Source organism: Drosophila elegans, unplaced genomic scaffold (genome assembly GCF_018152505.1).
Source record: "Drosophila elegans isolate 14027-0461.03 unplaced genomic scaffold, ASM1815250v1 contig_801, whole genome shotgun sequence".
Classification (NCBI taxonomy): domain Eukaryota; kingdom Metazoa; phylum Arthropoda; class Insecta; order Diptera; family Drosophilidae; genus Drosophila; species Drosophila elegans.
This window is the reverse complement of record NW_024546155.1, coordinates 334,828-402,004: the sequence shown is the minus strand read 5'-3', so window position 1 is coordinate 402,004 and position 67,177 is coordinate 334,828. Positions and strand designations below refer to the sequence as shown.

The 67,177-nt window shown below is 42.1% G+C and overlaps 2 protein-coding genes and 2 long non-coding RNA genes across 10 annotated transcripts; all 4 read left to right on the top strand.

The window, feature by feature from the left end:
- The first annotated feature begins 10,017 nt into the window (after window positions 1-10,017).
- On the top strand, window positions 10,018-11,284 carry LOC108137699 (mitochondrial fission 1 protein). The gene is made up of 6 exons (XM_017259579.2): window positions 10,018-10,148; window positions 10,362-10,429; window positions 10,522-10,570; window positions 10,628-10,795; window positions 10,871-10,983; window positions 11,120-11,284. The coding sequence occupies exons 1-6, from the start codon at window positions 10,098-10,100 to the stop codon at window positions 11,139-11,141; spliced, it is 471 nt and encodes a 156-aa protein (XP_017115068.1). The 5' UTR covers window positions 10,018-10,097; the 3' UTR covers window positions 11,142-11,284.
- A 915-nt stretch (window positions 11,285-12,199) lies between these two features.
- Window positions 12,200-14,261, top strand: LOC121467827. 4 transcript variants are annotated; one of them, XR_005977855.1, is made up of 4 exons: window positions 13,185-13,537; window positions 13,647-13,844; window positions 13,898-13,959; window positions 14,025-14,261. It is a non-coding gene; the product is annotated as an uncharacterized LOC121467827 (long non-coding RNA). The 4 variants fall into 4 exon arrangements; XR_005977854.1 differs by having other exon boundaries at window positions 12,200-13,583; window positions 13,647-13,959; XR_005977856.1 differs by having other exon boundaries at window positions 13,112-13,537; window positions 13,658-13,959.
- Window positions 14,262-20,384: 6,123 nt separating this feature from the next.
- On the top strand, window positions 20,385-20,829 carry LOC121467825 (high mobility group protein D-like). Its single transcript, XM_041710140.1, has one exon. The coding sequence runs from the start codon at window positions 20,476-20,478 to the stop codon at window positions 20,812-20,814; it is 339 nt and encodes a 112-aa protein (XP_041566074.1). The 5' UTR covers window positions 20,385-20,475; the 3' UTR covers window positions 20,815-20,829.
- A 5,486-nt stretch (window positions 20,830-26,315) lies between these two features.
- Window positions 26,316-27,618, top strand: LOC121467824. 4 transcript variants are annotated; one of them, XR_005977850.1, is made up of 4 exons: window positions 26,316-26,842; window positions 26,952-27,149; window positions 27,203-27,264; window positions 27,331-27,618. It is a non-coding gene; the product is annotated as an uncharacterized LOC121467824 (long non-coding RNA). The 4 variants fall into 4 exon arrangements; XR_005977851.1 differs by having other exon boundaries at window positions 26,963-27,264; XR_005977848.1 differs by having other exon boundaries at window positions 26,952-27,264.
- Window positions 27,619-67,177: the final 39,559 nt, after the last annotated feature.

Below are 67,177 nucleotides of genomic sequence, written 5' to 3'. Positions count from 1 at the left end.
TGCTCGCGCTGACGTTGCATGCGGACATCGTTTTGACTCATTGTCTTCACTTTAATTATAGTCTGCGTATATTAATTAATTAATTAATTAATATGTGTGTTTGCGATTACTTCGCAAGAAGCGTCTTTTCGCGTTGTAGTAGGTTGGTTAGAAACCAATCTACCTATTTGTGCCCGAGGGACTTTGCGGAATTTGATTATTTTCGATTTGCACTTTTCCAATTATCACTTTTTGAAAGCTTGTACAAACTAAGCACGGTCCGACAACACGTCCGATCGCGGCGACAGTCTGTGTGGACTTGTAAAGGTGACTTACAAATAATGTGAATTAATATCGGCCGTCCCTAAAAAAAATTTTCCTTCGGACGCCAAGCACCCAGTTATTAATATAAAATTATAATATACAAAATTAATTTGTCGAATTAAAACATTCGGCCTCCCAATAACGTGTGTTTAGTGTCAACAAATTAGTCGCCTTATGAGTTTTCCAGGCCCATATAGGGAAACTAAACACGAACTTGACAGTGACAGTGAAGAAGAATTAATCCGAGATACCCGGAGATATCAACCAGCACGGGCACAACAAGAAAGTAACGCGGAAACCATAAACGTGACACAAATAGAGGCGTTAATTCAGGCCGCATTAACTAGCCAAGAACAGAGGCTCAGAGCCGAATTTGCGGGTCAGATCAACGCCGTTAACCAACAACTTCAGAGCTTGCGCATAGAAGCGCCAGAGGTAGAATCTTACCAGAGTGTAAAGGTAGTACCGGGAGCACCACAGTGCGATATACCATTACATATAGTGAAGTCGATTCCAGATTTTACTGGCATACAAGATGAGTACGTGGCATGGAGGCAATCCGCCACTGATGCCTACGAATTATTCGAGTCTTATGAGGGCAGTTCCGCGCATTACCAAGCGGTTACTATTATTAGAAATAAAATTAAGGAACCAGCGCGCGCATTGCTAGTTTCTTATAATACAGTGCTTAATTTTAAATCCATACTAGCTAGATTAGACTGCTCCTACGCAGATAAAACATCTTTGCGCCTATTACGGCAGGGACTTGAGTCGGTCCGTCAGGGCGACCAAACATTTATGCAGTACTGATGAAGTCGAACAAAAATTGACCCTCGTTACAAACAAAATTGTCATGACACATGACGACGAAAGGGCTTCATTACTCAATACAGAAGTTAGGGCTGACGCCCTACACGTATTCATTTCCGGTCTAAAAAAATCACTAAGGGCTGTTGTATTTCCAGCACAGCCAAAAGACCTGCCAGCAGCACTGGCATTAGCTAGAGAGGCAGAGGCCAGTATCGAACGAAGTATGTTCGCGGCCACATATGCCAAAGTAGCTGAGCAAAGAAATCAGAATACTGATTTTCGCAAGGGCCAGCACCGAGCGCCCGAGAAACAAGGGAAAAATCCTGGTGCCAACCGCGGACCAGAAAAAAATCCACATTTCTTTAAAAAGCCGAACAAGTATAAGAACAACGATACATGGCATAAACGGGACAGCTGGGTAGATCAGGGTAAGCAAAATCAGTCCCTGGAACCTATGGACATTGATCCATAGTCCGACATCCTACGGGTTTCAAAAAGGGAAACAACACTCAATACCAAAATTTGCAGAACCTAAAAAGACCAAACTCTTCGGAGAGAATGACCGGCCAAAGGCGCCAGCGGGTTAACAACGATGAGCAAACTGCAAGCGCGAGAGAAACTCAAGATTATGAAAGCGCGGCCACAGCCGCACTAAATGCAATTGACGATGACAGTGACTTATTTGACGGTAACGACCTCGTCAATTTTTTAGAGGAAGGTCCCGCTTGCCCTTCATTGAGCGAGGGCTGGCGGGGAAAACTATAAGAATCCTAATAGACACTGGAGCGGCAAAGAGTTATGTAAAGCCTTTAAAGGAGCTGAAGAACATAATGCCTGTCGACTCCCCTTTCACTGTGAGTTCCATTCATGGCTCCAGTAATATTAAAGAAAAATGCTTTATGCGCATATTCGGCCTAAAGGCACAATTTTTTTTACTCGATACTATCAACACTTTTGATGCCATAATAGGTTTCGACTTGCTAACGCAGGCGGGAGCGGCATTATATTTACATAACAGTGTAATCAGGTATGGAAACATATCTGAGAAACTCAAATACCACGAATGCAATAACGTGAACTTCACAAATATCGATGACTTAGTAGTCCCAAATTCAGTGAAAGCAGCATTTAAAAAAATTATCCTTAAGAGGAAACAAGTGTTTTCGCACTCTAACGAGGCGCTACCTTTTAACACCTCGATCATCGCCACAATTCGTACAGAAACTAGCGAACCAGTATATTCCAAACTATATCCTTACCCCATGGGAGCAGCAGATTTCGTTAACACAGAAATCAAACAGCTGTTAAAGGATGGCATTATCCGGCCTTCTAGGTCGCCATTTAACAGCCCAACATGGGTTGTAGACAAAAAGGGACTTGATGCAGATGGCAACAAGAAAAAACGGCTGGTGATCGATTTCAGGAAACTGAATGAACGAACCATCGCCGCCCGTTACCCTATGCCAAGTATTCCTATGAATTTAGCGAACCTAGGAAAGGCAAAATTTTTTACTATCCTAAACTTAAAATCGGGGTACCACCAGATTTATCTGGCAGAAAAAGACCGTGAAAAAACTGCTTTCTCCATAAACGGAGGAAAGTATGAATTTTGCCGTCTACCCTTTGGACTGAAAAATGCGGGAAGCATCTTTCGAAGGGCGATCGACGACGTTCTACGTGAACAGATCGGGAAAATTTGTTACGTTTATGTAGACGATGTGATAATTATCTCCGAAAATGCTACTGACCACGTTTAACATATTGACACAGTCCTTAAATGCCTGTGCGAAGCCAACATGAGAGTGGCACCGGAAAAAACCAAATTCTTCAAAGAAAGTGTAGAATTTTTAGGTTTCATTGTTACATCAAACGGAGCCAAAACGGACCCGGAAAAGGTAAAAACCATTCAGGAGTACACCGAACCAAAAAATTTATTCAGCCTCAGGTCTTTTTTAGGGTTGGTCAGCTACTACAGAAGTTTTGTCAAGGACTTTGCTACCATAGCCAGACCACTTACCTCCATACTTAAGGGAGAGAATGGCACGGTTAATAAACACATGGCAAAAAAGGTGGCTATCGAATTCGATGAGTCCCAACGCAGAGCGTTCGAGCGCCTGCGAGACATTTTGTCGTCAGAAGATGTGATATTAACATATCCAGATTTCAAACTTCCTTTCGATTTGACCACCGATGCCTCAGCAAGCGGTATCGGCGCGGTACTGTCCCAAAAAGGCAGGCCAATCACAATGATATCTCGTACGTTGAAAGACTGTGAACTCAATTACGCAACCAACGAAAGAGAATTATTGGCAATTGTTTGGGCTATAGGAAAACTACAAAACTATCTATACGGCACAAAAGAGATCAGAATTTTTACGGATCATCAACCTCTTACTTTTGCTGTATCCGAGGCAGGAAGGCATTCATCGAAGAACATAACGCCAAGGTTTTCTACAAACCCGGAAAAGAAAATTTTGTGGCCGACGCTTTGTCACGACAAAACATAAACGCTATACAAAACGAACCCCAATCTGACGTAGCCACTATTCATAGTGAACTTTCCTTAACCTACACGGTCGAAACCACCGATAAACCCCTGAACTGCTACAGGAATCAAATAATCCTGGAGGAAGCAGAACAGCCTTTACGGCGACACTTCATAGTGTTCGGGACCAAAAACCGACACATAATGCAATTCAATAACAGGGACTCGCTGTTCGAATTGGTCAAAGAGGTAGTAAACATTTACTGCGACCTCTCCGCACTAACATGCATCCAACATTCCTTGGTGACCGAATTCCCAGCAACCAAGTTTTGGCATTGCAAAAAATTTGTGAATGACATCACGGATGCAAATGAACAAAAAGAAATAAATATCTGCGAACACAACCGCGCTCACAGGGCAGCCCAGGAAAATGTTAAACAAGTCCTTCAGGATTACTACTTTCCAAATATGTCCAAACTCGCCAACGAAGTGGTTGTAAACTGCAAAACATGCACCAAGGGGAAGTACAACAGACACCCCAAGAAGCAAGAGCTGGGTATCACACCAACCCCCTCATATGCTGGCGAAATGCTGCATATAGACATATACTCTACGGATAAGAGATTTTTTTTAACCTGCGTAGATAAATTTTCAAAGTTCGCTGTAGTACAGCCATTACTTTCTAGAGCCATAGTCGATGTGCGCAGCCCCATATTACAACTTATAAATTTTTTCCCAAACATTAAAACAATATATTGTGATAATGAGGCATCTTTCAACTCGGAGACAATAACATCATTATTAAAAAATCAATATAACATTGACATTGTTAATGCACCCCCTCTACACAGCAGCTCAAATGGGCAACTGGAGCGATTCCACAGTACCCTAACTGAGATAGCTAGGTGCATGGAAATCGACCAAAAGGTTGATGATACCGTTGAGCTTATAATGAGAGCCACAGTAGAATATAACAAGACAATACATTCAGTGACACGACTACCACCTAAGCAGGCCTTGCACTCAGCTAATGCCGAACAGAAATTGACAATAATAAGTAATATTGAAAAGACGCAACAGGCCAATCTAGATAGATGCAACCCTACCAGACAAAACAGAATTTTTGAGGTAGGAGAAAAAGTATACCTCAAAAATAACAAGAGGTTAGGAAATAAACTTACCGCACTGTACACAGAAGAGCGTGTACAAGCGGACATGGGAACGTCTGTCCTTATTAGAGGGAGGCTGGTCCACAAGGACAACCTTAGATAAAATACCCCTAAACTCTTCTCACCTTTTTTACCCTATTTTCATATAAACTACACCTTATCATACTTACTCCAGTTTATACACAGTAGATTTAACTTTTCGCTTGTTTACAGGATCGCGGGAATTTTATTAAAAACGTTAACTGTAGTTAGCGCTAGGGTGACGGATTATTCGCATGCGCAGTATATCCCAATTACGGACGGAATTGCGTTGGTATGGAAAGAGAGAAGCTTGCTTCGACACTCAAGTAATTTGTCCGAATTTTCAAGTATAATAGAAGAAACTACTAGGTTGTCCGATTTATTCCCATAGTCTCATATGAAAAAATTGTTACACGTCGATACCGAACATGTTAGAAGTTTATTGTCTGTTCTAAAAAAATACACCACAGGATGGCCAGGAGCCTAGACTTCCTAGGCACCGCACTCAAAGTAATTGGGGGCACACCTGATGCGGCCGACTTCGATATGCTAAAAATGTCCGAGGCACGTTTAATTGAGTCAAATAACCGGCAGGCTATAATAAATACGCAGACGCAGAATAAAATTAATGAATTAACAGAGGCCGTTAATAAAATTATCAAGGCAAAACCAAATAATATAGTTGACACTTCCCACCTGTACGAAGTACTTTTGGCCTGAAACAGAATACTAATAACTGAGATTCAAAACGTAATGCTTACAGGCACACTTGCAAAAGCCAACATCATAAACCCAGCAATTTTTAATCAAAATGATTTGAAGTCTGTATTTGTTGATCACCCCACAGAAGTCCCCATCATTAGCCTACTAGAGGCGTCTAACATTAGAGTCCTTCAGTCCGATAGTATAATACATGTATAATACATGGAAGGAGAACACAGTAGCCGAATGCAATAGCGACGTCTTAGCAGTCACCGATTGCGTAACAACAACTTACGCGACGTTTTGAAAGCTGGCGACCCATGATACTTGTGCTCGAGGCCTACACGCGGGGAGTACCGCACTATGCGAGACGCAAGCCAGCCACCTAAGCCCCATCACGTTAATAGATGACGGAGTAATAATAATCAATGAATGCCCAACTAAAGTCAGCACTGATGACGGCCCTGAAATAGCCACCAACGGCTCACACCTCATTACGTTCGAGCGAGTGGCTTTCATTAATGGCACCAAATACTCGAACCAACGTAAAGCCATAAGAAAAACTCCGGGCATGGCGGCATTCCCGTTACTCAATATCATCGGCCACGATCACACACTAAGCATGCCACTTCTCCAAAGAATTAACAACCAAAACTTGGAGGTTATCCAAGGGCTTAAGGAGGAAGTAAAATCGGCTGGAACTATCGACAACTGGTTCGCAGTCGGCTTGGGAGCCAATCTTCTCATCAGCTGCTCCTTCCTACTCATCATGATGCTGAGGAGGAGACGAGACGCACGAGAGATCCAACAAGCCGTTGACAAATTTCAGATGACCGAGGACGGTTATATTCCTAAGGGGAGAGTTGTTAACACTGTTAAGGAGTAATCATAAGTCGATACAGATCTTGGGTAATTATTGGATCACCCTAGTGTTTAGTTGCAAAATCAGCACAAACATCTTTAGGGGCCGTGCCTGGTTCTTGGTGGTGCACGGTATGGTGAGTTATGTTGATTTTGCTACTGTCAGCACTTTGCTGCACGAGCGGTCGGCTTGCCGGCCGCGCATAGCTTACGTAAAGTCCTATATGTTTTCAGTTTTAATTTGGACATTTAATAAAGAGCATTGGCTTGAATGTAAAACTCCGGCAGAGGCCGTCAAGACTTATTCTATTAATTGAAATTGGTTACCGAGCCTTAAGGGCCGTTAGCAACGGAGTCAGTTACTCCCAACGTAGTCTTCGTAAGAAGAGAGAAGAGAGCCATTGGCAACCGCCCGGCACATTCATATGAGCAGCCAGCCACGGTGGCAATTACGTCTTCACCCCTTCCCCCGGACCAGCCACGGTGGCAATTGGATCGCAACTCTTCACCCTCACGGACAGCGGCGAGGGACAGTGCGAGGCTGCACAACTAAAACATGATTTATATGTTATGTATTCGTGTTCATGTGTGAACACCATAGAGTAAGAAATGTATAGAGGCACCATTTGCTCTGCCCGACCTCTGCACAAACTCTGCTGAGAGCCAATTTCGAATCTAAACTTGATTTCCACTCCACTTTTCAGTTTTTGGTTCGAACTTGCAATTCTTTCCCGCGGCGAACTTGCAACTGCACTGCTCGCACCAGCCATTAGCAATGAGAGCGAGCAGTTCAACTGCAGAAACTCACCGCGGAACCCTTTCTGTGTTATAATTATAATAATCCATATAATCAATTTTGCATTTCAACCTGTCTTAAAAACTACATTTTTAACATACTCTATGTGCATCATACTTAGTTTTAGTTTTTTTATAAATGTCTCTCTCGCGAACTCGATAACTGCCCACTATGCTAATAGGGCCCGCGCGTAACAAGCTCGTACTTGTTTTCGTTTGTTCTGTTTATACATAGTTGATATTTAGCCGATGTTTGTTTTTGGTGCAACTCTAAGGTCTGGGCGCGAAAAAATTTGAATTGACATGGTGGCCATCTGTAAACCAGAGGCGTTGTTGAAAGAGAAGTGGAAGCTTAAGACGTTTAAGCTCCCTCAGGCACCAATTTGAATACAAACTACAGATAGTTCAGAAAACATTTAACCACAAATCCAAAGCATTATAACATAATAGAAGCAGGAACAATTTATTCTAAAACAGTTTGAAAAATTAAACTTAATAGCGTATTTCCACATAAATCCATCCACCTTCCAACATCCGTTGAAGAGATGGTCTATAAGGTTTTGCCGTTCCAAAAACTTCCCAGTTAGTCCGCCGTTAAAATTTGACGGACTTTGTAACGTCCCGGTACTCAGATCGGCGAAAATAACAGATAAAAATAAATTTCGTTGCCAGATTTTTTGAGGTTGGAGTGGCCAGGGCAGAGTATTTCTGGGATCAAAAAATGGACGGACAGCCTCAAAAAACTCAGAAAAATATTACCGAATAATTTTGATGCCCCTATTGTTGAATACGCCCCAAAATATAGCATCGTTAAATTTTGCGGGATATATTTGAAAAAACCCACACACAGTTGCAATGAGTTCCCAAAACTTCGATCACACTAGTAAGAATAAAGATTTTCCGCTACAGAAACTCTTTTTCAATCTGAGTAATGGGCTAAAGCACAAATTTTTCCAGACGAAATATATCCAAATAAAAAAATAAATTATAAATTTTGTAAACACAATTTGGAAATAATTTAGGACATTATTTTATATATATATATATATATGCAACTACTTGCAGTTTTCTAATTAAACACATTTTTTTAGGAAATTCACAAAGCTATGAGCAATATGAGTTGCTGAAGTTTCAGCAACTCGCAACAGTGAGGCCGCTGAAAACTTTGTTGTTCAATTGCTTTAAAAACATTTTCAGCAATTCAAAGATTCAGCCGTTTAGGGAATTCTCAAATACATATGTAGTCCTTAATCTTTTGATTTTGTTGTAAGTTTAATATTTTTCCAGCAAACGACTATTTTTGTCGCAATCAGGTTCGACAGACCCGACCCAGACTTGCACATATAAGTGGCCCCCACTTTACAAAAAAGTTTCTTTAACTAGAGGTTATACTCAAGAAGGTCAAATGCGCACGAACTTGCCGGGTACTGCGACATTTAACTTTCCTGAGGTTCGCGGCTCTGGTCTTGCTTTTTGCTTTCGCAAACAAATGTGGTGCATCCCCTCAATAAAATAGAAAAAAAAATTGTCGTCGATCGGGGAACAATGAAATATGGAACACGAGGCTGTTTTTATTTTTTAATTTTCTAGTTATTTAGGCACGTAAAATGTTAATGCAAAAATAATAAGAAATGAAATATGAAATATGCATTTGAAAAATCAAAAACCACCAAAATTAAATTACAAATTACTTGTAGAGATTGTGCCAACATGCACATTTCGTGAAAAATCTCAAGCTAATGAAACCGTTAAAAAAGGAGGCGCTCACACCAAAATCAGAATCACTGGATACCAAGACACGAACCGCACTGTGCATTTCCATCCATGACATCAACCAAATGAAAATAGTCATTTTCGACGCTAACTTTTGGTTTTTTTAATAGAGTTTGTGCCAACTTGCACGCATTCTCATTAGTAATTGGTAATTTATTAAAGTACTTAACATATTTTTTACAAGCTATATAAACCGTTTAATTTCTTGATAATCAAGTTTTTTCAAACGTGCTGTTTTTCCATGTGGTAACACTGGCCACGCCTGCTGAGAGCTTTATTACCCGAAACATTAAACGCACAATTTTCACGCTAACTTTTATTTTAAGTAACACTACTTTCATAAACGTTGTGCCAACATGCACGCATTCTCATTAGAAGGGGCTCAATTTTGACCTATTTATACATACATTTATTACAAGTCCATTAAACCGATAGATGTCTCAGAAATAAATTGTTTTTATGAATACGGAACATTTTTAACGCTAACATTACTTAATTAGTACGGCTTTCACAGACGATGTGTCAATTAATAAGACTTTCATAGAGGTTGTGCCAACTTTCACGCTCTCTCATTAGATCTCAGTATATTCTTTCTGCATTGAAAGCATTCTCCGTTACTTTGGAGAAAGAGAACAAAAGTGAATAACGTCTTAAATTTTTGTATGGGAAAAATCAGAGGTTAACATGTCAAAAGTGAATTAACGCTGAATAGTGTGGTTTAGCGTGCATATTGAAACAACCTCTTTGGGGATAGATTTTTAAAATGCATATTTAAAATACTTGCAGACTTCTAATATTCTTAAATCACATATATATGTTAAATATTTCATTTCTTAATATCTTTGCATTTACAATTTTTAAACCACGAGAAATTAAAAAACTAAATAAACCCCAGTGTTCCACATACCATTGTTCACCAATACGCACATCAAAATTTGTTGTTCATGAGATTTCATGAGATCACTTTCGCATTGGCGCCAAAAGGTAAATATTATAAAGCCCCTCCATGGTCAGTTTTTCGCCGTTCCAATTTTGACGCTAGCTGACCGTCGTTATTTTGATTGAAATTAATTTGTATATATGTACTTGCTTGCATGCTTTGCGATTTTAATGATCAACGGTCACTTTTCAACATACAGTTACCAACTAAAACACTGAGTTGATTAAATTAAAAATATATGACAATGGATGAGCTTTTGAACGAAGTGGTACCACAAGAGGATTTAGAGGTACTGATTGAGTTGAGGTCTTGGCTAATATAAAACTAAAGAGCAAGGCCGGTGGTGGACGTTTGTAGTATGTTTAGTAGTTCCCACTCGGAACTGTAAAACATCATCCATGAAAGCTATCCCACCCCCTAGTGTCTTTCTAACTACCCACTTAAAAAAATGTTTATCGCCGGCCCAGCTAATTAAGTGCATATGAACGTTCGAACATTGCAGAGGTTTGAAAAAAAATATCATCACGAGCTTGAGTTGGACGGGGAAGTTACCACAGAAACCAAATTTGAGTACGTAAATTTTATTTAGATATGAATTAGTTCATTACTTATATTTCAATTTTAAATAAACGTGTAAAACTTTTTTCTTTATTACACGACAGGTACGCATTTTGTCTGGTTCGTAGTCGTTATACAAACGACATTAGAAAGGTGACTTAATCAGTGAGCCATAGAAATGTAAATCTATTACTATTTTATTAACAACAGGGAATTATGATATTGGAAGAGTTGGCACGTACCCATCCAGATGGAAGGCGTGACTATATTTATTATCTTGCATTTGGGAATGCTCGTATAAAGGAGTATACTTCTGGGTTGAAGTACTGCAGAGCTTTTCTGGATATTGAATCAAATGATCAAGTGCGTTCCCTTGAGGTAAGTTAATTTATGTGTAAATACATATAAAAATGCATTCTAACAAATAATGTATTTTAAAAATGTGAATTTCAGCAATACATTCAAAAACAAAGTGACCTTGAAGTGGCCAAGGGTATGGCTGTCGCTGGTGGAGCAGCCCTTGTACTAGGTGGAATATTGGGACTAGGCTTTGCTATGGCTAGAAAGTAATATAAAATAAGATGACCTATATTTTCAAAACTAATTTTAAGATATCGAAGTGATTAGTTATGATGCAATCCTTTTTAAATTTAATTTTTATCAGGTTAAATTTTAATAAAATTATTAATTTTGCATTTTTAGTAAACAAAAACGGGAGAAATAGTGAAAATCGTCATATTTTATGGAGTCTGAACCCCTCTGCACATCTCTACGATTCAATTTTAAAAAGTATCATTTTTACATATTAATTTTTATGTTAAAGTAATCCTTGTTAAACTAATAAATGTTATAGATCAATGTTGTAAATTGGGTCAAAGTGTTTGCGTCAGAAAATATTAGGAATTTTTACCGATTTTCCGTATAAGATGGCTTGGTAATTACTGTTTGCCTACCAGCTCACTGATTGACAGTTAAGCTAGTACTCAGGTCGACGAAATCCGCCAGCTAGGAGAGATAGTGAGTTGGAAATAACCGGCGTACTCGGATGGACGAAAAATGCACCAGAAAATTGCAAAGCCTTGCAAGATTTCTCTGGGTGAACGTACACCAGGCCCCTGCGTAAAGAAAACAAAATTAAATCCATTGAGTTTGAAGTTGGTAGGTCATAGATATGTCGGATCAAAAAATGGACGGAAAACCCCAAAAAAACCATAAAAATGGAGTACAATAATACAATGTTGTCTACTAAATGTTCCCGATCCATTTATATTCCACTTTTTATGATCGCGTCCCAAATCATTTAAATCAACATTTATAAAGATTGTATATAATCATTTTACATTGTTATATATTACATATGTACATATGTATGTATTCAAAATATATATCGCCTACGCGACGCTGATTTTAAATGCCGTTCTGGCCAATGCACTTGCCTACAAAACATTAATGCTTTTTGCCTACATTTTCGCTGCACACTATTCTACCAAGAACATGTACTAACTCAGACACGGCCTTTCTGAAAATATTCTCAGTTGTTGATTTTTATTGTTTACAAACTCAGCATATAGACAAAAATAAGCAAAATGATTTCCTAATAACATATAATACATTCTTTTCATTACATTTTCTTAACCATACTTAATAATTCAAACTACGCTAATAAGCTTTATCACCTGGTCTATTTCCATTTCTGTTATGGTGCGGTCACCACCGCCATCCTTATGGTGCGGACATTATTGCCTCTCTGAGGATTCAAAAGCATCCTGCCATCCTTTATTTCTCACTTGGAAATCAGACGGAGCTCCTCTCGAGTCGTCGAAATTTTAATCAACTTCTTCACTTATTCGTCTATTTGACAATGCTCTTTAATGATTTAAAAATGTACCTATCTTAATCTAGTAGTTATATCATATCAAATGGATCCTTTAATGTTGAGTCAAGTTTAGTTTGGTGACGCTCTTCGTTTTTGACAAAACATGGTCTACGTTATGTTTTATTATTTTTGCTTTGTTCTTCTCAAACCTACGTTTGTCGTAACGAGCATTAACTTACATGGTTTCCTTAGCTTGTTTTCTTAGAGAATACTCTCTATCAATAAGATTATCCTCTTCTTCACCTATTGGAAATAGGCCGAAGGGTCTGGTTTCCCTACCGATTAGAATTTCTAATGGCTGACCTTGGTAACTTCATAGAGTAAAAAAAAAATAAAACTTGGATCGAATTTCGATCTGCTAATCTTTAGCACCGATTAGCAGATCGAAATTCGGAGGAAAAGGTCGCGATAAAACCGACCCGTTTTTGAAGCGGATGGTGACTGGTAATGAAAATTGGGTCACTTACGACAACGTGAGGCGAAAACGGTCGTGGTCAAAGAAGGATGAGCCGGCCCAGGCGGTGGCTAAGCCAGGATTGACGGCCAGAAAGGTTTTGCTGTGTGTTTGGTGGAATTGGCAAGGACTTCTACAAATCTACTATGAACTGCTATGGCCAAACACTTAAATCGGTTTTGTACTGAAGGAAAGGAATTGTTTTCCATCAGGATAACGCTAGACCACACACGTCAAAATGTTCTTTTGGTTATAGCCCGGACATCGCAGCAAGTTACTACCACCTTTTCCTATCAATGTCGAACGATTTGGATAGTGTAAAGTTAGCCACAAGAGAGGATTGTGAAAACCGACTTGCTCAGTTTTTTGCAAATAAGGAATAAATAAATCAGTCAATTCTAACCATAAAAGTTTTGAATTTCATGTACAAATAATGAATAACTTTTTAATTGATTGTTACGGAACTGCATCTTTCCCGGAGGGCAGCGCCGGCTAGCCACGGAGTCCCAGGGCGGAGTACCCCCTATGCCCTGCAGTCCGAACAATCGATTCCGACTCATCGGACGTCTCACGTCGATTTACCGTCTCTAGCACAAATCAAAACAAAACAAAACTATGTTTACATTAAGCAACTAAGACAATTCGACGAAATTGGTGGCTTCGATGTCCTTGCCACGACGCACCCACCCAACCTTGGGTGCCCCAAGAGAGATGTGGGAGGCACACCCCATCTCCGGCAGACCGGAGTCTATTCCTGGTGGATTAGGATCGGCTCATCTCCCCGCCCAAGGTAACTCACACAACCATTTCGGTGGCTTGTTTACATTTAATTCTTGGTGAGATTAATAAGTAAATACATTCATTATTGATTCCTACTGATAATCTATTCCTTTCGTTAGAAACTCTCAAGGCCGATCTCAGACCGTCGCCCAGATGAGAAGCGGTCAAAGCGGCAACAACTGAAAGGGAAATTTTTAGACGCTTAGAGTTCAAAGTGTCAGGCAAACTCGCCACTCGGCACTAAATTGGAGGCGTTTGCCAACCGGGTCGCCTAATCCTGAGGAGCTCCAAGGGAAAAGAAGGGACGTGCTGACAAGGTAAGTACGCTAAACAAATCCCACAAGTTATTAAATTTCGCGACCCAATTTAGATATAGTTGGACGCGCGGCCAGGGTTCGGGCTTGAGCCTCTAAATTTAGATCAGATTTCACAGTAAGTACTTTACAATCTTGACTGCATAATATCACAAAAACAACAACTAAAACTAATTTTTTCAGAGTTCAACGTCGCATGTGTTGAAACTGCAGCAGGAAAAAACGCTGATGGCGAAGGCCAGCGCGACTCCGCACGGAGCCGATTGGTCCGGAGGATAGCGTAGCGTGGCCGGAAGCAGTGCGTCGGTGGACTCGGAGATGACCACGTGGCCAGCGCGGGCATTCGTTCCCGGAACGGACTCACCGAGGGAATCTCCGTATCTGGCCGTCTTGGCGGCAGTCGCTGTAGCTGCTGGCGCTTGGGGCTGCTGCTGTTGCTACTGATCGCTGCTGCTGCGGCTGACGCTGCGGCGGCTAATGCTGCTGCGACTTATGCTGCTGCGGCCGATGTTGCTGCTGCTGATGTTGCTGCTGCTGATGCTGCTGCGGCTGATGTTGCTGCTGCTGATGCTGCTGCGGCAGGTGGTCGACGACCAGGTTAGGTCCGCCTGGTAAGATTTCACTCCCAAATGTTTAAATTTCCGGGGCCCTTTAGTTAGGGTCCCCGTCGGCTTCAATATAAAAAAAAAAACACTGTAATTTACAAGTTCCGGACTAATAAATAAACACTCACTTTGAGTTATTCAAACACTAATCACGAATTTAAATTTTTGGGTTTTTTTCCGACCGTTCTCCTACTACTTCTTGCAGCAACTAAAGCAAAACCCTGACCTACACCAAAGTCGCTCGCCATTTTCCCTCCCGCTCTCTCAAGATGGGTCAGCGAACGTATTCAAGGCCATCTAACCCAGTTAACGAGCGAACCGGGCTAAATTTAAATAGCTAGATCCTCTCCCGCTATCAATAGTCGGTGTCACCACCAAATCTTATCGATAGCGGGACCTGCTGACGTATCGGCTCGTTTCAGTATTTTCCAGACGGCTTCAACTGAAAATGCAACACCACCCTGGATTCCGAGAGACGCTAACACAGAGTTTTAGACAAGCGCAGGAATACTTGGGAGCATTTGGATTTGGACTATTCGGATTCAGCCGGCCTCGATACCATGATGCAGTTCCAACGGTGTCCAACGCGGGGCCCACGCTTTACGGGAAGTAGACACATGCCGATTCTGAGCTCGTGTACTTTGTTATTCCTCTTTCCAGATCACAACCTAATGTCCTTGGCATGGTACACTCCGATCGGTCGTCCTTGAAGATCTTCAAGCTCGTACGCATTATTGCCGACTGTCCTGACCACCCGAGCTTTTAGGAACTTCCGAGCAAACTTTGCATTGAAGGCCTTTTTGAAATCGCTGGGGGCAAAGTTGCGGCGATACACTTCCTGACCTGGCTTCGCAAGGAAAGTACGAGCCCTTTTGTCGTACCGCAGGCGACTCCGATCGTATGCATCTTCGAGGTTCTTCTGCACCTTGTCATGAATCACTTGGAGTCTCATCCCAGACATTTCGTGATCACACAGCGACTTCAACTTCCTTGCCAACTTGTAGCTGGCTCCGTTCAGGAACATGTGTCGTCCGAATACGGTGAAGAACGGAGCTTCTCCAGTTGCTGAATGAACCGCGTTGCGGAGGGCCACCTCAATCTCCGGAAGATACGCGTCCCATTCTCGATGGTCTTCTTCTAAGTAACTTCGGATCGCCGCCAACACGCTTTGGTTCACCCTTTCCGCTGCGTTGCTTTGCGGAGAGTGGACTGGCGTTTTGATGTGCGTGATGCCAAAGCTCTCCATCGCCTCCTCGAAGATCTTGGACGTAAACTGGCGGCGGTTGTCCGAATGCACAATTTCTGGAACCCCAAACTTGTAGAACACCTCGTGAATGAGGAACTCCACTACATTGGAGGCCGATGCCTCTTGCATGGCCTTCAGAAATGTGTATTTGGAGAAGTGATCCACCACAATGAAGATGTAGGCCTGTCCCTTCTTCGACCTCGGATACTTCCCCAGGAAATCGATGTACAGCTTCTGGAATGGCTGCTCAGTCTGGACTCTCTCACCGATACCAACTTGCATCCGGAAATTCGGGGATTTCGTCTCCTTGCACACTTCACACCTGCGTATGAACTCCCGGACTTGCAGTGCCATGCCAGGCCAGTAAAACTGCCGCCGTAGGTTTTCCAGAGTTTTTCCCATTCCGCCATGAGCTGCCGTTGGATCCGAATGTGCACGCTCAATTATGCTGTGGGTCAGACTCTGGGGAATCCACAACTTCCATTCGAAGCCTTCCACCTCGTCATCCAGATTTGCCGAAAAGACTCTCTTGAAGATGAGACCATCCACTATCCTCAAGTCAGGTAGGTTGGCCAAGTTTTTTTCCACCTCTTGTAGCAATTCCGTGTACTCTTCTTCAGCAAACTCAATGGTCTCGAAGCCGAGCAACTCTGACGGGTCCACCGTTAGCTCTTCAACACAACGCGAAAGGGTATCTGCCACAACGTTCTCGCTTCCTTTCCTGTGTTCGATGTTGAAGTCATATCCCTGGAGTTGCAATGACCACCGAGCCAGCCGACCCGAAAGATCTTTCATGGACATGAGCCACTTCAAGCTGGCATGATCGGTGATGCACGTGAACGGCATTCCTTCCACATACGGCCGGAACTTTCGAATGGCCAGCAGGGCTGCGAGGCATTCCTTTTCAGTAACGGTGTAATGGACTTGGTGACGATTCATCTTGGCCGAGAAGAACGCTATTGGTTGTTCCTGGCCGTCTTCATCCCGCTGGAACAACACTGCACCGACTCCGATCTGGGATGCATCGCACTGGATGAAAAAGTGCCGCTTGAAGTCCGCATGTACCAGCACTGGCGCAGTAGTTAGGGCCATCTTCAGGGACTCTACTGCCAGCTGTGCTTCTGGACTCAAGGAAAACTTCTTATTTCCCGTCTTCTTCAAGGATTCCGTGAGCGGGGCAGCCAAAGTTGCGAAGTTCTTTATGAACCGACGGTACCAACCAGCGGTCCCAAGAAAGGCTCTCACTTCCTTCATGGTCCTTGGCTCAGGCATCCGCCTAATAGCTGCTACACGCCCTGGATCCATCCGCAGACGTCCTCCACCCACTATGAAGCCGAGGTAGGTCAAAGACTTGAAGCAAAACTTCGACTTGCTCAGCCCAATGGTTAACCCTGCTTCCTTCAGGCATTCAGCGACTCGGCGAAGATACTTCAAGTGCGTTCTTATGTCGGGCGCTAGTATTAGCAGATCATCCAAGTAGACGAACACATTTGAGCGGATTTCAGCAGGAATTACTCGGTCCATGAGTCTCACCAGCCTCTGTGATGCGTTGCAGAGTCCGAAAGGCATCACGCGGAACTGGTAAAGAGGCCGACCAGGAACCGTAAAGGCTGTGTATTCCTTGCTGCTCGTGTCCAACTCAATCTGCCAAAAAGCGAACTTCAAATCCACGCTGGAAATGTAGTATGTTTGCTCAATTCTGGACAGGATGCCGTCTATGCTGGGCAACGGGTAAGCATCTTTGATGGTCACATCATTAAGCTTACGTGCGTCTAAGCAGAACCGGTGTTTTCCAGATCTTGACACTACAGTGGTGCGGTTACTCCAGGGGCTTTTGCTCTCCTCGATGACTCCGAGCGCTAGCATCTTGTCGACCTCGTCCTCGACCACCTTCTGCTTCGCGGGAGACATCGGATAGGGTCGATCCTTGAACACTTTGGCTCCGTCCATCAGCTCAATAGTGTGTTTCTCCAGACTGGTGGTACCTAAGCCATCCCTCTCGAAAGTCAAGAACTGCTGCTTGATCTCCTCCAGCTCTTGTTCCTCGGCCTTGGAAAGCGTCCAGGACTCGGGATCAGGTTTCTCCTCATCGTCATCCTCGACTTCCGCGTAGTGTTCCATCTCCCTGGCGTGTAATTCTTCGGCCTTCTTCACGCCTTCCGAATCGATGTGGCCTATAATCGCTGGGGCCAGTCCGAATGCTTGCCAAAAATCAACTCCAAAATAAGCTGGCTGCTCCAGGTAAGGACACAAGTAGAAGAGAATGTGCTCTGTCCGTCCTCGGTATTCCACCGGTAACTTGACCCGTCCTATAATTGACCGATCCTCTCCAGAGGCCGTACGGACTGTGGTGTAGTATGCTCATATATTGGGTACACACTGTACCGCTTATATCACTATAACATTGTAGCATTTGTTTATGTCCGAATATTCCCAGCACTTCAAGTGCAAAGCAATTCGACCCACACAACAATGTTATGCACATCCTAAATGCTGAGTCGGCATGTCTGCATGCGCGGCCGACCATTCGGTTACCATGTGAGCATAACACTCTCCCTCTCATGCGCGGCCGCTGCTTGCGCCGCCTAAATACACTTACGTATACATTAACATATATATTGAGATACATAAGCGTTGGCCGCGGCGCTGCTTGTGCAGCTATATGAATTGTAAGCCAAGCCAACAATAGTCTTAAGTGAGCATTCTAAAAATGAGTCCCGATCCAAACGGACGGAATAATAAAGCCCAATATAAATTATAACATTACAGTGCACTCTTTTTCTTGTGTTTATAAATATACATACAACCAACATTACATGGCGACCGTGACATGTGCGCGAGAAGGAAGTGAGACTGGTTAATTTTTGTCTCTGTGCGCTGTGAAATTTTCGTTATTTTGGCACCATAATGCGTAAATCGGCGAATTTGGCTAATTGAGCCAGTGCTTAACAAGTGTGGCCGTCCAATGTGGACGATGCAAGCCGATCCCTAATCCTCGGCTGTCCAAAGTTAGGCTCTTCAGAGCCGCCCTCGAAAATCGTAAATCGAAATCTCCAGCCAGATAAAAAAAATAAAAACAGTAATTAGTCTGTGCGATGACCAGCACCGGCGCCGCCTGAGTCCAAAAGGCCCGGACAACAGAAACAATAAAACAAAACCAAAAAAAAAAAAAAATATGCATTAATCAGCCTGTGAGATGACCAGCACCGGCGCCGCCTGCGCCCAAAAGGCCTGGACTACAAAAAAAAAAAAACCACAACAACAAACAACAAAATCGACAAAAAAAAAGAGGGAAATTGACCAGAACATGTGTGGAAGGAATGGCAAATCCTTCTGCACCAACGATGGAAACTGAAGTGTGGTAGGCATACCGCCGACTACACCAACGAAGGAAGCATATGAGTGCGGAAGGCAGCCCGCCCTCTGCACCGTCGTGGGAGGCACCTGCTCCTGCTGAGCAAAGGGACGCACCAACTTTACAAGAGGCCCTCGAATTGTGTCCCAACGATGGACCTCGCCCCCTCACAATAGCTGAGTACAGGGCACGACAGGAGTCCAGCAAACCCATCCACAAAAAAAAAAGGAGTGGAAAAAGGGTAAAACTCCTGCAACAGCGACGATTATTGAAGGATTACAAGAAGATAGCAACAACCCCGCAGGAAAAGGAAACGCATGACCTAAACATCAAAGAACTGGACAGAATACTTTGTAACCGAGCAAAGTAACGCAACAAGGGCTGCATTTATGCCAATGCCTAAGTTGCCTTTAATTATAAACTTCTAAACCCGAGCCGATGCGCGAAAGCGCTGCTCGAAAAACACTAACCACTGATAGGCTATATACTAACAACATATAACTGATATTGATTTATATAGAGCAAAATATTGTAAATCAGTTATATGAATATTAACACAATTTTTTTTTCTTCCAATTTTCAATATAAAAAAAAAAAATTTATGCGATTATGCCACAAGATTTAATCAACCAGATTTCAATAACTAAATTCCTACATTTTTGTTTCATGACACTTTTTTTTTTTTCTCTCTGCGTGCTCCTCAGACTTTAAAAGCTAGACAGAAATATTTACGTATATTCACAGAAAATCCTTTCACATGAATGAATAGCAATAGAATAGATAAATTCTCTCATATTAATTATAATAATACCAATATATTGGAAGTGAATGTACCCAAAATGGGAATCGTAGACGTTAAGTCAGTGGACTCCACTGCTAACGTTATTAATAAAGTAGAATCAAACAATATTGACCTATATTGGGTACATTTACTCTTAATAATAATCATTGTCATCTTGAGTGCAAGTGTTATTACCAAAATATACAAATTGCACAATAAATGTTTAAAGAAGAAATATTTAAGTAAAGCACACGATCTAGATAAGATATAAAAAAAAAAAGAGAGAAGAAAATTTTCCTTTTCAAAAGATTAGAGTGCTCAATTTAATACCCTTATATATATATAAAAAAAAAAAATTTTTTTTAATTATTTTTGCTAAAATTATGGCATTTAACACGATAGAATTGGATAGATGTCTTGAGGAAATAACTACTAAAGATCCAGAATTTAGAATGCGTGCATTAAATATTCTCCATTGCCATAAAAACTTCATTACAATCACTGATTTCGAATAAACTATATGTTTATTATCAAACGCAGATAATAAAACAGATTCAGACTCTTCTTTGAAAATTAAACGACAAAGCTCGAATAATAAATACCTAGTTGTAACACTTGTTAAATAGTATCAACAAAAACAAACTATAATGGCCGATAAACCAAAACGCCCACTCTCCGCCTACATGCTGTGGCTCAACAGTGCCCACGAGTCGATCAAACGTGAGAATCCCGGCATCAAGGTCACCGAGGTGGCCAAGCGCGGTGGCGAATTATGGCGGGCAATGAAGGACAAGTCGGAGTGGGAGGCCAAGGCTGCCAAGGCCAAGGACGACTACGATCGGGCTGTCAAGGAGTTCGAGGACAATGGCGGCGGCGGTGGTGCTGCCAACGGTGGAGCCAAAAAGCGCGCGAAACCAGTGAAAAAGGCGTCCAAGAAGAGCAAGAGGGATGAGTTCGACGAGGACAATGATGATGAGAGCAAGTAGACGGCTCATCATCCACCCTCTATAGTCCATCATAAAAATAAAAATAAATTTTTTTTTAAAGACCATCATCACCAAGTCACACACAATAAAACACAATATTACATTTTCGACCATACATTTATGGCAAACATTTCATTATCAAAACCGATCACAGACCGTTAACATACTTGTTCTCAATGACTAACCCAAGTTCCAAACTGACACGTATGAGGCTAGAATTAGAAGAATATAACTTCACAGTTGAATATTTAAAGGGAAAAGACAATTACGTAGCTGATGCGTTATCAAGAATAACCATCAAAGAACTACAAAGTATAACCGGAAATATACATAAAGTCACTACAAGAAATCAAAGTAGACAGAAATCCTGCGCAGGAGAAAAAGAAATAGACTTGCCTAGGCAATCTATAGAAAAAGCTTCAAAGCCCAACGTATACGGAGTCATAAACAATGACGAAGTACGTAAAGTAGTGACCTTGCATGTAAAAAATATGCTATGTTTATTAAAACATGGAAAAAAAGTTACTGCAAGATATGATGTTAGCGATTTATATACCAATGGAGCCTTTGACTTAGGTCAGTTTTTCCAAAGGCTTGAGAAGCAAGCCGGTATACATCAAATCAGCCAACTCAAAGTGGCACCGTGGGAAAATATCTTTGAATACGTTTCAATAGATAATTTTAAGAAAATGGGCAATAAAACATTAAAATCATTGAGAGTAGCGCTACTCAACCCGGTGACCCTAATAAATTCTGAAAAAGAAAAAGAAGCAATTATGTCTACATACCATGATGAACCAATTCAAGGAGGTCATACTGGCATTTCTAAAACCTTGGCCAAGGTCAAAAGACGTTACTTTTGGAAAGGAATGACTCGATATATTACAGAGTACGTACGAAAATGTCTAAAATGTCAAAAAGCGAAAATAATCACGCATACGAAGACCCCATTAACAATTACGGAAACACCGCAAACAGCTTTTGACAGGGTAATCGTGGACACGATCGGTCCACTACCTAAGTCTGAACAAGGGAATGAATACGCAGTTACTTTAATCTGCGATTTAACAAAATACCTTGTAGCAATACCAATTCAAAATAAAAGTGCAAAAACAATAGCAAAAGCTATATTCGAAGATTTTATTCTGATTAAAAATTCTACTGCACACCATCACCAGACTGTCGGAACAGTGGAGCGAAGCCACAGAACACTTAACGAGTTCATACGCTCATACATCTCAGTTGATAAAACAGATTGGGATGTATGGCTACAATACTTCGTATACTGCTTTAACACAACACCCTCTATGGCACATAATTATTGTCCATATGAACTAGTTTTTGGGAAAACTCCAAACTTATCAAAACTTTTCAATAGCATAGATAGAATAGAACCATTATATAATATAGAAGATTATGCTAAGGAATCTAAATTTAGATTAGAACAGGCATATAAAAGAGCCAGAATAATGCTAGAAACTAATAAGCAAAAACAAAAAGATAGATACGACAAAAATAGTTTAGACTTTGAATTAAAAATAGGAGACCAGGTTTTATTAAAAAATGAAACTGGCCATAAGCTAGACTTTAAATATTCAGGACCATATATAGTAAAGAAGATAGAATCCAATAATAATATAACTATTTTAAATGCGAAAAATAAAACACAGACAGTTCATAAAGATAGATTAAAAATTTTTATAGAATAGATTTTGTAGGATGGCCATTCATAAGAAAAAAAAAAAAAAAAAGAAGGAAATAAAATAACAAAAATTTTCTTTTACCTTACTATAATGAAAATATAGGAATACAAATATACAATACATTTTATAATAAATAATAAGAAATAGTCGCATAAATTTTCAAAGTTTCAACTTCACTAAGTTTTTCAATATTTACTATATTAAACAAAAAAAAAAAAAATAATAATAATAATAACAAAAAAAAAAGAATTTTATTAATTTGCTAATTTTTATAAACATATATATATATACCTAACACAATAACTAACAAAATAACTCCATAGATTACGTTATTTTTCAAAAGGAGGGAGATGTAGTATGCTCATATATTGGGTACACACTGTACCGCTTATATCACTATAACATTGTAGCATTTGTTTATGTCCGAATATTCCCAGCACTTCAAGTGCAAAGCAATTCGACCCACACAACAATGTTATGCACATCCTAAATGCTGAGTCGGCATGTCTGCATGCGCGGCCGACCATTCGGTTACCATGTGAGCATAACACTCTCCCTCTCATGCGCGGCCGCTGCTTGCGCCGCCTAAATACACTTACGTATACATTAACATATATATTGAGATACATAAGCGTTGGCCGCGGCGCTGCTTGTGCAGCTATATGAATTGTAAGCTAAGCCAACAATAGTCTTAAGTGAGCATTCTAAAAATGAGTCCCGATCCAAACGGACGGAATAATAAAGCCCAATATAAATTATAACATTACAGTGCACTCTTTTTCTTGTGTTTATAAATATACATACAACCAACATTACAGTGGATAAGTACTTCTGGACGGGCACATCCAAGGCCTCGACCAGCTCTCTGCCACCTTTTCCAAGCAGACTCACACTCGCTCCAGTGTCCAACAACCCCGTCAGTTGCTTGGTCAGAACTCGGACTGCGGCGAACGGTCTGGGATCTCGCGATAAACTGCGCCTCACGGCGGCCACTGCTTCGCGTCGGCAGTTCCGACGTTTGCGAAATCGCTCCCTGGCCTTTTGCACCTTGCGAGACACCACACGCATCCCGCCTAACTGGTGCTCTGAGAAGATCCTGTTCCTGGTCTCTAGATACCGCCGCATCCTCTCCGCATAAGGTAAGTATCGTAATGCAAACTTATTACTATTTTTAGAAGGTAAACATTTATCTAACCCTACCAGCTCTTCTTCTCTGCGGAACTCCTGTTTGGACGCATCCTCTCCGCCCTCGGATCGCCCAGCCGACCGTTTTCCGCACAATCCGGACATTTGGGAGACACGGTGTCGGGCTTCCCACATCGGTAGCAGAACAGTCTGCGTTCTGTTGCTGCGCAGTCACGGAACCCGTGATCCACGGCTCCGCAATTCCAGCAGCCGGCTCGGAACGGATTTTTAGGCTTCGCCCGCACTTCGTCCACCTCTTGCCACGGAGGATCCTCACCAGGATCTGGGCCAATCGCCTCGCTAACCTTGGCCTTTTCCGCCAGAGGATACCGCATCGGCTGCGTGTACGTGGTCCGTCCACGTCGTCCAAAACTACGCTCCACCTCGCAGCACTCTTCCCGCAGTTCATCCACAGTGAGCACGTCCATCGCGTAGACAAACCTTGCGATGCTCTCCCTCAATCCCTTTTTAATAATCTTCACCAGCTGCCGCTCTGACAGTGGCCTTTTCAGTCGAGCCGCCAACTGCTGCATCGCATGGATATAATCGCCAACTCCTTCTCCGGGCTGCTGCTCCTCTGCAGAAGTTGGTGCATCCGATCGTGCTCCGTCTGATGGCATCGGAACCTATCCATCAGCGAGGCTCGAAGCTGGGACCACCTGTCCACCCTGCAGTGACGCACGTGCACCCAGTACCACTCCCGAGCCCGCCCAGTGAGCAGCAGGTGGAAGTTTCGGAGCACCTCTTGCCACGGGCATTGGCACTGCCGCTGCAGGAACTCCAACCGGAAGAGAAAATCTTCCACCGAGTTTCGCTCATCCTCCCCGTCGAAGGATACGCCCCACCGCTCAATTCGCCATTGCTGGTTGGCGGCTGCCGGCCCCACATTGGCATACAGACGCGGCTCCTCCCGGAACTCTGAGGCCCTGCGGTCCTCCATGCACCAGCTGCGGGCCGGGCCATCGTCTCGGCGCGACCTGAAATGATCCGGAGGATACCCGGGACTGCTACTTTCCAACTCCTGGAAATCCAGCGGCCTCCTCGTCGGTTTGGGTGGCACCCTCGGCGGAGGTAGCCTGGAACCGTCCCTGCCGGTGACCTGTGTGTTCTTCGGCACCGCACCTTGCGGGGCTTGACCAGGGATTCCCGCGTTGATCCTTGAATCCGGACGCCTTCGCTCATCAGGCATGCTCTCCAGGGGAAGCTGAGGCCGCTGAGCAGCAGGCCTTAACACCTCGTTCATCAGCTTCATCATCTCCAGGAAGCCACTTCGGATCTCGTCCCTCAGTGCCTGATTGATCCCGCCTTCTTGGGCCTTCCGATGGGTCTCCGCCGCCTGTGCCAAAGCCACATTAACGGCCGACCTTGCCGCGGAATCCACAAAGGGATCGTGGAGTCTTGCGTCCTTATCGTCCAGCTGCAATAACTCATCCGCTGCGGAACCAATTCCCTCCAGGATCTGCTGCTGCCTTAGGTCCTGCTGCAGCTCTGTGTCCTGTGGTCCTTTTTGCTCTTGTTGCAGTCCCTGGCGCAAACGGGCAAGCGGAGTCCTGGGCAACCCTTCCGATATGCGCGGCAAGCCAGCCTCGGTAGCGCCCTCCACATCCGTGGACCACATCTTTTCGTCGTCCTCGCCTGGAAAACCTTTCGACCGAAGCAGGTGATCATGCTTGCTGCCTTGTCGCTTTGACATCCTGAATTTTGGTAACCCCTAACACGACTTCTGAAACCCCGAATTCAACGTGGCCACCAAAAGCCCAAATTATGTATAAATAATTAAATTATACTGAATGCTAGTAAATAATAATAAACAATAAATAAACACCACTAAATAATATGCACCTAAATAATACGAATACCTATATTACCAATAAATAATAATAATAAATAAATAGAAACAATAAACCATAACCCATAAGAAATAAATAAGAAAATATATTAAAGACCCACAAATACCTAAGGCTAAACAAATTCACACCAAATATTAGCTCTTATCAAAAAAACAAGTCCCTCGACTAAATTTCTTTCTCTATTTTTATTTTTATTTTTTTTTTTTTCCAGCCTCAATAAGGGGAGATGGAGCCGATCGCCAGCCGGTAGACTCCGCGCCAGTCGTCTTGCGTCTACAATTTCGTCCGAATTCTCACTAAACAAACCGCTCGTCAACTGGACTAACTTTCAGCTGTGCTGAAAGTCGCCAGTTAAGGACTTCGGCTGTTTGCAGGATCGCATAGGATTTCCCTTTGGACTTTGCGTTTTTCATTCAAGTCGCGGTGGCCGAGCAGCGCGTGACGAAGTCACGGGTCACGACCACACATTTAAGTTTTAAACCGATATGATATGAAAACGCCAATACCCAGAAAACCCAAGGATCTGCACAAAAAAAAAAACAACTACACTGTAACCCCAAAACAAGACATTCATTAAAATTACGTTAACAAAAAAAATATGTCCCTAATACCTATATCACAGTTTAATCACCGTTTTTGGTTTAACCTTTCGTGCTTATTGCACGGACGACCTGGGATGCGAATCCTTCGATTTTCTTCGAAGAGGATGTCACCGCCAAATCACAGCTAATCCCTGTGAACCGTGCTTCGGGAGCAATTGTCCTACTTCTAGTGGACACGCCTCCCTTTCTTCCTACAAAATTTAAACAACTTTTCTCCACCAGTCCGCATCCCGGTGCAATTGCATGTGTGTCATGCAAGCCACCGTTCGTGGGCTGGCTGGAGATAATAAATATGCGAGACGCCGTCGACTCGGCTATCACATATTTTATTTGTTAAAATTGGGCGCCATATTGTTACGGAACTGCATCTTTCCCGGAGGGCAGCGCCGGCTAGCCACGGAGTCCCAGGGCGGAGTACCCCCTATGCCCTGCAGTCCGAACAATCGATTCCGACTCATCGGACGTCTCACGTCGATTTACCATCTCTAGCACAAATCAAAACAAAACAAAACTATGTTTACATTAAGCAACTAAGACAATTCGACGAAATTGGTGGCTTCGATGTCCTTGCCACGACGCACCCACCCAACCTTGGGTGCCCCAAGAGAGATGTGGGAGGCACACCCCATCTCCGGCAGACCGGAGTCTATTCCTGGTGGATTAGGATCGGCTCATCTCCCCGCCCAAGGTAACTCACACAACCATTTCGGTGGCTTGTTTACATTTAATTCTTGGTGAGATTAATAAGTAAATACATTCATTATTGATTCCTACTGATAATCTATTCCTTTCGTTAGAAACTCTCAAGGCCGATCTCAGACCGTCGCCCAGATGAGAAGCGGTCAAAGCGGCAACAACTGAAAGGGAAATTTTTAGACGCTTAGAGTTCAAAGTGTCAGGCAAACTCGCCACTCGGCACTAAATTGGAGGCGTTTGCCAACCGGGTCGCCTAATCCTGAGGAGCTCCAAGGGAAAAGAAGGGACGTGCTGACAAGGTAAGTACGCTAAACAAATCCCACAAGTTATTAAATTTCGCGACCCAATTTAGATATAGTTGGACGCGCGGCCAGGGTTCGGGCTTGAGCCTCTAAATTTAGATCAGATTTCACAGTAAGTACTTTACAATCTTGACTGCATAATATCACAAAAACAACAACTAAAACTAATTTTTTTCAGAGTTCAACGTCGCATGTGTTGAAACTGCAGCAGGAAAAAACGCTGATGGCGAAGGCCAGCGCGACTCCGCACGGAGCCGATTGGTCCGGAGGATAGCGTAGCGTGGCCGGAAGCAGTGCGTCGGTGGACTCGGAGATGACCACGTGGCCAGCGCGGGCATTCGTTCCCGGAACGGACTCACCGAGGGAATCTCCGTATCTGGCCGTCTTGGCGGCAGTCGCTGTAGCTGCTGGCGCTTGAGGCTGCTGCTGTTGCTACTGATCGCTGCTGCTGCGGCTGACGCTGCGGCGGCTAATGCTGCTGCGGCTTATGCTGCTGCGGCTGATGTTGCTGCTGCTGATGTTGCTGCTGCTGATGCTGCTGCGGCTGATGTTGCTGCTGCTGATGCTGCTGCGGCAGGTGGTCGACGACCAGGTTAGGTCCGCCTGGTAAGATTTCACTCCCAAATGTTTAAATTTCCGGGGCCCTTTAGTTAGGGTCCCCGGCGGCTTCAATATAAAAAAAAAAACACTGTAATTTACAAGTTCCGGACTAATAAATAAACACTCACTTTGAGTTATTCAAACACTAATCACGAATTTAAATTTTTGGGTTTTTTTCCGACCGTTCTCCTACTACTTCTTGCAGCAACTAAAGCAAAACCCTGACCTACACCAAAGTCGCTCGCCATTTTCCCTCCCGCTCTCTCAAGATGGGTCAGCGAACGTATTCAAGGCCATCTAACCCAGTTAACGAGCGAACCGGGCTAAATTTAAATAGCTAGATCCTCTCCCGCTATCAATAGTCGGTGTCACCACCAAATCTTATCGATAGCGGGACCTGCTGACGTATCGGCTCGTTTCAGTATTTTCCAGACGGCTTCAACTGAAAATGCAACATGATCTTAAATATTACCAAAAAAAAAAAATATATGCATTCAAATGCTTTTTAAGCACAGCTCTGCCTAATAAATTTTAAGATTTTTTTTTCTTTCTTTCGCTGCGTATATTACCTATATAAAGCGAGAGTACAACTGCCCTGTTCTAGGCCAAGCATTTTGTCCATTCTATGAAGCAATATTGCCCCATACCCAATTGAGCTGGCATCTGTGCGCAATTCTATCAAATGTTGAGGGCTAAATATGGTTAGCCCCGGTTCTTGGGTTAAAACAGATATTATTTTCGAACGAATTCTTTCATGTTCTAACAGCCAGACGAAATCGGAGTTTTTTTTTGAAGTAAGCGAATACAATGGCAATTCTGTAAGCGCTTGAATTTTGCGAGGTTAAGGCTAATTTGTCCATTGCTGACTTTAAACCCCAGATATTCGATCATAGTTTAAATGAAAATCCAAACTTGCTCCTCAGTTTCGGCCACAATCAAATCGACATCGATGTACACTATGGTTTAAGTGTATGCGACACAGCGATTTTTAAACCAAAAGGCATAGACAAAAACTCCTATTGATCGCTAGCCATATCGGGGCATGAGAAATAGCTTGCCCCACGAAGGCCTGCAATCTGTTCAGAAATAAGAGGCAATGGGGTCTTGTGTACAACAGTGTTCTCATTTAAAGCACGATAATCCACACAAAGACGATCATTACCATTTTTCTTTTTAACGAGCACGAATAATGTTAACAATGTTAAATGTTGTAACGTACATTCCCTTTTTCATCTTCGCTCTACTGCTCCGTCGCTGTACTGCTTTTTGTTTCCCAATGCCCTGAAGTTACACGAGTCTGTGGTATTCCCTCTATAAGCCAATCAGAATACCGTTTCAAAATGTTTTTAAGGCCATCTTTTGAGAGTTACTAGGAATTTACAAGGTTTTCATAATTATTTTCAGCGTCTATTGCTACACTAAAGCCTTGGCTTAAGATTTCGCGGCCAATAAAAACATCGAATTTTAGGTATTTATCCATTACAACGTGCAATAAATTCTCTAAGCAATACTGTTCAATATTTATGGTAGAAAGATGTACTACAGATGGAGTCGTTACATATGCCATTAGATTTTACAATATTGTTAAGTCGTTTTCTGCGACACTTTCTTTGACCGATGAACATTCATCTCCCCGGAGTCGAAGCAAAATGGAATTTGGAGGAGCCACAGTGCAACTGTCCACACCCTTCTCGAAGATCTTCTCCTTCGTGGCACTTAAAAAACCAATCTTTCACTCCAGAATGACTGCTCCCGTTCTGATTATTTCCTCTTGCGTTCTGTCCCCTTTCCAGTCGGCTACGGCATTCGGCCATTTTGTGGTCAATCTTTCCCCAATGGTGACATTTCACTGGAAACTTTGATTTCTTCCGCTCTGGGTCTGTTAAATATTCATCGCCTTCCCTATAACGCTTCTTATATGTGTGAGCCTGCAGCTGTTGTTTTGGCTCATTGCGACTTTTTACGTTGGTAATGTATACCCAGCGCAGCAAATCATTGCTGATTTGGGCCTGGTGTGCCAATGCTCCAAGTCTTTAACTTTCCACTTGGTAATGAGCGATGTATCAATTCGACTGCCATATTCTGCGAATCCCTCTCCGAATTTAAGGCGACGTTCAGTAAAACCAATAAATTTTCAGGATCAATATAATTTGGGAACCTGCTTACAAATAAATGGTAAAAGTTAGCGACAAGATCGATTTCTTGGAAAATAACATTTAGAACCGTTATTTTTTTTTAGTTTTGGAGGATATTAATACATTTTTCAGATGTTTGTATCGCAGTGAAAGCGACATTTCTAACCCTATACAATGCATAAATTCTTGATAAACAGGACTGAAAGAGTTGATATAGCCATGTCCGTCCGTTTTATACCGTTTGCGGGCTCAGCCTAAAAGCTATCGAATTTAAACTTTCGCAATCGTATATTTCTTATGAGTAAGTAGATTAAATTTAAAAACGACGGAGATCACACGTCCATATCCCATAGCTGTCATAGGAACTACCAGGTCAAAGTGTTAGATTTCGCAGTTTATTTTTTAATCTTAGTATTAATCGCTGGTTTAGCCCTAAAATATATTTTTATAGTAGATAAACATATACATTGTGATTTGATCAAAATCAGTTGTAATATTTTATCGAACGACTGTACTGGCATACTATCGGGTAAAATTGATAAACTTGGTTGTTTCTTAAGAATTTTTTGTGTTTTTTTTTTTTTTTTTTTTGGTTATGTAATAGTTTTATATAATCCCTAGACTACATGCATATAGAAAATTTGGCTTCTGTTCTCATTATACCCTTGCAGAGGGTATTATAATTTCAGTCAGAAGTTTGCAACGCAGTGAAGGAGACATCTCCGACCCTATAAAGTATATATATTCTTGATCAGCATCACTAGGCGAGTCGATCTAGCCATGTCCGTCTGTCCGTCCGTTTCTTCGCAAACTAGTCTCTCAGTTTTAAAGCTATCTGCATGAAACTTTCCCAAAAGTTTTCTTTCTATTGCAGATAGTATATAAGTCGGAACGAGCCGGATCGGACGACAATAGCATATAGCTCCCATAGGAACAATCGAAAAAATAAATAAAAAAAAATTATAACTTAGCTGTTTTTTAATTAGTTTTTTTAGTTCTTCGACATATAGTAATGGTTAAATATTTCAGAATTACGGCTTAAATTTCATCAAAATCGGACGACTATATCATATAGCTCCCATAGGAACAATCGGAAACAAAATACAAAAAAATTATAACTTTGCTGTTTTTAAATTTTTCTATTAGTTTTTCGACATATAGTAATGGTTAAATATTTCAGAATTCATCAAAATCGGACGACTATATCATATAGCTCCCATAGGAACGATCGGAAAAAAAAATACAAAAAAATTATAACTTTGCTGTTTTTAAATTTTTCTATTAGTTCTTCGACATATAGTAATGGTTAAATATTTCAGAATTACGGTTTAAATTTCATCAAAATCGGACGAGTATATCATATAGCTCCCATAGAAATAATAAAATATATAAAATAACTATATAATAATTAAGCTGCAAATCATCATAGCTTCAATGTTTTTAGACATATACGGAAGTAAATCATAATTTTAATGTTTTAAAAAATATTTAATTATTGCAATAGCTGCAAGGGTATATGAGCTTCGGCTTGCCGAAGTTTGCTTCCACTTTGTTATTATGTAAAGTTATATTAAACAAGACACCTTTTGACGAGTTCAAATTAACGTGACGATCGTACCTCCAATAACTTTATTAAAAATGTTATGATTGAGTAATAAATGTTTTTATTTTAATAATTTTTTTTTTTAATTTTAGTTATTTTGAAAATGTTTTTCATTTAACTTTTTACATTGTGAATTTGTTGACTATTTTAATAAGTATTTAATGTAATTGAACTCTCTTTTAATTAACATATAGCTGTTGGAAAGTTTGAAGTAATGTAAGATATCTTAACATTTTTTTACTTAAATAATACGTGGAGATTGAAAAAACCGAAAACACGGTTCTGACCTCTGTTAATAAAAAATTTATTTTGTCTATAAAATCATGGCTTGTATTTCGATTTTACTTAAAAAAGCGTTAATAAGAATTTTTCATTATTCAAATCAAACAAAAACACGTCATTATTCAAATCAAACAAAAACACGTCGCGAAATACGGTGTTTTTTGACTTCGAAAATATTGCCATAACCGAGGGTTGTCCTGCAATCGCTCTGATAGCATGAGGAAAGTGGCAGGCGGATTAAAAGATCCGAACGCAGAGATGGGAACAGGGCATATCGCAGTCGTATGAGAATGAGAATGCATGATCACGCATACATACAAAGACGAATTCAAGCGCAGGGCAGCCTTCTTCAAAAAGCGCCTCTCTGCGACTGAACGACTGAACTCGTGCAATGAGTGCGCGAGCATAAAAATGAGAATAAGAATGAGAGAGTAAAAAACCCGAACGCACACGAAGTGCATGGACCTGCTGCTGTGAGAACGGTGGACCTTCCGCGGTCCGTTTTTTTGTGTCCAAATGCGTCGTATGAAATGACCAGTCTATATGTTGTATGGTTAGTGGTGTTATTCACCCCCCGTTCTGTAGTTTCCCTACCTTGATAATACGTGAGAAATTTGGCAGCTATTCCTTTTTTGAGTTTATTTATGTATTCACATATTTAATTCATGTAACAGCAGCATTGTAATTTAGTAAAGGACTTTCGTGGTCCAAATTTATCAAAAATTATCAATTCAAATTCTTACTTCTTCAAATTCCCCTATTGCGAGTCGGCCGAGTGCATGTTGATATCGCGTGGTTTAGAAGTCGGCGAGATGCATATAGATACCGCGTGGTTTAGAAGTCGGCGCAGTGCATAAGGATATCGCCTGAGATCGAAGATTTGACTTGGCGTTGGCGCGTCAGTGTGGTGTGTATGGTAGCCACATGTGGCTTAGGAGTCGGCGCAGGGTATATGAATGCCGCCTGAGGACGAAGATTTCTATGCCGTACGTGGCTTGGCGTCGGTGCAGTGGTCGCGTCCGATGTGCAGGTTAGAGGAATCGCAGGCTCGTGAATCGCTGAGTCGGCTCCCCATGGATACGATTACAGCTAGACCACACCTGGCATGCGCCGAAGAGATGTCGTACCAAATCGAGGGACAGAAGTTTCTCGCCTCGGCCAACCAGTCTTAGAACCCCACAAGCTCGACTGCGTCATTGGCCGGGACCGAATTTCCCGCGACTACCTTAGCCTTCTACAATAGAGACACACCTTCACTTAATTGTCCTAACTAAAGCACTAATATTTACCTTTGGGCGGTATGAAACTCACTGAACACTCTAATTTACATTTGTCTGGCTTGCCGATGCTCAAGAACAAACTGACTTGTATTTCGCACTTGGGTGTACAGTTTGCTTTTCTTTGCCTTAAACCAGTGTGATCACAAGTTTGCGTGCACATTATTTTATGCATCGAAATGCAATGAACGACAGTTCGGCACGCGTCCCTGTCAAAGCGAAGTTGCCATACTTTGAGTTACAAAATCTTCCAGGTTTTTTTTCTCGTATTTGCTTTTACGCGCTTTCAATAACGCGCGAGAGAGGTCGCACTATGCGACTCCGTCAACGATACGACTAGCTGACGCTCGTCTGCCTGCGTAACGCAACGTTGCCAAACTTCTATGGAATTTTCGTGAACTTCTTTTTCTGGCAACAGTTAAGAAGAGCGCTCGACTGCGTCAATGGCCGGGACCGAATTTCACGCCACTACCTTAGCCCTCTACAATAGAGGCACACCTTCACTTAATTGTCCTAACTAAAGCACTAATATTTACCTTTGGGCGGTATTAAACTCACTGAACACTCTAATTTATATTTGTTTGGCTTACCGATGCTCAAGAAAAAACTGACTTATATTTCGCACTTGGGTGTACAGTTTGCTTTTCTTTCCCTTAAGCCAGTGCGATCACAAGTTTGCGAGCACACTATTTTATGCATCGAAATGCAATAAACGAGAGTTCTGCACGCGCCCCTGTCAAAGCGATGTTGCCATACTTTAAGTTTCAAAATCTTCCAGGTTTTTTTTCTCGTATTTGCTTTTACGCGCTTTTAACAACGCGCGAGAGAGGTCGCGCTATGCGACTCCGTCAACAATACGACTAGCTGACGCTCGTCTGCCTGCGTAACTCAACGTTGCCAAACTTCTATGGTATTTTCTTAAAATAATTTTGCTTTTTTTGCCTACGTACGCTTCGGGTAGAGGGTAAAAAGAGCGCGCTATGCGCGTCAACGTCATACCCTACGTGTGGCTTGAGGAATATCCGAATTTGCAGGGTAAGTATATTTCGCTAAATTAATTTAAATTAATTTTCCTATAAATTCTGGCCCCCCCACCGACAGTCAACTCAGCCAGAGTTACATTTCGGGGTTAACTAAAAAAGGGCACTGTGAATTTTATCTCGAAAATATCACGTCCTTATGTTCCTTAAATGACATTCGCATAATGATTTCTTGGCTTCATTCTCTAACTGATAGTAGTTCGGGCTGATCTTCTCTGTAACGAATGCCTTTATGAACACAGGGACTTACTAGCTATTGAACTTTTTCTCAGCATTGCTTTGAACGAAACTGCTAGCAAATACGGTGTCTCCAACATTCGGATGTACCGATCGCCCACGCAAATTATTTACCTTGCATTTGCTGTATGAGATACCGAGATTTCCCTTTTAGCCTGTTGGCGCGCTACTTGCAACATGTCGGCAGATTTTAATGCCAAATCGTCGGTCAATGAAATTGAATTCCTAATGGGCTTATGACACTACATTGTTGACCTCATTCATTGCTCATTTATTTTTTTAACTAAACGATTTTACGTAAGTGCGAGCAAGACAAACGTACGAAGTTTCCAATGAGCAATGAATAAAGAAAATTGACAGAACCCGATACCCGATAGAAAATACTAGACGGATTAGGTAAAATAAAATAAAATTCGATAAAATTCCAACGGGGCCGATACATCAATGAGCAAAATTGTATTTAAATAGTACATTTTTGTTCATTCATAGAAGTCGAATGAAAAAGCTGGTTCCTAGATTTGTGTGGTCATTCCAATTCGCGGCTCCAAACATCAAATTTATAGTAAGATTCAAGCAACTGAGAAATTAAATGAAGCTGAATCTACCAAAAGATTAACAAACAAGAAGCAAGCAATATTGTAAAGCCAAAGCTCCTCCTAGCGTCCTAGGGTTTTCGTACTTGGAAATGGAATTCCTCAAATACTTTTCGACTAACATTAAGTTTTCGCGGGCCCAACGTAAGGCACCATTTGTTGTTGTTGTAGTATTCCGCGTGTGTTGGCATTCCACACCATCATATGTTCGCGAAATAATCTATCTAGTGTATAGAAGAGTCGGAGTGGTGCACTCCTAGCATTGCTCGGTACTAAAATCGTCGGATGGGGATGGTTCACTGTCACACAAAACAAAAAAAAATTATATGAACTAAGCGGTAATCTAACAAGTTCCAAAGAAACAGCGATGTGAGCAGACTGTTTGACAAGCGGACGGACTCTGAAGACTAAGAAGATCAACCCTTATTAAGTGTTCGGGGTTCGGTGTACCCTCCCAACCTTGATAACACGTAACAAACTTGACGGTTATCCCTTTTTTGAGTTTATTTATGTATTCACATATTTAATTCACCTAAGAGCAGCATTGCATTTAAAACACGGACTTACGTGGTTCAAATCAATCAAACATTTTGAATTCAAATTCAAATTCTTACTTGTTACAACATATTTATAATTACGCTTCCGGTGAGTTCAACTGTTCAAACTTCATGTTATTGACGATAAAATATTAACGGGATATCTTTGCTTAACATTATCATTACCCAACTGTAAATTAAAGTATCAAGTAACTATGTATATATACGTTTAATCGACGCAGAATCAAATCCCTAAAAATGATATAGTCAGAAAATGCAATGTAAGGTTTTCATTCACTTCCGTATGATTCCGTTGACGCAGGTTATGTGGGCTCATCGAAAATGCTTTAGCAAATTATTTCATGAAAAAGATATTAAGAAAGTTATAGCCTAATTCCATTGTCGCATTAAAACGCATTTAGCCTAATGCGCATTTATTTACACAGGGAATCCCTTAAGGCTAAATGCCGCATTTAAAATAAATGCGATTATTAAATGCAATTTAAAACCATTCGCCCCGAACGTTTTTAGAAAAAATACCGGAAAATACCGATGTTTAACGATATTTTGTTCGTGCCACCACTACAACAGATGCTTTCTATATGCAAGGTTGGCGCAATTTTTGATGTCTTTTGAATATAAAATCTATTTTGCATTAAAATGACTTGAACCTAGAGCGCTCGCTGAATAATTCTGCTCGCAGTGCCACAATGCATTACTGCTGGATCTCTGCCAGGAAATAACTACCACATATACGGGGATCCTTGCCCTTTTTAGAAACTTGGTGCTCTCCATTGCAAACCCGTCATAACAACGCAATCAGCTTCTCTTCCTTGTCGTCCAAGTTGGCAAATGCCTCGGTCACATTATGGATGTCCTGCTGAGCATTACAGAGTTTAGTAAACTCACTCATGTTAATTAATTTTAATTTATTTCTTTCGGATTTGCCAAAATTCAAAAGTAAACAAACCCAGTTCAGCTGTTCGTGCCACTCACTTGTCGGAGTAGCATTAGCTAAATGCTAATGCGCCAATGGACATTTTAAAAGTCCACTAATGCGGCAGTGGAATCAGGCTATTAGTTTTCTGACGGGCTGAGCTTTTGTGACTGGCTTGATGGCTTAACAGCATAGTGATACTAACGCAAATGTACGCGAACTTAAATGAATTCATTAAATTCCTTCCTTACACTAATTATTCACAAAATCAAAGCTTTGTCACATTGCGGATATCGCGTGATTTAGAAGTCGGCGAGGTGCATATGGATACCGCGCGGTTTAGAAATCGGCGCAGTTCATGTGGATATCGCCTGAGATCGAAGATTTCCTAAGCCGCACGTGGCTTGGCGTCGGCGCGTCAGTGCGTTGTGCATGGTTGCCACCTGAGGACGAAGATTTCTATGCCGTACGTGGGTTGGCGTCGGTGCAGTGGTCGCAGGTTACAGGAATCGCATACGATTAGAGCTAGACCACACCTGGCATGCGCCGAAGAGATGTCGTGCCAAATCGAGGGACAGAAGTTTCTCGTCCCGGCCAACCAGTCTCAACTGCGTCACTGGCCGGCCTGAACAGACTCTCCTGCGACTACCTTAGCCTACTATAATAGAGACACACCTTTACTTAATTGTCCTACCTAAAGCACTAATATTTACCTTTAGGTGGTATTAAACACTAAACACTATAATTTATATTTGTCTGTCTTGCCGATGCTCAAGAAAAAACTCACTAATGTTTCGCACGTGGGTGTACAGCTTAATTTTCTTTGCCTTAAATCAGTTTGCATTCTTTTACGCTTCGAAAGGCAATGAAGGAGAGTTCTGGCAAGCGTCGCTGCCAGCGCACAATGCGAAATTGCCTACTTCAAATAACAGAATCATTCCAGGTTTTTTTTCTGGTTTTTGCTCTCACGCGCGAGAGAGATCGCACTATGCGTCTCCGTCAACACCAGTGAACGATACGACTAGCTGACGCTGCTGCCTGCGTAACGCAACGTTGCCAAACTTCTATGGAATTTTCATAAACTTCTTTTTCTGACAACAGTTAAAAAGAGCGCGCTATGCACGTCAGCGATATACTCTTCGTGTGGTTTGGGAAATATCCGAATATACTTCGCTAAATGCATTTAAATTTATTTTCCTATAAATTCTGGTCCTATAAATTCTGGCTAGAGTTGTAGACTTAAATTAAATATAATATTAATTGTCTTGAGCTGAAAAATTTCTCCTCGCTTTCAATTCTTGGCACATACATACGTATCCATAGTAGACCTAGATTGCATGCATTAAACACATTTCAATATTGCACACACACATATATGCACAATATATTTTAAACAAAATGTTTCCAATTTTCAAATTATTAACATTTACATACATATATCAAAAACATAATCTATTCGGTAAATGGATGCAAAATTTGTTAAATATTAAAATTTGTTATTGCAATCACTGTCGTCCGCCTTACCCTCTTCTCGTTGAACTCGCAAAATAATAGTCGCTGAAATAATCCCAGCCGCTATACACAACCAATACAAAGTACCTCACTTATAAGCACACGTTGCGGTGAACTCTTTTCGTTACCGCTTGACCGCCGCTGCAATAGTTTTTGTTTGATATTTTCGTTTGGACGCGTTTGAGATTAGCGGTCGGCCAAGTGACGCGCTACCCTGCAATCGATCGAGTATGACTTTCGATACCTCGTGCCTCAACAATCAATTATTATTTTTATTCTCGTCAAGGTTCCGGCAGAGCAAATGGTGCTTTATAATTTATTACTTTATAATTCTTATAATTCTTTATAATTCTTACTCTGTGCTATGACATTCCACAATCTCTTTCAAAGAGATTAGAAAGGTTTTGCCAAAAATTTTCCGGATATTCCTTAAAGGTGGAATTTACGTTCCTAACCGCACGTTTCTTGCCGATATTTAGCTTACATTTTTTCGGTTCCACTTTAAAGCAGTCGTGTCCACGCGCCCGGCTTGCGAATCAACGATTTATTCTGCCGGCTCGCTGCCGACCATGACAGTGTAAACGGTCGTGTGGCCTAGGCAAGCGTCTACGAAAATACTAGCTACATGTCATTGTATTTGTGTGGACACCACTGCTCTAAAGTCTTGGCGCGAAAAAATTTGAATCGACATGGCGGCCAACTATGCTTCTATGAACCAGAGGCGTAGTCGAAAGAGAAAGGGAGCTTGGGAGGCTAACGCTCCCCCCTGCAGCAATTTGAAGAGAGAGTATATGTAAGCCATTATTTAAAAGTTCAGATATCCATTTAACACTGTGACTTTTGATGGACAGTGGATCCCACCGGTTGCCGGTCACTCTGTGGGAACACCAGTCCACCATCCATCCAAAATTCCAGCCGTTTCGCTTGGATGGGCTCTGTGGGACAGTGCCACAAATCCACCGTAAGGGGTCCTTTAATATGCATGGTGCAAATAGAGTATTCTATGAAAATAGTTTCACTTTAAGCATACCTAATTGAACGAAATAACCTTTACAAATACTAGTTCATTGCCAATTACATGTACTTAAAACCTTGTAAGTTCATGTTCAGCTGTGGCCTATGAAACTGATTCTTATTAAAATCAGAGTTCTTTAAATATCAAGAAAAATGTAAGTCAGTGGGGTTCTGGTATATAAATAAATGCAATTATCGTAAAAACACATTAATATACATTTAGTGGGCAAATCAAGTTTGCGAACATTTTATATGGAATAACTGTGGAAAGTGTAATTAAACTTTTTTGTCCACTGTATGTGTGTACATATGTAGATGTATAACATCGGCATACATATGTACATATGTAAACTTGTATACAGTGTCTTAAAGTTTATTAACCTGCAACAAATTACTTATCTTAAAACGGGGTAACTATAACACGAAAGAAGATATGGAAAACGTTTATACTTATGATTAAATAGTTTAGCTTTAATAATGCAGTGTTGTTTATTTCCTTACCCTATATTAAAAGAAAAAAATTATGAAGACTAAGTTTATTTTACAATTTTTTTACTTATTTAATTTAACATTAAAAGTCGATGCACCTGATGGGTAAGTTTATTTTTTGTGGAAACTTGAAACTATTCTCTCGAATAAAACTATACGTCCTTTTTATTAAAATTTGAACTCTCAAAAATTAGTGTGAAATAGTCCACAGATAATTAATTAAACCGAAGTCGTTTTCCCAATATCAACAAACGATATACCGTAATTTTAATTCCTATATAAAGTTTTTGGCAGATTTAAGATTAATTTACTTGCTAGACTGTAAAATAGAAACACTTTTCTTAAATGTAATTCTAAATCGATGTTAGATACATACATATATAGGTTGGTAATGCAAAACGGATCAAACAAAAAAACTATCAAATCTATTATTTATTTTGAAGGGACTGGACTAGTATTTTCTTTTTTGCGCAGGGTTACACGGCCCACCACCCGTCAGCCGACCGATGGGTGCAGCCGAGTTTCGTACGGCACGATTCGCGAGATAGACGCGAGATATGAAAATAAGGTGAAAAAAAGTCCGGAAAAAAGTAGAAAAAAATTTGTACTTGTGAAGTAATGATGAAACGTTTTAAGAGGAAGTCGGAAGTCAGAAAGTCAGGATATGATATAGGAAAAAATCTGTTATAGTCCGAACATAATACTCTAAAAGGCTCATAATTAGATCTACAATGATTTAAAATGACTGGCCATTTCATACAACGAAAATGGACACAACATTTCTTAGCGGGAGGCCCCAGGGGCTATCAGCAGCAGGCCCCGGCTCTTCGTGTTCATTGTGGTTTTTTGCTCTCTCATGCTTATTCTCATTTTTATGCTCGATTGCTTTTTAGTGGAGCGGGCGTACATTTTTAAGGACTCTTGTTTTGAATGTGTTCGTTGCCTTCAAGCTTTCTCTCACTCTCTCTATCTCTCTCCCTCTCTCTCTCACTCTGCCAGTTTACTCTCCTTGGGAAATTATTTTGCAAAATTTGCTTTTCCTCAAAAAGGCATAAGACAACAATAAAAATTATTTAACTACAAGCACTTTGAGGCTGTTGGTTTTTGAATGAAATTTCTGTTGTTGTTCAATAAGATGCAAAGAGAAGTGGCACTCTAAATTTGGCTTACTGGAAATTGCACTGCGCAGAGAGCGGAAAACGCAAAAAAATCCAGAAGAGAAATCGCTCTCTTAAACGCTTTTAGGGTTGTCAGCTGTCTGTTATGATTAAACATTGATAAATGTTGTCTGAGGTGTTTCCCAGAATTCGGGGTTCATCTACCCTTCAATTGAGTGCCTGCAATAGTTCCCATATTTCCACATGACTTGCCACTTTCGCAATGTTATTAGTTGCGCTTTTAAGAACGTTTAAGAGCCGCTTGTGTGGGGTCAGAGTTCATTGATAGATAAACATAAACTCTTGAACAAACACAAATGTGAACTCAACGCGTGGCAAATTTAATTTCGAATCCAAGTTTTTAGCTCCGTCATTGGGGTTTGGCATTTTCGCTGCAAGTCACTGTCAAGGCGAAACGCAAACAAAATTGCATTTTCTGCGGAAAATTTGTACTGGTTATGGGAGCTTTCTTTTATACACGGTATGCAGTGAAATTTTAATTGTCTTTAACAATTTTAATTGTCTTTAAACAACTCGTTACAATTCAAGATATTAGTACAATTAAAATTACAAAATTATTATCATTAAAATATTATTTATACAAAAAACGCGGATTTTTATATTTGTACCATTTGCCTTAACAAAAATATAAAAAGTATTTTATTATTTATTACTTGCATTGCCAAAAACAACATCTCTCAGAGAAATAGCAAAGGAGAGATCATTAAACATAACATTCAAAACAAGTGTCCTAAAAGTGGACCAAGATTGCTTCCTTGTGGGGCGCCGGAGGTATTATTATTATTATTAATATCGGGGTGTCCAGTGTACCGCGACCTATAAGATCTATTGTACCCCCATTCAGAGCCTACAGCTCAGATATCAACCCACTTCCTCGAATAAAGTCGAGGAGTTTTAGTGGGTTGATTCTTACTAGGAGCTCAGGTGTAAGAGTTCTGGTTCCTAAGATTTTACATCTTATGCTTGCTAACGCCGGACAGTCTGCAATGATGTGTCTAGAGGTTTCGTCCTCTATGTCGCAGAATCTGCAAGTTCCACTGCTGGTTATTCCCATCTTACCTAGGTAACTTTTCAGTCTACAGTGCCCGGTTAGTAATCCGGTAACGAGCCTAAGTGAGTTTTTCCCCAGTTGAATAAGTTCCTTGAACCTCTTCTTGTTATAGTTATTTATTTGAGTTTTGGCTTGCCTTAGACCTGGGGTATTTCTCCAGTGTTCTTGTCTCATGGCGCCTTCCGCTTTCCTAAGGTATTCTTTTATAGTGTGCCTCCCTATGCCACAGTAGGGCTCTGGGCCTACCAGGGGCTGTTCGGCTCCTAGTTTTGCCATTCTATCGGCATGTTCATTTCCGGATATGTCCTTATGTCCCGGAATCCATCTGAGGGCCAGCCTGTTTCGACTGCCCAGTATATTTAGCTTACTCTTCACCTCTAGGACTAGCTTCGAGGTGATTTTGTTGCTATGTAAAGCAGTAATTGCTGCTCGGCTGTCCGAAAGGATCGATATGTCCTTTTCCTTGTATCCACGCTGTATGTTGAGCTCTGAACAACGTCCAATGGCACATACCTCAGCCTGGAATATGCTGGTGTATTGGCCAAGGGATTCGTGGTATTTTATGCGAGGCCCTACCACTCCAAGGCCCGTGCCTTGTTGTGTCAGGGATCCATCTGTGTACCATGCAATGGTGTGTTTAGCCATCGGATGCACTTCAGACAGTGTGGTCCAATCTTTCTTATTGCCTAGGTGTGCTGTGAAGTTCTGCTCGAAGATTAGTTCGGCTGTCATTTCATCCCTAGGGTGGAGTATTAGGGGCACCTCACCTAACAAATTAGTCGCATCCCTGTTATTTAGAATGCAACCACTACCTGTGCCCTCAGTGCTTATTCTCAGGAGTGTAGCTTTGCGTTGGATATCAATCACATAGTGGAGTGGTGTTAGCTCCATCAAAACTTCTAAGGCAGCTGTAGGACAGGTTCTCATTGCCCCTGTCATGCATACGCAGGCAAGTCTTTGTAGTTTTCCTAGCTGGTTTTGCATGCTGATGAGCTTAGCTCGTTTGCCCCATGCAAGTGCTCCGTAAGTGAGGATTGGTCTCACGATCATTAAGTATAGCCATCGTATTATCTGAGGCCTGGTTCCCCAGGATTTCCCAGCAATTTTCCGACAGGTATAGAGTGCTCTGTAACACTTTTCCAATGTCTTTTGTATGTGTTGTCGAAGGCTCCCTCTATGTCTAGAAACGCACAGATAGCTATTTCTTTGCTGTCAATTGCCCCTTCTAGCGTGCGACATAGTTGATAAAGTGCAGTGTCTGTTGAACGGCCTGCTCTATATGCATGCGGTGTGTTTTGCAGCGGACAGTCTCTGAGAGCTGTTCTTCTGATGTTGTAGTCTACCAGTTTTTCCAGCGTTTTGAGACAAAACGAAGTTAAGCTGATAGGTCTGAAGGACTTTGGGCTGGTGATGTCTTTCTTCCCGATCTTGGGGATGAAGACCACCCTAGCGCTGCACCATGCACTTGGGATATACCCAAGGGCTAGGCTGCTCACCAATAGTCTTCTTAGGCGGGTTAGGAGTAGTTCCTGCCCCTGCTGTAAGAAAGCTGGAGAGATCATGTCTAATCCCGGTGATTTAAATGGTTGGAAGGTTCCAATAGCCCATTTGAGTTTCTCGGGCGTGACTATAGATTTGGCTGTTGCCCAGTCACTGGCTACTGTCCTAGGGGTTCTATGTTGATCACGCCTTGCGTTTCCCATAGTGGGAGTATTCCCCGGGAAATGCGTGTCAAATAGCAATTCTAATTTCTCCCGATCCGTGGAGGTGAAGGTGTTATTCCCTTTCCTCAGGGCTAAATTACTATCCGCTGCACTTTTAGCCATTGCTTTTTGCAGTCTCGCGCCCTCGTTGACGTTACTTATTGCCTCACAGAAGTTCCTATAGTTTTTCCGTTTGGCCTTCCTGATCTCTTTGTTGTAGAGCGTCAGGCTTTGCCTGTATAGTTCCCAGTTTCTATCAGTTTTTGGTTTGTTGAAAAGCTTCCGAGTGGTTACTCGTAGTCGTTCAAGACTAGCATTCCACCATGGTGCGTCTGTTTCCCGCCTCTGTCTACCTAGAGGACAACTGTCTTCAAAGGCATTTACTATCTTGTGACCCAGGTTGTCTACCGCTCTGTCTAATTCCAAGGGATGTCTAGGGTATCCTGACGGTTCGTTGGAAAGATTGAGCTCTAGAGTTGACCTGAATTTGTCCCAGTTTGTTTTTCTGGGGTTTCTTTTAGGGCTACATCTTTTTGTTTTGAAGGCTACTTCAAACAAAATTGTCCTGTGGTCTGACATTGATTCTTCTGGTGACACATGCCAGTTCTTAATGTGGGGTTTAAAAGAATTGGTTACTAGAGTTATGTCTAGCACCTCTTCTCGTACCCTAGTAACAAATGTCCCTGGCGCCGACATTACAGATCTCTAGGTTATTGTTTAAAATAAATTCTAGTAATTGCTCACCTCTGTTGTTGACATCCGTGCTACCCCAGATCACGTGATGTGCGTTGGCATCACATCCTATGATGAGGGGGATCTTGTTCGTCCGGCAGTGGTCTACTAGCCCGGGTATTCCTGGCGGTGGACAGGCCTCCTCCCCGGCAAAGTAGGCGGAGGCCACTGCTAGTTTCGGTGCAGCTTCTGTGCCGTTGATGGTTACGGCGACGCAGTCTCTGCTCATGAACTCTGAAAAGATACTATAGTTGATATCTTTCCTTATAACGATGCATGATCTGGGAGGTGATCCTCCTGGATCGCATATTACCTTAGTGTCCTTCGTGTACAGGCCTTTTATGCCATGGTGCCACCATGGCTCCTGTACAAGGGCTAGCCCGAGGTGTTGGGAGGTGAACATCCTCGCCAAGACAGCAGATGCTGCGTTGGCCCGATGGATGTTTACCTGGGCTAGCCGAGTGCTGCTTGTTGCAGCCATTACTCCGAGGTTTGATGCTCCGTGAGGTCTGATGAAGAGAGAGAGCAAGTCTCTCCACCACCGGCTATCACGGTAACCTCGGCTTCTTCGCAGCTTTCGTCCAGGAGGAGCTCCTGAGCCAGCTCTTGGGATGACATAGGGTGTCCATCCCCTTGGTCGTCCCCAATGTCCATGCTGGTGATGGATTGTTCATCCTGTTCACCACGCTGTGACTTCGGCTCCACATTCGGTTGTTCGAGGGTATCCTCGACAGCCTTGCATGTGCCGTCATTGGGCGTCTCTTCCGGAGCTCTCTTGGTCTTTTTTCAGACCGCTCACGGTGACGTGGCCAAACCGGAAGTTGAGTTTGTGGTCACGCTCCACTATCTCATCCCTTCCGGTCTGGTCCATCCCTACGACCAGGAGTGCACCAGCTCCGTCGTTCTTCCTGGAGATGACCTTCCAGGCGTCCGTCTCGACCCGGTTTTGGAAACCAATGAAGGCCAATATTTCCTCATTGGTCCGGTCGGAGCTCCTCGGGCAGAACAACGTGGCGTTGTATGCTGCCGGGATGTCTGCTCCCGTGCGGGTCTCTAGGGGTACTCCCTTCCACGTCCGCAGCTGAGGTACGGCAATCTTGAGCCACTCAGCTGAGCCTTCATCCAGGCAGTCGATAATCAGGTAACCCACCCTGAAGTGGATTCCCCTGAACACGACGGGACCGCTCCACGCTGACGTGAGCATCTCGTCCATGACCGACTCCTGAAGCCCGGATAGTTCCTCTGCGGTCAGGCTGGCCGCCGGGAAACCCTCCGGGAGTATAGCCACCCTGATGAGGGTGGCTTTCTTGGCAGCCTCCGCGTAAGTCGGACGGGGTCCGATGACCGGCGGTGCCGAGCTAGAGGGTCTTCCTCCAGCGGTTGTCGGCTTCTGGTTTTGATGGGGCTGGGAAGGTATCTTCCTGGCCCGCACTTTTGCCTTTTCTGCCGCTGCTGCTGATGTGCTAGGCCCCTCTTGCTCAGGGACCCGTGAGGACGTCTCACTAGCCCCCGGGCCGTGCCTAGACCTTTTGGGGGTGTCCGTCGGTGGTGTGCGGCTGGTGTTCAGCCGTTTACCAACCGGTGCTGTCCCCAATGCCGGCTGCTCCCTCGGCTCCTTTGCCTTCTTCAAGGCCTCCTCTGGTGTCATGCCCTGCATGAGGTACCTCAGGTACCACTTTACCTTTGACCCTGGCAGGCCACGCCTGTTGGGGTCGTCCAGTCCTCCGGGCTGTCCCAGAGCTGGAAGAGCGTCCTGCTTCTTCAGCTGCCTGATAGAGGTTGGCCTATCAGATGCGAGAGGTGGGCGTGCTGGCAGGGTAGCTCCTGCTGGCACCCCACGCTCCCTGGCTGGGAATGTCTGGGCTGCTGGTGTAGTCCTAGGCGGGTGCGCTGCCGCCTGGGGTCTGTCGCCTTCGAGGGATCTTTCCTCAAAGTGTCTTGCGACACCGGTTGCAGGGATATCCTGCGGGATTTTTATTGCTTTACTTCTTCTCATGTGGTCCCACGAGCTGCGGAGAAGTATGTGGTCCGCCCGGGCAGAGATCCGCTGTACCCGGGTAAGGCGTACTTAGGACAGGCGGTCGCCACTTGCCTGAACCCTCCGTTTGCGACTGGGCTATTTGTTAACTCGGGCCCCCAGCCAGGCTGACTATCGGCACGGGTCGAATGACACCTTAGTCCGGCACCGAGGTGAGATGTGGGGGGATAGGATGGAGGTGGGTAGTCGTGAGGGAGGGGGTGTGTAAGGCTACGGTGTTAAGACGGCCAAACAAGCGTCTTGTCGGTATACCTCCATCGGTATACCCGCTGTTTGTCCGGGGTTGCTTATTTGCTTACGCTTATTCGCAACTAACCTTCCCAGAAGGTCGTTCGCTATCCGCAACCTGCGACCCGCCTGGTGGCCCCAGCTAAGCCTCCCTTCGAACCATCCCACTAGTTCTTGAGGACCAAGGGCGCCGGAGGTAACACGGAGAAGATTAGAAGTTGTATTTTTAAAAAGGACTCTTTGAGTCCTGCCACTCAGATAACTTAATATCCATCTAGGTTGATCAAGTGGAAACCCTAACAGGTGGAGTTTCCGAAACAAAAGTAAGAGTTTGACAGAGTCAAGGGCTTTACTAAAGTCAGTCTGTTTGAAGATTACTTTTAAAGCTTTTTTGACACGGAGAAATAACTGATTTACAAAGGTGCTGCAAATGTCGAGGCATACATTTGTTGTTTGAAAAAATTGGGCAAATATATCGGATATTGCCTGATTTGTATTTGCTTTCGTGTTTTCTAAGGATAGGGAGGAAGGATAATTATTAGATTTACGCTAACAAAATTATAAAAGATGCCTAGGGTTCTATTTGGAATTTGGACGGTATTTTTTGGCATAAATTTGTTTATTCGATTTTTAAATGCGTACGTATTAAGGATAGATTTAACTGTCATGTTACATACCGCAAATGTTAATATGACAGTCCAGTCTGTTATCATAAGTTGTCAAAGTCAATTGTTGAAGCGAACAGCATATATTATAAATTTTGTACGTGGTGTCCATGAAAAGCTTTTGTAATAAAAATTCAACTTTAAAATGATTTTTAAAAAAATGTTTAGGTTTGTTCAGTGAGTGGGTATGTCCATGGTGTAGAGCCATCAATTCCTGATTTAAAACACCAAATCTCAATGTTCGCTTTACGCGACTTTTTGAAAAATTTAAATTTTTTAGGTAGCAATCTATCGATTTGCAATGAAGCCCTTCTGGATGTGTGGCGTAAACAAACAAGCAGTCGCGACAAGCAACATTGCAAATTGATGCGAGCACTCTTGAATTTCATGAATCGATTTAAAGAGAGAAAGCGCATAAATGTATTGCGAATATGGCACGAATGCAGTAGAAAAATAGAGAAGTTTACAAAAGTATATTCGAAACGGATGAAAGAGTTTCTTGGTTCATTTAAGACAAATATTAGAGCAAACCGTTTTTTCAGTATGCTGTTTTGAAAAACAGGCAGCTAAATCAAGAAATAAGATTAATAAATCCGACAGACAACACCATGCAAAGAAGCACAGTCGAGTTAGTAACTTTTCTAATGTTTTCCAGAGGGCAATGGACATTTCGCACCCTATAGTTTCGTCGGTCAATAACCTTTTATTATGCGAATCTGACATTGCAGTTGAGTATTTCAACGGCGCTGATTAGGGAAAGAGCATCGACCTTGAGTTTTTGTATAATTTTGGAATCGAAAGAGATGAAAATAGGAATAGGAAATATTAAAATCTAAAAAAAGAAAAAAAAATTTCAAAACAACTTTGGCCCGGGAGTAAGGATACGCCCACTTTTCCAAAATAATAATAATAGCACTAGAAAAAAAATCATCAAAATAACTAGCCTAGACTGAGAGTTATTTATTTATGCCAAAAAAACCGGTTAAATTCCATAGTGCAACGGTTTAAAAATTTTGTATAACTTTGAGAATTGAGGATTTTACATTTCTAAGGTGTGTCGCTCTTTGCTTAACCTAGATGGTTTATTGGAGACAGACGGATAGTACCACGGAACATTGCCGAATAAAAAATATTAAGGACATCAGCGCCATGGTATTGCACGAGTAGAGAAGGGTAAGAAGTTAGTTTTTTGTTGGACCTGAAGAGGAGATGAAAGATGTCTTACTCCCACGGGCCGCGTTTTTTTTGTAATCTTAGCTTCGAACACTTTTACCACCATATTATTTGGTCAAAAGCCGCCTGAGCATATAAGCTCGCATATAACAGTTGACCGTTTTAAAAAGTTATTTTCGGACTCGCTGACCGTTTTGTAGCGAGCGATTTAAATAAATGTCTTGCGTTTGTATGGGTATAAGTTATCAGCTTGTACTTGTGAGCGAGATTCCTTACTTGCCCTTGTGAACTCAGTGCGTTATGATCAATTTAATTATTGTCGCGAAAAATGGGTCGAGAACAGTAAAAAAAGTTCACGTTTTATCCAATTTAATGCAGAAGAAAACAAGTCTAAATGCAACGTTTGCGTTGTGAAATTAGCTGGCTCTCATGTATCTAACGTAAAATGACATTTAACTGCAAAATATGCATAAATCTTCTATGAATTGAAAAGCAACGACAACAAAGTCTAACAATACGAAAAAAAGAAAAATAGCAAATGAAACCAGTAAGAGTCCACCGTTTCCTTGATTGTAAAGATTGTAACCACGGACGGGAGGCCGTTTTTATTTTTGGAAATCGAAGGGTTTCGGGAGATATAACCCCCACTATATAGCGCGCTATCCATAAGTACCTTAACTGCCCGAAATATTATGGACAATGTGTCTGTCAAGGAGCAGGCCATTAACGAAAATATAAGAGCTCTTGTAAAAGGTAAACTTGTATCCCTTAAAAGTTGATGTTGCCACGCGGATGGACAAGCCTATATTAGGCGTGAACTTCCTAATGATTCGATCAAAGCTCTTGAAAGCTGAAATCGTTGTCCAAACTTTGGGCATGATACAGCTTCGTCAGTCCAACACTGGAATGTACATCAAGGAGAAAATTATGGAAATCATACATGATTATGGCATAACTCTCGATCAAGTCTTAGATATTAAAAACAAAAAACTATAACCACAGCATAACCATTGATAATGGAAGAAACATGGTCAAAGCCATTCCAATTTGAAATGATAATTCCGGAAAGTCTTTTTGCGAAGATGACTCTAACGAGGCAAAAAGTAATGGGAACACTAGTTTCAATACAGTTGGCTAATTTTCACCTCGTAAGATGTGATGCGCACACGCTTCAGCTGTGCGTATATGACGTCAACAAGTTAAGTGAGATCAGCGAAAAAGATTCGAGATGTCGCTAATTTTGTAAATTATAGGTAAGTGAAAACTTTTTCTTTTTTTGTTAGTACTTTATATATATATATACAAATATTTAACCTGAGCAGACGTTTGTTAATCGAGGGCTAGAAAAACATACCATGCCTCGATGTTGCTACCAGATGATGTTCCACATTTTTAATGATAGAGACATTATTAGATTTAAAAGCGGTTCTTGCTGTCCATTCCAGCATAAGTATTGGGGCGGATTGTGAGTGGATGGAAATATACCTCGACGCGTTAAAAGACACTTACGAAACTACCTTAAAGTTGCAGCACAAAATTGTATGTCTTTATCATATGGATGGAGCTTAAGCTAAAGTGCGCGAACAGGCAAAATTCCATAAAAAATAAATTACTGGGGCTGATATAGATAAGAGAATGTATTAATGTAAAATACATCGACACACGCATATATTGCATTTTAAATAACCAACAAAAATGCTTGGCAAAACAAAACCTAAAATAATCGCATACCGTTAATCGTGCTGAAGCAAGTAAGGCTACTTATGTTTGAAGTTCACATTCTGTTTTATGTTGATAAAAGTTCATAGTATTGATTAAATGTTTTAACAATGTATATTGTCCATGTCCAAAACTAAACTTAATTTGCAAAAAAAATATGTTCTAATTCAATCTTCATTTAACGTGCATGCCCCAATACAAAGTGCGCCATCATGCGAGATTAACATCCACCCATAGAAGAAGGAGCCGTCATCCGACGGTGATATCTGTGCTGCCAAAGAAGAGTTTCTGTTTTCGGCCTATTTGAATGGCGTTCAGACACTGGCCGAGACCAATAAAGAGCCTGCTTCTAAAAAACTTGTAGAAATCTATTTTGAAGCGCCTGAGCGCGCTCATACAGGTTGTCCTGGCTACACCGGCGACTCAGGTGTCCGTTGGAAGGGAATTTTCAGCGTAGTGGTTTAAGTAAAGAAACTTTGAACTCCCTGTTAATTGTATATCTTAACACCGAATAAATAACATTTAAAATATCTATACACCTAATAAGCATAAGTATGTGTATGTTACAGTTTTATTTCTTATCTTTTTGGTCAACGATAGGGCAGCATTGTCAAAAAGTCTAACGAGAGAACATTGAAATCCAAAACAAAAAAAAAAAAAAAAAAAAGACCGTTTACGCTGAGCTTTCGTTTCTGTTAACTCTCAATATGTGAGCGTTCAGTCGGCTCGCTCCTTAAAAGTTGTTGTTAAATTAGCATTACAAGAACAACTCAACTGAAAACAGTCAACCGAAAATCAAAACGAAGAGAAACGAAGTGTTCTGCTCAGATCGAAAGCAACGTACAAGATTTTTTCGGTTGTGTTAGTGCATAGACCGTAAAGCGAAAAACGGTTGACAGTTGTTTGCGAGCTATGCTGCAAAGAGTTCGTTTGGGACAGAAATCTTGAAAGATGAAATGTCCGTCCCTAGCGTAAGATAAGTTTATATTTTCCACCTTCAGATTTACGCAGAGCACTATGGTCCGAAAGTCAAAATTTTTGGCATAAACTATAAAAATAAACCTACAATTCTGAAATTTTGCACAAATGTTTGGGAGACTGAAGTGGAATTTCGCATAAAAATTGCTTGCTAGTTTGACCACGCCTTCCCACCGCCCCCGTATAAGCCAAAAAAAATACAAGTATGTTGTATTTCTTTAAAAAAAAATTGTCAATTAGATGGTTAATTTAAATTTAAAAAAAATCTACTTGACAAACTCGGTGCCATTTTTTTATCTTGGCTTCCACAGTGTTTTTATTAGTTTTGGTGGATGTCCACACCGATACACATTGAATTTTTTGATTATTGCTGCGCCATATTTCGAAAAGTTAACTGAACTCAAACGTGCCTATATATTACCAAAATGTGAGAAAAGGGGGAAGAACGGGGATGAGTTTTTGGTTTGTGGTTAAAAACACTCACAAGTACAATCTGGACTTGAATAACAATTGAAGTATCCCTGAGGTAGGTGTTCACTAGATATTGTTAGTTTTCTAGCGTATAGACGGATCGGTGTTCGTGCACTTCTTGCATGGCTCGGTGCAAAGTTCGTCGGATATGTTTTAAGTGCACTATCTTTATTTTAATGATTGGTCAAAATATTGTAGATATCGGACGAAACATAATATAATAAGAGAAGAATACCAGCAATGTGGGTGGCTTAGGTGTAGTTTGCCCCCATTCTCTACCCTCCCAACCTTAGTAACAGTAGAAATTGCTTGCTGTTACCCCTTTGCAAACGCTTTATTGTAGATTAAATCATATTCGAGAAGGTTGACAACAGTATTGCTGTACTAGCAACGGACCGTATTTATACAAATTATTCGCTCATATTAAACGGTAACAAAATCCAAGATAATTTACATAAATTCTTCATATTCATTCATTGTTCTATGCTTCTTTTCAGTTTCTGAACTTACATTCTAATAATTCATGTTCTTCTTTTTTCAATATACACTTCTTAAATATATTTTGTTCAGACATATTCTAATAATTCATGATTTTACTTGATAAATTTAATGAAGCTCTTGGTTATGCCCTTTCTTAACACATCCCGGTTAAATCAAATTATTTTTATATATATATATGTCAGCCGCTTAGCAACAGAACCAATCCTTAATAGCTACTGTTGTCGTTAATAAAAACTTACGCACATATTTTCCGCTGCCGATTTGCTGGGCCCATCGAAGATGCAGGTGCTGTTTAGGACTTCTCAAAGAGCGTGGTTATTTTAATTTAAACGGGATTATTAGTTGTGGCACTTAATTTATATGCTAAATATAAAAGAAACAGCTAATAAGAAAAATGTCTGATTCTCAACAACAAAAAAATAAAAGTTGAAGCTAAATCAAAACAATAAGACTTCTCTTATGGGCGATCGGTATCGCCGACGTCTGCTAGTGTAGGCGCTGTTTTCGCAAGTATGCGTGCTTGCATCGGTTGTACTCCGTAGCGGACTACATGCTGCTAGAAGTGGCAATCCCTCTTCACAGGTTTGCTGAGTCGGTCTCCTTTGGGCCTGTTTCTTTCCGCCCAGAAATAATATAATCCGCAGGTACTTCCGAAAGGCTGTTGTGCGAGTCTTCTGCCTTCTAGGTTAGGGCTCCACGTGTCGGTATGCGTTTCTCCAAGTTCCGGCCAGGTATCACTTGAGCTCCGCTCGTAGTTCCGTATACGGCGTTTACGAAGACGAGGTCGCAAGCGCCCCAAACCTGCAGCAGCCTTAGCTGGGCTCTGCGGGTATGGGGGTTATGTTGTCACGTGTTGGTGTGTGTGGGCAACGTGTGCAGCAACGCACAGATTTCCCAATTTCGCAGAAAAATATCGGCCGGCCAGGCACGGTGATGTACAAATATGTATTTTGTTATAAAGATGCAAGCGCAACAGCGCCCGCGACGAGCGCGTGCGCTTTCTGGCCGGCCTCCGATGAACGTGCTATACATACATAGACCCATTAAGAGTTTACACTCGCACATTTCAATTAATACGAATAATTACCCTTGCAGTTTGAACGACTTTATTGTTTTAACAAAAGGCTCTGTTCTTCTTGTAAGATCGCATGGTCTACGTCCTCTCTAGCTTTTGGGGTACAGTTTATGCTCGTGTCGATATTGCAAGTTAAAATTAATACTGCTGACCAAATACTTGTGGTTGCTTATTGTTCCCAAAATCAAGTGAGCGAGCATCTCTTCGCGTTGGTTCAGGCAGCGCGAATTGGAAACTTCTAGATCCACAAGAAACGGTACTTTTCCCAAACTAGCTCATTTCTCCTTCTTTGCCTTTCGCACGCCGATAGAGAGCAAGAGAGAGAGAGAGAGATCTAAGTGGGTGTGTGTGCGTGTGTGTGAGCAATGCGACGCAGCAGACATAACCGATTGGAAGTTTGGAAGTCTTCTCTACATTCCTGCCTGAGCCTACCCGAATTGACATGCTGGATACGTTTTGTTTATTGCTATTACCCCGAACCCTACACCGCAGTAAATTCTGATAGAGTCCTATCTCGAAAAGGTATTAACTGAAAAAGGTCGGGCATTCTTCTTTTAGGACCTCATATCTTTTAAATGGTATACCCCCAGAGGTTTGTCATCTTCGGATGCTAATTCGTAGTATATATGACTAATTTTCTTCCACACTTTAGCCTTAATGAAAACTGGGGCTAGCTTATTGCTAAACTTCTTCGCTGCGTTGCTCTGTGCAAAGCTACGAGCGTATACAGTATCGCCTACTTTAAAACGAACTGAACGGCTACGCAAGTCATACACTTTAGCGTTAGCGGCGTGAGCTTCTCTTACTTTTTCCTGTGCCTGCCTCCGAGTCAATTGCATCAGATCAGACGTTTTTAAAGCTGTATCGTCTCTAATCAAATTCAATTTCCTTAGAAGTTCATAGTCCTTGCCGTTCATCACCATATTCTGTCCGAAACACAAAAAGTACGGCGAATATCTTGTGCTACGATGCGTGCTTGCGCTCAAGGACCCGCTAATCTCATCTATGTTTCTGTCCCAATTGGTATGATCTGTTCCGATGTAAGCAATGATAGCCGCCAAGACCGATCGGTTCACTCGCTCGCTCGCGTTAGCTTGTGGGGAGTGTATGGCCGTACACACAGGTGCAACACCGAATCGGGTTAAGAAAGCTTTATAGTAGCCAGACTTAAACTGTGATCCGTTGTCTGTCAATATGGATTCCGGAACTCCGAAAGTGATAAATACGTATTTTTTCAGGAAATCGCATATTTTATCAGAGGTGAATTTTCGTAGTGGGTGTAAGAAATGAAATTTCGTGCAATGGTCGACTATTATTAATAGGCCGATATTACCGCTCTTAGAGCTAGGGTATGGGCCTAACAGGTCCATATACAGTTTTTGGAACGATTGTTCTGAAGTAGTTGGATTGCCTATTGGAGGTCTAATAATTTGATTGGGACTCTTGGTGGACTTGCAAATGGAGCAGTTAGCTACATAGTGTCGAATCTAAGTGACCATGCCGGGCCAAAATAGATAGCGTTTCAACTTTTCAATCATTTTGGTCATCCCTATATGAGCGGAATCAGGAGCATCGTGAGCGCGATACATAACTTGTTCTCTTAATAATATTGGAACCTAGAGTTTCCAGGATACTGCGTCTTGGAGTGCATCCCCCTTAGATGGCTCACTTCGCTTGTACACAAACTTATCTACCACTTTTAGGTCGGGTAACCTAGCCTCATTTTCCTTTATGCGGTTGACTAGCTCAAGCTAGTCCTCCGAATCGAATTCCTTAGATAACAAATCAATTACTGGTCCTGAGTCAGTGACTTCGCAAACGTTAGCTTCTTCGCATCTCGACAATGCGTCAGCCACTACGTTCTGCGACCCACTTCGGTGCTTAATCGTAAACGAAAATCTCTGCAATTGAATTGACCACCTTGCTAGGCGTCCTGACAGGTCTTTCTGCTTCATAAGCCACTGCAAGGAAGCATGATCTGTCACTACGCAAAACTCTTGCCCTTCTATATAGGCCCTAAACTTATGTATACCCTTGATAACGGCTAGCAACTCAAGTTCTGTAACAGAGTAATTGCGCTTTGCGTTTGACAATTTTTCTGACATATATGCAACTGGAATTTCAACTCCAATACACACCCAAGACCATAAAGACTTGCATCACAAAGCAAAACAAACTTTCTATTAAAATCTGGGGTTCTCAACACCGGGGATGACGTTAACTTCGACTTAAGTAAACAAAACGCCTCTTCTGCCTCGGGATTCCAACTAAACTCTTTGTTTTTCTTAAGTAACTCTGTCAATAGAACGGTGATAGAAGCGTAATTATCTACAAAACGCCTGTACCAGCCGGCAAGCCCAAGAAATCTACGGAGCTGTTTGACTGTGGTCGGAATTGGAAACTCGTTAATGGCACTAACTTTACTTGGATCGTCTTTAAGCTGTCCGTGCCCTATGATGAACCCTAAGTACTTGTCGGTCATACAAAAATTTGATTTTGCTATGTTAATCGTTAAATGAGCCTTTCGCAAATACCTTGCGACCTCTTCTAGCAATTTCATGTGTAACTCAAAATCATCAGACAAAATTAACAAATCATCTAAGTATACAAACACCCGAGTGCGTAGACTAGCTGGTATTACTATTACCATTAACCTGCAGAGTGTTTCCGCGGCGTTACAAAGCCCGAAGGGCATTACTTTGTACTTGATACAAAGGCCTATTGGGTATCGTAAACGCTGTGCACTGCCTTGACTTTTCCTCGAGCGGGATCTGCCAGAACGCGTGCTTCATGTCAAGTCCGGTGATGTAACGCGCTGGTGGCAGTCTGCTTAGGATTCCGTCTACGTGAGGAAGAGGATAAGCATCCTTTACAGTGAGCTTATTCACTTCTCTCGAATCTAACCATAACCGAACCTTTTCTCCTCGTTTAACTAGTACACAGCTGCTGCTCCAAGGGCTTGGGGATTCCTCTATCACGTCTAATGCTAACATGTTTTCTATTTCTGCAAACATAATTTTCTCCTTTGCAAGTGAGATCAGCCAGTGACGCTGCTTTACCGGCTTCGCCCCGCCAACATCGGTGGAATGCTTTAGTATTTGCGTCCGCCCTAATCCCTCCGACTCGTAAGAAGGGAGTTGGCTTATTACTGCTTCTAACCTTGTTCGTTGTTCTATTAAAAGGGAATGTACTTTCGGGATATCAACCACCTCGTCTTCTCGCCCTACAACGAGTTCGCTAACCGACCCAGTTTCATCCGTTATTTTGTTCAGCAATCCGAAATCGCGCCAGAAATCAATACCAAGATAAATATCTTGCTTGAGCTCGGGTATGACGAAGAACTCAACTACATTAGTGCGATTACGAAATGTGATGTCCAAAATAAGTCTGCCCACGACTGAACACGATGCATCATTAGCTGTCTAAACTTGACCTGAACATTTACGCATCCTCGGATGCTGGGATAAATCTTTCGCAGCGTTGCCCCCGATACAACTAATCGTCGCACCTGAATCCAGCAAAGCTACGTAACGCTTATCAGATATATCTATTTCGGTATATAAACGGTTATCGGAGTTAAGGAAAACTGCTGCGACCAACCTTTTCCGACTTTGTCGCACCGTCTTCCAAAATTGTCGTACTCGTGAAGTTGAACGTCCGGGTTCCTGAGAAATGCTACAGCTGCTAATGTCTCCAAAAATTCTCTGTCTAGCTGCTGTATATTGTGCTTCTCTAACGTGGTAAGGTTTGAGATGATTAGGTCGTGTGTTCAGATACGAACTTTCAATTGGATCGGTCAGCGTACCACAGTCTGATTTTAGTTTTTCGGATTCTTCGAGTGGTTTTTGGCCGACACATCCCGTTGGTGGTTTTCCGATGGGTTACACTTTTGACAATTTGGCACATCCAAAGCAAAATATACCGATTGACTCAAGACAGTCGTCAAAGCGATGCCCAATTTTGTCGCAGTTCCAGCATCTCATTTCTCTATGCTGCAAAGCTGAAACTTCATCTAGCACTGTGTCGTCGGAATCTGGATTGAGTTCAGAAACATTCGGACGCGTGGAAAAATTATTTCCTGGTTGCTGTCTATTCTGTTTACAAAACTGCTCGTGTGTTCGAATTTCTTTTCTTAAGCTTGCTAAGGAGTCGATACTTAAGTGCATTAACTCGTACCTAAGAGAGGGTTTCGAGTGTCGAATAAGAAGTTGGACCAGAGACTGTTCAGAAATTGGGGTGCTCAAGCGCGCCACAAGTTTTTCGATATAAATTTGATATTCCTCAAATGGTTCCCTATCCCTGTCTGACGCCTGTTGTTAATTGATTCCCATATATCTAAGTCTGTATCTATGTCCCTAAATTTTTTGCAAAACTCATTCCAAGTTTTCCCTGGCCTTGTATTTGCAGTACCACTCGCTAGCCCTGCCTATAAAAAAATAGGTGCAGGTGGTCGCATAATAACTGATGATCACCATTTAAATTTTGTTGTGCCAAAGCATTAACTCTATACAAAAAGTTTTCCGTTTTCAATCCATCTTTGGCCCCATCAAATTTGATGTGCCAACTCTGAATAATATTAGGCACTTTCTCCGGCTGAACCGAATTGTGGAATCTGCCTGATATCCTACTAAGCTGCTGATTTACCGGACTAATGTTGTCTAGTCTAGTTGTTGTCCTGCATTAAGAGGTAGCTGCGGTCTAGTAACCATGGTTCTGGGTTGCACACTATTTCTGCCTCTTCGCGAGTTGACTCTACCTCGCCTCGGCCTCGATTCACGATTTGGTTACTACTGCCTTCGCCAGATCGATTTCAGACGGCGCGCTTTCAGCGTGTGATCTTTGCTCTGCATCTGTCAACTCAGCTAACAAATTATTATTTGATATCGATAACTGTTGCACGGTGGAATTTATGATTACATGGAGAAACTGCTTTCAGGTCCTCCACATTTAATGGTCGAGCACATAAAATGCAAACCGTTGTGTCATCATTTGACGCGGCTGCCAAGCTCTCCGTACTGTGATGAAGTGGCATTTTCCACAAAATGATATATAGTTTTTAAGTTTCTTCAAAATGGATTTTTGCTTTCCGACGAGCTGCTTATCAATTCTCTCGAACATGCTTGGTATTATCTCCTAAAAATACTCTATACTAATATTTGCTTAATGGATATGGCTTCCGGGATTCGTATTCGCTGCTCTGGTCAAGTATCGAAGTTCCTCCGATGACTTGCTACTCCTAAGTACGCGTACTGTGCCTTGACGATCGGTTCGTCTTGGTCGATGATACCATAATGACTTGATTTTCAATCGCAGTTCCAAAGTACGAATTTCCGAATTCGCTTCCCTCTAATATCGAATCAAAACTTTAGTCTACCGGATAAATTTCTGACTTAATTATTAACCCTGTGAATAAGATCGTTCCGGTCGCCTCAATCCGTAAGGACTCGAATTGCAGTCGCTATTCCAGGCAACAAAAAACAGTTTATAAAACAGTTATGGCTAACCTCAAATACAAAAATAGGTTTCTGCGGATTAACATATTTAAAAGAATTTAAATTATTAAAACTTCAAAAGCTAATTGGATGAATAATTGAGCAATATTGTTGGCTAGTACCTCCTATGGATCCTGCACATAACTTGCGATTTCGGCTCCTAGGACTTGTATACTACCTGAGTGTTAAATTTCTCTTTAATTTCTCAAAACGGTAATCGGTGTCGGGCCCCACGTTGGGCGCCATTTTCTGTAGTATCCCTGAGGTAGGTGTTCACTAGATATTGTTAGTTTTCTAGCGTATAGACGGATCGGTGTTCGTGCACTTCTAGCATGGCTCGGTGCAAAGCTCGTTGGATATGGCGTGGGTCTTCCTCCTCATCTATATATCACATCCGTTCTACTACGAAAAGTTTTAAGTGCACTATCTGTATTTTAATGATTGGTCAAAATATTGTAGATATCGGACGAAACAGACGGACCCTAATGAATATATAATAAGATAAGAATACCAGCAATGTGGGTGGCTTAGGTGTAGTTTGCTTTCCATTCTCTACCCTCCCAACCTTAGTAACAGTAGAAATTGCTTGCTGTTATCCCTTGGCAAACGCTTTATTGTAGATTAAATCATATTTGAGAAGGTTGACAACAGCATCGCTGTACTAGCAGCGGACCGCTTTAATACAAATTGTTCGCTCATATTAAACGCTAACAAAATCCAAGTTAATTTACATAAATTCTTCATATTCATTCATTGTTCTATGCTTTTTTTCAGTTTCTGAACTTACATTCTAATAATTCATGTTCTTCTTTTTTTCAATTTAATCTTCTTAAATATATTTTGTTCAGACATATTCTAATAATTCATGATTTTACTTGATAAATTTAATGAAGCTCTTGGTTATGCTCTTTCTTAACACATCCCGGTTAAATCAAATTATTTATATATATATATATGTCAGCCGCTTAGCAGCAAGAACCAATCCTTAATAGCTACTGTTGTCGTTAATAAAAACTTACGCACATATTTTCCGCTGCCGATTCGCTGGGCCCATCGAAGATGCAGGTGCTGTTTAGGACTTCTCAAAGAGCGTGGTTATTTTAATTTAAACGGGATTAATAGTTGTGGCACTTAATTTATATGCTAAATAAAAAGAAACAGCTAATAAGAAAAATGTCTGATTCTCAACAACAAAAAAATAAAAGTTCAAGCTAAATCAAAACAATAAGACTTCTCTTATGGGCGATCGGTATCGCCGACCTCTGCTAGTGTAGGCGCTGTAGGCAAGTATGCGTGCTTGCATCGGTTGTTCTCCGTGGCGGACTACATGCTGCTAGAAGTGGCAATTCCTCTTCACAGGTTTGCTGAGTCGGTCTCCTTTGGGCCTGTTTCTTTCCGCCCAGAAATAATATAATCCGCAGGTACTTCCGAAAGGCTGTTGTGCGAGTCTTCTGCCTTCTAGGTTAGGGCTCCACGTGTCGGTATGCGTTTCTCCAAGTTCTGGCCAGGTATCACTTGAGCTCCGCTCGTAGTTCCGTATACGGCGTTTACGAAGACGAGGTCGCAAGCGCCCCAAACCTGCAGCAGCCTTAGCTGGGCTCTGCGGGTATGGGGGTTATGTTGTCACGTGTTGGTGTGTGTGGGCAACGTGTGCAGCAACGCACAGATTTCCCAATTTCGCAGCAAAATATCGGCGGGCCAGGCACGGTGATGTACAAATATGTATTTTGTTATAAAGATGCAAGCGCAACAGCGCCCGCGACGAGTGCGTGCGCTTTCTGGCCTGCCTCCGATGAACGTGCTCTATATACATAGACACATTGTGAGGTTACACTCGCACATTTCAATTAATACGAATAATTACCCTTGCAGTTTGAACGACTTTATTGTTTTAACAAAAGGCTCTGTTCTTCTTGTAAGAGCGCGTGGTCTACGTCCTCTCTAGCTTTTGGGTAACAGTTGATGCACGTGTCGATATTGCAAGTTAAAATTAATACTGCTGACCAAATACTTGTGGTTGCTTATTGTTCCCAAAATCAAGTGAGCGAGCATCTCTTCGCGTTGGTTCAGGCAGCGCGAATTGGAAACTTCTAGATCCACAAGAAACGGGACTTTTCCCAAACTAGCTCATTTTTCCTTCTTTGCCTTTCGCACGCCGATAGAGAGCAAAAGAGAGAGAGAGAGAGAGATCTAAGTGGGTGTGTGTGCGTGTGTGTGGGCAATGCGACTCAGCAGGCATTACCGATTGGAAGTTTGGAAGTCTTCTCTACATTCCTGCCTGAGCCTCTTCGCGTTGGTTCAGGCAGCGCGAATTGGAAACTTCTAGATCCACAAGAAACGGGACTTTTCCCAAACTAGCTCATTTCTCCTTCTTTGCCTTTCGCACGCCGATAGAGAGCAAGAGAGAGAGAGAGAGATCTAAGTGGGTGTGTGTGCGTGTGTGTGAGCAATGCGACGCAGCAGGCATAACCGATTGGAAGTTTGGAAGTCTTCTCTACATTCCTGCCTGAGCCTACCCGAATTGACATGCGGGATACGTTTTGTTTATTGCTATTACCCCGAACCCTACACCGCAGTAAATTCTGATAGAGTCCTATCTCGAAAAGGTATTAACTGAAAAAGGTCGGGCATTCTTCTTTTAGGACCTCATATCTTTTAAATGGTATACCCCCAGAGGTTTGTCATCTTCGGATGCTAATTCGTAGTATATATGACTAATTTTCTTCCACACTTTAGCCTTAATGAAAACTGGGGCTAGCTTATTGCTAAACTTCTTCGCTGCGTTGCTCTGTGCAAAGCTACGAGCGTATACAGTATCGCCTACTTTAAAACGAACTGAACGGCTACGCAAGTCATACACTTTAGCGTTAGCGGCGTGAGCTTCTCTTACTTTTTCCTGTGCCTGCCTCCGAGTCAATTGCATCAGATCAGACGTTTTTAAAGCTGTATCGTCTCTAATCAAATTCAATTTCCTTAGAAGTTCATAGTCCTTGCCGTTCATCACCATATTCTGTCCGAAACACAAAAAGTACGGCGAATATCTTGTGCTACGATGCGTGCTTGCGCTCAAGGACCCGCTAATCTCATCTATGTTTCTGTCCCAATTGGTATGATCTGTTCCGATGTAAGCCCTGATAGCCGCCAAGACCGATCGGTTCACTCGCTCGCTCGCGTTAGCTTGTGGGGAGTGTATGGCCGTACACACAGGTGCAACACCGAATCGGGTTAAGAAAGCTTTATAGTAGCCAGACTTAAACTGTGATCCGTTGTCTGTCAATATGGATTCCGGAACTCCGAAAGTGATAAATACGTATTTTTCCAGGAAATCACATATTTTATCAGAGGTGAAAAAAATCTCTGCAATTGAATTGACCACCTTGCTAGGCGTCCTGACAGGTCTTTCTGCTTCATAAGCCACTGCAAGGAAGCATGATCTGTCACTACGCAAAACTCTTGCCCTTCTATATAAGCCCTAAACTTATGTATACCCTTGATAACGGCTAGCAACTCAAGTTCTGTAACAGAGTAATTGCGCTTTGCGTTTGACAATTTTTCTGACATATATGCAACTGGAATTTCAACTCCAATACACACCCAAACCCATAAAGACTTGCATCACAAAGCAAAACAAACTTTCTATTAAAATCTGGGGTTCTCAACACCGGGGATGACGTTAACTTCGACTTAAGTAAACTAAACGCCTCTTCTGCCTCGGGATTCCAGCTAAACTTTTTGTTTTTCTTAAGTAACTCTGTCAAAGGAACGGTGATAGAAGCGTAATTATCTACAAAACGCCTGTACCAGCCGGCAAGCCCAAGAAATCTACGGAGCTGTTTGACTGTGGTCGGAATTGGAAACTCGTTAATGGCACTAACTTTACTTGGATCGACTTTAAGCTGTCCGTGCCCTATGATGAACCCTTAGTATCTCGGTCATACAAAAATTTGTTTTTGCTATGTTAATCGTTAAATGAGCCTTTCGCGACCTCTTCTAGCAATTTCATGTGTAACTCAAAATCATCAGACAAAATTAACAAATCATCTAAGTATACAAACACCCGAGTGCGTAGACTAGCTGGTATTACTATTACCATTAACCTGCAGAATGTTTCCGCGGCGTTACAAAGCCCGAAGGGCATTACTTTGTACTTGATACAAAGGCCTATTGGGTATCGTAAACGCTGTGAACTGCCTTGACTTTTCCTCGAGCGGGATCTGCCAGAACGCGTGCTTCATGTCAAGTCCGGTGATGTAACGCGCTGGTGGCAGTCTGCTTAGGATTCCGTCTACGTGAGGAAGAGGATAAGCATCCTTTACAGTGAGCTTATTCACTTCTCTCGAATCTAACCATAACCGAACCTTTTCTCCTCGTTTAACTAGTACACAGCTGCTGCTCCAAGGGCTTGGGGATTCCTCTATCACGTCTAATGCTAACATGTTTTCTATTTCTGCAAACATAATTTTCTCCTTTGCAAGTGAGATCAGCCAGTGACGCTGCTTTACCGGCTTCGCCCCGCCAACATCGGTGGAATGCTCTAGTATTTGCGTCCGCCCTAATCCCTCCGACTCGTAAGAAGGGAGTTGGCTTATCACTGCTTCTAACCTTGTTCGTTGTTCTATTAAAAGGGAATGTACTTTCGGGATATCAACCACCTCGTCTTCTCGCCCTACAACGAGTTCGCTAACCGACCCAGTTTCATCCGTTATTTTGTTCAGCAATCCGAAATCGCGCCAGAAATCAATACCAAGATAAATATCTTGCTTGAGCTCGGGTATAACGAAGAACTCAACTACATTAGTGCGATTACGATATGTGATGTCCAAAATAAGTCTGCCCACGACTGAACACGATGCATCATTAGCTGTCTTAACTTGACCTGAACATTTACGCATCCTCGGATGCTGGGATAAATCTTTCGCAGCGTTGCCCCCGATACAACAAATCGTCGCACCTGAATCCAGCAAAGCTACGTAACGCTTATCAGATATATCTATTTCGGTATACAAACGGTTATCGGAGTTAAGGAAAACTGCTGCGACCAACCTTTTCCGACTTTGTCTTACCGTATTCCAAAATTGTCGTACTCATGAAGTTGAACGTCCAGGTTTCTGAGAAATGCTACAGCTGCTAATGTCTCCAAAAATTCTCTGTCTAGCTGCTGTATATTGTGCTTCTCTAACGTGGTAAGGTTTGAGATGATTAGGTCGTGTGTTCAGATCCGAACTTTCAATTGGATCGGTCTGCGTACCACAGTCTGATTTTAATTTTTCGGATTCTTCGAGTGGTTTTTGGCCGACACATCCCGTTGGTGGTTTTCCGATGGGTTACACTTTTGACAATTTGGCTTCTTGGTGTTTTTGGCACCACATCCAAAGCAAAATATACCGATTGACTCAAGTCTGTATCTATGTCCCTAAACTGTTCCCTAAATTCTTTGCAAAACTCATTCCAAGTTTTCACTGGCCTTGTATTTCCAGTACCACTCGCTAGCCCTGCCTATAAAAAAATAGGTGCAGGTGGTCGCATAATAACTGATGATCACCATTTAAATTCTGTTGCGCCAAAGCATTAACTCTATACAAAAAGTCTTCCGTTTGCAATCCATCTTTGGCACCATCAACTCTGGCAACTGTGCCAACTCTGAATAATATTAGCCACTTTCTCCGGCTGAACCGAATTGTGGAATCTGCCTGATATCCTACTAAGCTGCTGATTTACCGGACTGATGTTTGTGCTAACGTTAGGCGAATTCTGCTCCTCCACTGACTGTGATTGATCAGCTGTGATCCCTGAGTTCTCAAAAATATTGTTGACCCGTCTTCCGCTGGGGAACTGTCCATTGTACTTGCATGTTCGCCAACTGTGTTTGAATAAAAACTGTCAGGTCGTGCATAAGTTTTACCTGTTGAGTCTGCATTGCTGCTTGCACTGCCCTTCCTATCTCTTCCAAACTCTCTGATTTCGAAGACTCCAATATGGAATCGGTATTCGCGGTTCTGTCTAGTTGTTGTCCTGCATTAAGAGGTAGCTGCGTCTAGTAACCATGGTTCTGGGTTGCACACTATTTCTGCCTCTTCGCGAGTTGACTCTACCTCGCCTCGGCCTCGATTCACGATTTGGTTACTACTGCCTTCGCCAGATCGAATACAGACGGCGCGCTTTCATCGTGTGATCTTTGCTCTGCGTCTGTCAACTCAGCTTACAAATTATTATTTGAAATCGATAATTGTTGCACGGTGGAATTTATGATTACATGGAGAAACTGCTTTCAGGTCCTCCACATTTAATGGTCGAGCACATAAAATGCGACTCAGCAGGCATAACCGATTGGAAGTTTGGAAGTCTTCTCTACATTCCTGCCTGAGCCTACCCGAATTGACATGCGGGATACGTTTTGTTTATTGCTATTACCCCGAACCCTACACCGCAGTAAATTCTGCTAGAGTCCTATCTCGAAGAAGTATTAACTGAAAAAGGTCGGGCATTCTTCTTTTAGGACCTCATATCTTTTAAATGGTATACCCCCAGAGGTTTGTCATCTTCGGATGCTAATTCGTTGTATATATGACTAATTTTCTTCCACACTTTAGCCCTAATGAAAACTGGGGCTAGCTTATTGCTAAACTTCTTCGCTGCATTGCTCTGTGCAAAGCTACGAGCGTATACAGTATCGCCTACTTTAAAACGAACTGAACGGCTACGTAAGTCATACACTTTAGCGTTTGCGGCGTGAGCTTCTCTTACTTTTTCCTGTGCCTGCCTCCGAGTCAATTGCATCAGATCAGACGTTTTTAAAGCTGTATCGTCTCTAATCAAATTCAATTTCCTTAGAAGTTCATAGTCCTTGCCGTTCATCACCATATTCTGTCCGAAACACAAAAAGTACGGCGAATATCTTGTGCTACGATGCGTGCTTGCGCTCAAGGACCCGCTAATCTCATCTATGTTTCTGTCCCAATTGGTATGATCTGTTCCGATGTAAGCCCTGATAGCCGCCAAGACCGATCGGTTCACTCGCTCGCTCGCGTTAGCTTGTGGGGAGTGTATGGCCGTACACACAGGTGCAACACCGAATCGGGTTAAGAAAGCTTTATAGTAGCCAGACTTAAACTGTGATCCGTTGTCTGTCAATATGGATTCCGGAACTCCGAAAGTGATAAATACGTATTTTTCCAGGAAATCACATATTTTATCAGAGGTGAAAAAAATCTCTGCAATTGAATTGACCACCTTGCTAGGCGTCCTGACAGGTCTTTCTGCTTCATAAGCCACTGCAAGGAAGCATGATCTGCCACTACGCAAAACTCTTGCCCTTCTATATAGGCCCTAAACTTATGTATACCCTTGATAACGGCTAGCAACTCAAGTTCTGTAACAGAGTAATTGCGCTTTGCGTTTGACAATTTTTCTGACATATATGCAACTGGAATTTCAACTCCAATACACACCCAAGACCATAAAGACTTGCATCACAAAGCAAAACAAACTTTCTATTAAAATCTGGGGTTCTCAACACCGGGGATGACGTTAACTTCGACTTAAGTAAACAAAACGCCTCTTCTGCCTCGCGATTCCAGCTAAACTCTTTGTTTTTCTTAAGTAACTCTGTCAAAGAAACGGTGATAGAAGCGTAATTATCTACAAAACGCCTGTACCAGCCGGCAAGCCCAAGAAATCTACGGAGCTGTTTGACTGTGGTCGGAATTGGAAACTCGTTAATGGCACTAACTTTACTTGGATCGTCTTTAAGCTGTCCGTGCCCTATGATGAACCCTAAGTACTTGTCGGTCATACAAAAATTTGATTTTGCTATGTTAATCGTTAAATGAGCCTTTCGCAAATACCTTGCGACCTCTTCTAGCAATTTCATGTGTAACTCAAAATCATCAGACAAAATTAACAAATCATCTAAGTATACAAACACCCGAGTGCGTAGACTAGCTGGTATTACTATTACCATTAACCTGCAGAATGTTTCCGCGGCGTTACAAAGCCCGAAGGGCATTACTTTGTACTTGATACAAAGGCCTATTGGGTATCGTAAACGCTGTGAACTGCCTTGACTTTTCCTCGAGCGGGATCTGCCAGAACGCGTGCTTCATGTCAAGTCCGGTGATGTAACGCGCTGGTGGCAGTCTGCTTAGGATTCCGTCTACGTGAGGAAGAGGATAAGCATCCTTTACAGTGAGCTTATTCACTTCTCTCGAATCTAACCATAACCGAACCTTTTCTCCTCGTTTAACTAGTACACAGCTGCTGCTCCAAGGGCTTGGGGATTCCTCTATCACGTCTAATGCTAACATGTTTTCTATTTCTGCAAACATAATTTTCTCCTTTGCAAGTGAGATCAGCCAGTGACGCTGCTTTACCGGCTTCGCCCCGCCAACATCGGTGGAATGCTCTAGTATTTGCGTCCGCCCTAATCCCTCCGACTCGTAAGAAGGGAGTTGGCTTATCACTGCTTCTAACCTTGTTCGTTGTTCTATTAAAAGGGAATGTACTTTCGGGATATCAACCACCTCGTCTTCTCGCCCTACAACGAGTTCGCTAACCGACCCAGTTTCATCCGTTATTTTGTTCAGCAATCCGAAATCGCGCCAGAAATCAATACCAAGATAAATATCTTGCTTGAGCTCGGGTATAACGAAGAACTCAACTACATTAGTGCGATTACGATATGTGATGTCCAAAATAAGTCTGCCCACGACTGAACACGATGCATCATTAGCTGTCTTAACTTGACCTGAACATTTACGCATCCTCGGA

Coding starts and splice junctions, on each gene's coding strand:
- LOC108137699 (XM_017259579.2), top strand. CDS start 10,098: ATGACAATGGATGAGCTTTTGAACGAAGTGGTACCACAAGAGGATTTA. Junction 10,149..10,361: donor TACCACAAGAGGATTTAGAG/GTACTGATTGAG, acceptor CGAACATTGCAG/AGGTTTGAAAAAAAATATCA. Junction 10,984..11,119: donor GGCTTTGCTATGGCTAGAAA/GTAATATAAAAT, acceptor TTGCATTTTTAG/TAAACAAAAACGGGAGAAAT.
- LOC121467825 (XM_041710140.1), top strand. CDS start 20,476: ATGGCCGATAAACCAAAACGCCCACTCTCCGCCTACATGCTGTGGCTC.